Genomic DNA, 67958 nt, shown 5'->3' with positions numbered 1-67958 from the left:
TGATTTTGCATGTCCAGCGGTCATTCCGGCGGGTGGAGCCGGTGGTCCCGGCGTGTCCGGCAGGTGGTTCCGGTCTGTCCGGCAGGTGGTTCTGTGGTGTCCGGCACGAGGTTCAGTCTGAGAGGCTGTGCCGGCATGCCCCTCACGTGATTCCGGCTTGTCCCCGAAGTGGTGCTGGTGTAGCGGGCAGGTGATTTTGGCGTGTCCGGCAGGTGGTTCAGGCGAGTTGAGCAGGTGGTTGCGACGTGCTCGGCAGGTGCTTCCGGCGTCTCCGGCACGTGTTTCTGGCACATCTGACTGGTGGTTCCGGCATACCCAAAAGTTGATTCCGGTCTGTCCGGAAGGTGGTTCCGGCGTGCACGGCACGTGGTGCTGGTACGTCTCAGAGGTGGTTGCGTATGCCCAACAGGTGATTCCGGACTTTCCGCCACATCCTTCCGGCACGTCTGAGAGGTGGTTCCGGCATGTGCGGCAGGTGATTCCGTAGTGTCAGCCAGGTGGTTCTGGCATACCCGGCAGCTGATTTTGGCGTGTCCGGCAGGTGTTTCTGGCGAGTCGATCAGGTGGCTCCGGCATGCTCGGCAGGTGCTTCCGGCGTCTCCGGCACTTGGTTCTGGTGTGTCTCAGAGCTGGTTCCGGCATGTCCGGCAGATGATTCCGGAGTGTCCGCCAAGTGGTTCTGGCATACCCGGCTGGTGATTTGGGCATGTCAGGTAGGTGGTTCTGGCGAGTCGAGCAGGTGGTTCAGGCGGTTCTGGCAGGTGGTATCCGTCTATTCGGGGTGTGGTTCCAGCATCTCATGAACACGTTTCTGGCACGTCTGAGATGTGGTTCCGTCCAGCCCGACAGGTGTTTCCGCAGTGTCCGCCAAGTGGTACTGGCGTAGTTGGCAGGTGATTTTGGCATGACCGGCAGGTGGTTCCAGCAAGCCAGGCAGGTGATTCCGAAGTGTTCCCCAACTGGTTGTGGCGTAGCCGGCAGGTGATTTTTGCGTGTCCGGCAGGTGGTTCTGGCGAGTCGAGCAGGTGGTTCCGGCGTGCTCGGCAGGTGCTTCCGGGGTCATTGGCACGTGGTTCTGGCATATCTGAGAGGTGGTTCCGGCATGCCCGGCAGGTGATTCCGGAGTGTTCGCCAAGTGTTTCCGGCGTGGCCGGCAGGTGATTTTGCATGTCCAGCGGTCGTTCCGGTGGGTCGAGCCGGTGGTTCCGGCGTGTCCGGCAGGTGGTTCCGGTCTGTCCGGCAGGCGGTTCTGCTGTGTCCGGCACGAGGTTCAGTCTGAGAGGCTGTGCCGGCATGCCCCTCACGTGATTCCGGCTTGTCCCCGAAGTGGTGCTGGTGTAGCGGGCAGGTGATTTTGGCGTGTCCGGCAGGTGGTTCAGGCGAGTTGAGCAGGTGGTTGCGTCGTGCTCGGCAGGTGCTTCCGGCGTCTCCGGCACGTGTTTCTGGCACATCTGACTGGTGGTTCCGGCATGCCCAAAGGTTGATTCCGGTCTGTTCGGTAGGTGGTTCTGGCGTGCACGGCACGTGGTTCTGGTACGTGTCAGAGGTGGTTGCGTATGCCCAACAGGTGATTCCGGACTGTCCACCACGTGCTTCTGGCACGTCTGAGAGGTGGTTCCAACATGCCCGGCAGGTCATTTCGGAGAGTCGTCCAAGAGGTTCTGGCGTAGCCCGCAGGTGATTTTGGCGTGTCCGGCAGGTGGTTCCGCCGTGCTCGGCAGGTGGTTCAGGCATGGCCGTCACGTGGTTCCAGTCTGTCCAGGACGTGTTTCCAGCTTCTCCGGCAGGTGGTTCTGGTACGTCTGAGAGGTGGTTCCGCCATGGCTGGCAGGTGATCCCGGACTGTCCCCCAGGTGGTTCTGGCATAGCCAGCAGTTGATATTGGCCTGTCCGGCAGGTGGTTCCAGCGAGTCGAACAGGTGGCTCCGGCGTTCTTGGCAGGTGGTTCCGGTCTGTCCGGTAGGTGTTTCCGGCGTGTCTGGCACGTGCTTCTGGCACCTCTGAGAGGTGGTTCCGTCATGCGTGACAGGTGATTACGGAGTGTCCGCCAGGTGGTTCTGGCATACCCGGTAGGTGATTTTGGCGTGTCCGGCAGGTGTTTCTGGCGAGTCGAGCAGGTGGCTCCGGCATGCTCGGCAGGTGCTTCCGGCGTCTCCGGCACTTGGTTCTCGTGTGTCTGAGAGCTGGTTCCGGCATGTCCGGCAGATGATTCCGGAGTGTCCGCCAAGTGGTTCTGGCATACCCAGCAGGTGATTTTGGCGTGTCAGGGAGGTGGTACCGGTGAGTCGAGCAGGTGGTTCCGGCGTGCTCAGCAGGTGGTTCAGGCGGTTCTGGCAGGTGGTATCCGTCTGTTCGGGGTGTGGTTCCAGCATCTCATGAACACGTTTCTGGCACGTCTGAGATGTGGTTCCAGCCGGCCCGACAGGTGTTTCCGCAGTGTCCGCCAAGCGGTTCTGGCGTAGTTGGCAGGTGATTTTGGCATGACTGGCAGGTGGTTCCAGCAAGCCTGGCAGGTGATTCCAAAGTGTTCACCAACTGGTTGTGGCGTAGCCGGCAGGTGATTTTTGCGTGATCGGCAGGTGGTTCTGGCGAGTTGAGCAGGTGGTTCCGGCGTGCTCGGCTGGTGCTTCCGGGGTCATTGGCACGGGGTTCTGGCATGTCTGAGAGGTGGTTCCTGCATGCCCGGCAAGTGATTCCGGAGTGTTCGCCAAGTGGTTCTGGCATAGTCGGCAGGTGATTTTGGCATGTCCGGCAGGTGGTTCAGGCGAGTTAAGCAGGTGGTTCCAACGTGCTTGGCAGGTGCTTCCGGCGTCTCCGGCACGTGTTTCTGGCACATCTGACAGGTGGTTCCGGCATGCCCGAAAGGTGATTCCGGTCTGTCCGGTAGGTGGTTCCAGCCTGCACGGCATGTGGTTCTGGTACGTCTCAGAGGTGGTTGCGCATGCCCAACAGGTGATTCCGGACTGTCCGCCACATGGTTCTGGCACGTCTGAGAGGTGGTTCCGGCATGCCCGGCAGGTCATCCCAGAGAATCCTCCAAGTGGTTCTGGCATAACACGCAGGTGATTTTGGCGTGTCTGGCAGGTTGTTCCGTTGTGCTTGGCAGGTGGTTCAGGCTTGGCCGGCAGGTGGTTCCAGACTGTCCAGGACGTGTTTCCAGCTTCTCCGGCAGGTGGTTCTGGTACGTGTGAGAGGTGGTTCCGCCATGGCTGGCAGGTGATTCCGGACCGTCCCCCAGGTGGTTCTGGCATAGCCAGAAGTTGATATTGGCCTGTCCGGCAGGTGGTTCCAGCGAGTCGAACAGGTGGCTCCGGCGTGCTCGGCAGGTGGTTCCGGTCTGTCCGGTAGGTGATTCCGGCGTGTCTGGCACGTGCTTCCGGCACGTCTGAGAGGTGGTTCGGGCATGCTCGACAGGTGGTTTCGGAGTGTCCGCCAGGTGGTTCTGGCGTACCCGGCAGGTGATTTTGGCGTGTCCGGCAGGTGTTTCTGGCGAGTCGAGCAGGTGGCTCCGGCATGCTCGGCAGGTGCTTCCGGCGTCTCCGGCATGTGGTTCTGGTGTGTCTGAGAGCTGGTTCCGGCATGTCCGGCAGATGATTCCGGAGTGTCCGCCAAGTGGTTCTGGCACACCCGGCTGGTGATTTGGGCATGTCAGGTAGGTGGTTCCAGCGAGTCGAGCAGGTGGCTCCGGCATGCCCAGCAGGTGATTCCGGAGTGTTCGCCAAGTGTTTCCGGCGTGGCCGGCAGGTGATTTTGCATGTCCAGCGGTCGTTCCGGCGGGTCGAGCCGTTGGTTCCGGCGTGTCCGGCAGGTGGTTCCGGTCTGTCCGGCAGGTGGTTCTCTGGTGTCCGGCACGAGGTTCAGTCTGAGATGCTGTGCCGGCATGCCCCTCACGTGTTTCCGGCTTGTCCCCGAAGTGGTGCTGGTGTAGCGGGCAGGTGATTTTGGCGTGTCCGGCAGGTGGTTCAGGCGAGTTGAGCAGGTGGTTGCGACGTGCTCGGCAGGTGCTTCCGGCGTCTCCGGTACGTGTTTCTGGCACATCTGACTGGTGGTTCCGGCATGCACAAAAGTTGATTCCGGTCTGTCCGGTTGGTGGTTCCGGCGTGCACGGCACGTGGTTCTGGTACGTCTCAGAGGTGTTTGCGTATGCCCAACAGGTGATTCCGGACTGTCCGCCACGTGCTTCTGGCACGACTGAGAGGTGGTTCCAGCAAGCCCGGCAGGTCATTTCGGAGAGTCGTCCAAGTGGTTCTGGCGTAGCCCGCAGGTGATTTTGGCGTGTCCGGCAGGTGGTTCCGCCGTGCTCGGCAGGTGGTTCAGGCATGGCCGTCACGTGGTTCCAGTCTGTCCAGGACGTGTTTCCAGCTTCTCCGGCAGGTGGTTCTGGTACGTCTGAGAGGTGGTTCCGCCATGGCTGGCAGGTGATCCCGGACTGTCCCCCAGGTGGTTCTGGCATAGCCAGCAGTTGATATTGGCCTGTCCGGCAGGTGGTTCAGGCGAGTCGAGCAGGTGGTTGCGACGTGCTCGGCAGGTGCTTCCGGCGTCTCCGGCACGTGTTTCTGGCACATCTGACTGGTGGTTCCGGCATGCCCAAAAGTTGATTCCGGTCTGTCCGGTAGGTGGTCCCGGCGTGCACGGCACGTGGTGCTGGTACGTCTCAGAGGTGGTTGCCTATGCCCAACAGGTGATTCCGGACTTTCCGCCACATCCTTCCGGCACGTCTGAGAGGTGGTTCCGGCATGTGCGGCAGGTGATTCCGTAGTGTCAGCCAGGTGGTTCTGGCATACCCAGCAGGTGATTTTGGCGTGTCCGGCAGGTGTTTCTGGCGAGTCGATCAGGTGGCTCCGGCATGCTCGGCAGGTGCTTCCGGCGTCTCCGGCACTTGGTTCTGGTGTGTCTGAGAGCTGGTTCCGGCATGTCCGGCAGATGATTCCGGAGTGTCCGCCAAGTGGTTCTGGCATACCCGGCTGGTGATTTGGGCATGTCAGGTAGGTGGTTCTGGCGAGTCGAGCAGGTGGTTCACGCGGTTCTGGCAGGTGGTATCCGTCTATTCGGGGTGTGGTTCCAGCATCTCATGAACACGTTTCTGGCACGTCTGAGATGTGGTTCCGTCCAGCCCGACAGGTGTTTCCGCAGTGTCCGCCAAGTGGTACTGGCGTCGTTGGCAGGTGATTTTGGCATGACCGGCAGGTGGTTCCAGCAAGCCTGGCAGGTGATTCCAAAGTGTTCACCAACTGGTTGTGGCGTAGCCGGCAGGTGATTTTTGCGTGATCGGCAGGTGGTTCTGGCGAGTCGAGCAGGTGGTTCCGGCGTGCTCGGCTGGTGCTTCCGGGGTCATTGGCACGGGGTTCTGGCATGTCTGAGAGGTGGTTCCTGCATGCCCGGCATGTGATTCCGGAGTTTTCGCCAAGTGGTTCTGGCATAGTCGGCAGGTGATTTTGGCATGTCTGGCAGGTGGTTCAGGCGAGTTGAGCAGGTGGTTCCAACGTGCTTGGCAGGTGCTTCCGGCGTCTCCGGCACGTGTTTCTGACACATCTGACAGGTGGTTCCGGCATGCCTGAAAGGTGATTCCGGTCTGTCCGGTAGGTGGTTCCAGCCTGCACGGCATGTGGTTCTGGTACGTCTCAGAGGTGGTTGCGCATGCCCAACAGGTGATTCCGGACTGTCCGCCACATGGTTCTGGCACGTCTGAGAGGTGGTTCCGGCATGCCCGGCAGGTCATCCCAGAGAGTCCTCCACGTGGTTCTGGCATAACACGCAGGTGATTTTGGCGTGTCTGACAGGTTGTTCCGTTGTGCTTGGCAGGTGGTTCAGGCTTGGCCGGCAGGTGGTTCCAGACTGTCCAGGACGTGTTTCCAGCTTCTCCGGCAGGTTGTTCTGGTAGGTCTGAGAGGTGGTTCCGCCATGGCTGGCAGGTGATTCCGGACCGTCCCCCAGGTGGTTCTGGCATACCCAGCAGTTGATATTGGCCTGTCCGGCAGGTGGTTCCAGCGAGTCGAACAGGTGGCTCCGGCGTGCTCGGCAGGTGGTTCCGGTCTGTCCGGTAGGTGATTCCGGCGTGTCCGGCACGTGCTTCCGGCACGTCTGAGAGGTGGTTCTGGCATGCTCGACAGGTGGTTTCGGAGTGTCCGCCAGGTGGTTCTGGCGTACCCGGCAGGTGATTTTGGCGTGTCCGGCAGGTGTTTCTGGCGAGTCGAGCAGGTGGCTCCGGCATGCTCGGCAGGTGCTTCCGGCGTCTCCGGCATGTGGTTCTGGTGTGTCTGAGAGCTGGTTCCGGCATGTCCGGCAGATGATTCCGGAGTGTCCGCCAAGTGGTTCTGGCACACCCGGCTGGTGATTTGGGCATGTCAGGTAGGTGGTTCCAGCGAGTCGAGCAGGTGGCTCCGGCATGCCCAGCAGGTGATTCCGGAGTGTTCGCCAAGTGTTTCCGGCGTGGCCGGCAGGTGATTTTGCATGTCCAGCGGTCGTTCCGGCGGGTCGAGCCGTTGGTTCCGGCGTGTCCGGCAGGTGGTTCCGGTCTGTCCGGCAGGTGGTTCTCTGGTGTCCGGCACGAGGTTCAGTCTGAGATGCTGTGCCGGCATGCCCCTCACGTGTTTCCGGCTTGTCCCCGAAGTGGTGCTGGTGTAGCGGGCAGGTGATTTTGGCGTGTCCGGCAGGTGGTTCAGGCGAGTTGAGCAGGTGGTTGCGACGTGCTCGGCAGGTGCTTCCGGCGTCTCCGGTACGTGTTTCTGGCACATCTGACTGGTGGTTCCGGCATGCACAAAAGTTGATTCCGGTCTGTCCGGTTGGTGGTTCCGGCGTGCACGGCACGTGGTTCTGGTACGTCTCAGAGGTGTTTGCGTATGCCCAACAGGTGATTCCGGACTGTCCGCCACGTGCTTCTGGCACGACTGAGAGGTGGTTCCAGCAAGCCCGGCAGGTCATTTCGGAGAGTCGTCCAAGTGGTTCTGGCGTAGCCCGCAGGTGATTTTGGCGTGTCCGGCAGGTGGTTCCGCCGTGCTCGGCAGGTGGTTCAGGCATGGCCGTCACGTGGTTCCAGTCTGTCCAGGACGTGTTTCCAGCTTCTCCGGCAGGTGGTTCTGGTACGTCTGAGAGGTGGTTCCGCCATGGCTGGCAGGTGATCCCGGACTGTCCCCCAGGTGGTTCTGGCATAGCCAGCAGTTGATATTGGCCTGTCCGGCAGGTGGTTCAGGCGAGTCGAGCAGGTGGTTGCGACGTGCTCGGCAGGTGCTTCCGGCGTCTCCGGCACGTGTTTCTGGCACATCTGACTGGTGGTTCCGGCATGCCCAAAAGTTGATTCCGGTCTGTCCGGTAGGTGGTTCCGGCGTGCACGGCACGTGGTGCTGGTACGTCTCAGAGGTGGTTGCGTATGCCCAACAGGTGATTCCGGACTTTCCGCCACATCCTTCCGGCACGTCTGAGAGGTGGTTCCGGCATGTGCGGCAGGTGATTCCGTAGTGTCAGCCAGGTGGTTCTGGCATACCCGGCAGCTGATTTTGGCGTGTCCGGCAGGTGTTTCTGGCGAGTCGATCAGGTGGCTCCGGCATGCTCGGCAGGTGCTTCCGGCGTCTCCGGCACTTGGTTCTGGTGTGTCTGAGAGCTGGTTCCGGCATGTCCGGCAGATGATTCCGGAGTGTCCGCCAAGTGGTTCTGGCATACCCGGCTGGTGATTTGGGCATGTCAGGTAGGTGGTTCTGGCGAGTCGAGCAGGTGGTTCCGGCGTGCTCAGCAGGTGGTTCAGGCGGTTCTGGCAGGTGGTATCCGTCTATTCGGGGTGTGGTTCCAGCATCTCATGAACACGTTTCTGGCACGTCTGAGATGTGGTTCCGTCCAGCCCGACAGGTGTTTCCGCAGTGTCCGCCAAGTGGTACTGGCGTAGTTGGCAGGTGATTTTGGCATGACCGGCAGGTGGTTCCAGCAAGCCTGGCAGGTGATTCCAAAGTGTTCACCAACTGGTTGTGGCGTAGCCGGCAGGTGATTTTTGCGTGATCGGCAGGTGGTTCCGGCGTGCTCGGCTGGTGCTTCCGGGGTCATTGGCACGGGGTTCTGGCATGTCTGAGAGGTGGTTCCTGCATGCCCGGCAAGTGATTCCGGAGTGTTCGCCAAGTGGTTCTGGCATAGTCGGCAGGTGATTTTGGCATGTCCGGCAGGTGGTTCAGGCGAGTTGAGCAGGTGGTTCCAACGTGCTTGGCAGGTGCTTCCGGCGTCTCCGGCACGTGTTTCTGGCACATCTGACAGGTGGTTCCGGCATGCCCGAAAGGTGATTCCGGTCTGTCCGGTAGGTGGTTCCAGCCTGCACGGCATGTGGTTCTGGTACGTCTCAGAGGTGGTTGCGCATGCCCAACAGGTGATTCCGGACTGTCCGCCACATGGTTCTGGCACGTCTGAGAGGTGGTTCCGGCATGCCCGGCAGGTCATCCCAGAGAGTCCTCCAAGTGGTTCTGGCATAACACGCAGGTGATTTTGGCGTGTCTGGCAGGTTGTTCCGTTGTGCTTGGCAGGTGGTTCAGGCTTGGCCGGCAGGTGGTACCAGACTGTCCAGGACGTGTTTCCAGCTTCTCCGGCACGTGGTTCTGGTACGTCTGAGAGGTGGTTCCGCCATGGCTGGCAGGTGATTCCGGACCGTCCCCCAGGTGGTTCTGGCATAGCCAGCAGTTGATATTGGCCTGTCCGGCAGGTGGTTCCAGCGAGTCGAACAGGTGGCTCCGGCGTGCTCGGCAGGTGGTTCCGGTCTGTCCGGTAGGTGATTCCGACGTGTCCGGCACGTGCTTCCGGCACGTCTGAGAGGTGGTTCCGGCATGCGCGGCAGGTGATTCCGTAGTGTCCGCCAGGTGGTTCTGGCATACCCGGCAGGTGATTTTGGCTTGTCCAGCAGGTGGTTCCGGCGAGCTCGGCAGGTGGTACCGGCGTGTCTGGAACATGGTTCTGGCACGTCTGAGAGATGGTTCCAGCATGCCCGGCAGGTGATTCCGGAGTCTCCGGCATGTGTTTCTGGCACCTCTTAGAGGTGGTTCCGGCATGCACGACAGGTCGTTTCGGAGTGTCCGCCAGGTGCTTCTGGCGTCCCCGGCAGGTGATTTTGGCGTGTCCGGCAGGTGTTTCTGGCGAGTCGAGCAGGTGGCTCCGGCATGCTCGGCAGGTGCTTCCGGCGTCTCCGGCACGTGGTTCTGGTGTGTCTGAGAGCTGGTTCCGGCATGTGCGGCAGATGATTCCGGAGTGTCCGCCAAGTGGTTCTGGCATACCCGGCTGGTGATTTGGGCACGTCAGGTAGGTGGTTCCGGCGAGTCAAGCAGGAGGTTCCGGCGTGCTCGGCAGGTTGTTCAGACGTGTCTGGCAGGTGTTTTCCGTCTGTTCGGGCTGTGGTTCCAGCATCTCATGCACATGGTTCTGGCACGTCTGAGATGTGGTTCCGGCCGGCCCGACAGGTGTTTCCACAGTGTCCGCCAATTGGTACTGGCGTAGTTGGCAGGTGATTGTGGCATGACCGGCAGGTGGTTCCAGCAAGCCCGGCAGGTGATTCCGAAGTGTTCCCCAACTGGTTGTGGCATAGCCGGCAGGTGATTTCTGCGTGTCCGGCAGGTGGTTCTGGCGAGTCGAGCAGGTGGTTCCGGCGTGCTCGGCAGGTGCTTCCGGGGTCATTGGCACGTGGTTCTGGCATATCTGAGAGGTGGTTCCAGCATGCCCGGCGGGTGATTCCGGAGTGTTCGCCAAGTGTTTCCGGCGTAGCCGGCAGGTGATTTTGCATGTCCAGCGGTCGTTCCGGCGGGTCGAGCCGGTGGTTCCGGCGTGTCCGGCAGGTGGTTATGGTCTGTCTGGCAGGTGGTTCTGTGGTGTCCGGCACGAGGTTCAGTCTGAGAGGCTGTGCCGGCATGCCCCTCACGTGATTCCGGCTTGTCCCCGAAGTGGTGCTGGTGTAGCGGGCAGGTGATTTTGGCGTGTCCGGCAGGTGGTTCAGGCGAGTTGAGCAGGTGGTTGCGACGTGCTCGGCATGTGCTTCCGGCGTCTCCGGCACGTGTTTCTGGCACATCTGACTGGTGGTTCCGGCATGCCCAAAAGTTGATTCCGGTCTGTCCGGTAGGTGGTTCCGGCGTGCACGGCACGTGGTTCTGGTACGTCTCAGAGGTGGTTGCGTATGCCCAACAGGTGATTCCGGACTGTCCGCCACGTGCTTCTGGCACGTCTGAGAGGTGGTTCCAACATGCCCGGCAGGTCATTTCGGAGAGTCGTCCAGGTGGTTCTGGCGTAGCCCGCAGGTGATTTTGGCGTGTCTGGCAGGTTGTTCCGTTGTGCTTGGCAGGTGGTTCAGGCTTGGCCGGCAGGTGGTTCCAGACTGTCCAGGACGTGTTTCCAGCTTCTCCGGCAGGTGGTTCTGGTACGTCTGAGAGGTGGTTCCGCCATGGCTGGCAGGTGATTCCGGACCGTCCCCCAGGTGGTTCTGGCATAGCCAGCAGTTGATATTGGCCTGTCCGGCAGGTGGTTCCATCGAGTCGAACAGCTGGCTCCGGCGTGCTCGGCAGGTGGTTCCGGTCTGTCCGGTAGGTGATTCCGGCGTGTCCGGCACGTGCTTCCGGCACGTCTGAGAGGTGGTTCCGGCATGCGCGACAGGTGGTTTTGGAGTGTCCGCCAGGTGGTTCTGGCATACCCGGCAGGTGATTTTGGCGTGTCCGGCAGGTGTTTCTGGCGAGTCGAGCAGGTGGCTCCGGCATGCTCGGCAGGTGCTTCCGGCGTCTCCGGCACGTGGTTCTGGTGTGTCTGAGAGCTGGTTCCGGCATGTGCGGCAGATGATTCCGGAGTGTCCGCCAAGTGGTTCTGGCATACCCGGCTGGTGATTTGGGCACGTCAGGTAGGTGGTTCCGGCGAGTCGAGCAGGTGGCTCCGGCGTGCTCGGCAGGTTGTTCAGACGGGTCTGGCAGGTGTTTTCCGTCTGTTCGGGGTGTGGTTCCAGCATCTCATGCACATGGTTCTGGCACGTCTGAGATGTGGTTCCGGCCGGCCCGACAGGTGTTTCCACAGTGTCCGCCAAGTGGTACTGGCGTAGTTGGCAGGTGATTTTGGCATGACCGGCAGGTGGTTCCAGCAAGCCCGGCAGGTGATTCCGAAGTGTTCCCCAACTGGTTGTGGCGTAGCCGGCAGGTGATTTCTGCGTGTCCGGCAGGTGGTTCTGGCGAGTCAAGCATGTGGTTCCGGCGTGCTCGGCAGGTGCTTCCGGGGTCATTGGCACGTGGTTCTGGCATATCTGAGAGGTGGTTCCGGCATGCCCGGCAGGTGATTCCGGAGTGTTCGCCAAGTGTTTCCGGCATAGCCAGCAGGTGATTTTGCATGTCCAGCGGTCGTTCCGGCGGGTCGAGCCGGTGGTTCCGGCGTGTCCGGAAGGTGGTTCCGGTCTGTCCGGCAGGTGGTTCTGTGGTGTCCGGCACGAGGTTCAGTCTGAGAGGCTGTGCCGGCATGCCCCTCACGTGATTCCGGCTTGTCCCCGAATTGGTGCTGGTGTAGCGGGCAGGTGATTTTGGCGTGTCCGGCAGGTGGTTCAGGCGAGTTGAGCAGGTGGTTGTGACGTGCTCGGCAGGTGCTTCCGGCATCTCCGGCACGTGTTTCTGGCACATCTGACTGGTGGTTCCGGCATGCCCAAAAGTTGATTCCGGTCTTTCCGGTAGGTGGTTCCGGCGTGCACGGCACGTGGTTCTGGTACGTGTCAGAGGTGGTTGCGTATGCCCAACAGGTGATTCCGGACTGTCCGCCACGTGCTTCTGGCACGTCTGAGAGGTGGTTCCAACATGCCCGGCAGGTCATTTCGGAGAGACGAGCAGGTGGTTCTGGCGTAGCCCGCAGGTGATTTTGGCGAGTACGGCAGCTGGTTCCGCCGTGCTCGGCAGGTGGTTCAGGCATGGCCGTCACGTGGTTCCAGTCTGTCCAGGACGTGTTTCCAGCTTCTCCGGCAGGTGGTTCTGGTACGTCTGAGAGGTGGTTCCGCCATGGCTGGCAGGTGATCCCGGACTGTCCCCCCGGTGGTTCTGGCATAGCCAGGAGTTGATATTGGCCTGTCCGGCAGGTGGTTCCAGCGAGTCAAACAGGTGGCTCCGGTGTTCTTGGCAGGTGGTTCCGGTCTGTCTGGTAGGTGTTTCCGGCGTGTCTAGCACGTGCTTCCGGCACGTCTGAGAGGTGGCTCCGGCATGCTCGGCAGGTGCTTCCGGGGTCTCCGGCACTTGGTTCTGGTGTGTCTGAGAGCTGGTTCCGGCATGTCCGGCAGATGATTCCGGAGTGTCCGCCAAGTGGTTCTGGCATACCCAGCAGGTGATTTTTGCGTGTCAGGGAGGTGGTACCGGTGAGTCGAGCAGGTGGTTCCGGCGTGCTCAGCAGGTGGTTCAGGCGGTTCTTGCAGGTGGTATCCGTCTGTTCGGGGTGTGGTTCCAGCATCTCATGGACACGTTTCTGGCACGTCTGAGATGTGGTTCCAGCCGGCCCGACAGGTGTTTCCGCAGTGTCCGCCAAGCGGTTCTGGCGTAGTTGGCAGGTGATTTTGGCATGACCGGCAGGTGGTTCCAGCAAGCCTGGCAGGTGATTCCAAAGTGTTCACCAGCTGGTTGTGGCGTAGCCGGCAGGTGATTTTTGCGTGATCGGCAGGTGGTTCTGGCGAGTCGAGCAGGTGGTTCCGGCGTGCTCGGCTGGTGCTTCCGGGGTCATTGGCACGGGGTTCTGGCATGTCTGAGAGGTGGTTCCTGCATGCCCAGCAAGTGATTCCGGAGTGTTCCCCAAGTGGTTCTGGCATAGTCGGCAGGTGATTTTGGCCTGTCCGGCAGGTGGTTCCGGTGAGTTGAGCAGGTGGTTCCAACGTGCTTGGCAGGTGCTTCTGGCGTCTCCGGCACGTGTTTCTGGCACATCTGACAGGTGGTTCCGGCATGCCCGAAAGGTGATTCCGGTCTGTCCGGTAGGTGGTTCCAGCCTGCACGGCATGTGGTTCTGGTACGTCTCAGAGGTGGTTGCGCATGCCCAACAGGTGATTCCGGACTGTGCGTCACATGGATCTGGCACGTCTGAGAGGTGGTTCCGGCATGCCCGACAGGTCATGGCAGAGAGTCCTCCAAGTGGTTCTGGCATAACACGCAGGTGATTTTGGGGTGTCTGGCAGGTTGTTCCGTTGTGCTTGGCAGGTGGTTCAGGCTTGGCCGGCAGGTGGTTCCAGACTGTCCAGGACGTGTTTCCAGCTTCTCCGGCAGGTGGTTCTGGTACGTCTGAGAGGTGGTTCCGCCATGGCTGGCAGGTGATTCCGGACCGTCCCCCAGGTGGTTCTGGCATAGCCAGCAGTTAATATTGGCCTGTCCGGCAGGTGGTTCCAGCGAGTCGAACAGGTGGCTCCGGCGTGCTCGGCAGGTGGTTCCGGTCTGTCCGGTAGGTGATTCCGGCGTGTCCGGCACGTGCTTCCGGCACGTCTGAGAGGTGGTTCCGGCATGCGCGACAGGTGGTTTCGGAGTGTCCGCCAGGTGGTTCTGGCGTACCCGGCAGGTGATTTTGGCGTGTCCGGCAGGTGTTTCTGGCGAGTCGAGCAGGTGGCTCCGGCATGCTCGGCAGGTGCTTCCGGCGTCTCCGGCACGTGGTTCTGGTGTGTCTGAGAGCTGGTTCCGGCATGTCCGGCAGATGATTCCGGAGTGTCCGCCAAGTGGTTCTGGCATACCCGGCTGGTGATTTGGGCACGTCAGGTAGGTGGTTCCGGCGAGTCGAGCAGGTGGCTCCGGCGTGCTCGGCAGGTTGTTCAGACGTGTCTGGCAGTTGTTTTCCGTCTGTTCGGGCTGTGGTTCCAGCATCTCATCCACATTGTTCTGGCACGTCTGAGATGTGGTTCCGGCCGGCCCGACAGGTGTTTCCACAGTGTCCGCCAATTGGTACTGGCGTAGTTTGCAGGTGATTGTGGCATGACCGGCAGGTGGTTCCAGCAAGCCCGGCAGGTGATTCCGAAGTGTTCCCCAACTGGTTGTGGCATAGCCGGCAGGTGATTTCTGCGTGTCCGGCAGGTGGTTCTGGCGAGTCGAGCAGGTGGTTCCGGCGTGCTCGGCAGGTGCTTCCGGGGTCATTGGCACGTGGTTCTGGCATATCTGAGAGGTGGTTCCGGCATGCCCGGTGGGTGATTCCGGAGTGTTCGCCAAGTGTTTCCGGCGTAGCCGGCAGGTGATTTTGCATGTCCAGCGGTCGTTCCGGCGGGTCGAGCCGGTGGTTCCGGCGTGTCCGGCAGGTGGTTATGGTCTGTCTGGCAGGTGGTTCTGTGGTGTCCGGCACGAGGTTCAGTCTGAGAGGCTGTGCCGGCATGCCCCTCATGTGATTCCGGCTTGTCCCCGAAGTGGTGCTGGTGTAGCGGGCATGTGATTTTGGCGTGTCCGGCAGGTGGTTCAGGCGAGTTGAGCAGGTGTTTGCGACGTGCTCGGCAGGTGCTTCCGGCGTCTCCGACACGCGTTTCTGGCACATCTGACTGGTGGTTCCAGCATGCCCAAAAGTTGATTCCGGTCTGTCCGGTAGGTGGTGCCGGCGTGCACGGCACGTGGTTCTGGTACGTGTCAGAGGTGGTTGCGTATGCCCAACAGGTGATTCCGGACTGTCCGCCACGAGCTTCTGGCACGTCTGAGAGGTGGTTCCAACATGCCCGGCAGGTCATTTCGGAGAGTCGTCCAAGTGGTTCTGGCGTAGCCCGCAGGTGATTTTGGCGTGTCCGGCAGGTGGTTCTGCCGTGCTCGGCAGGTGGTTCAGGCATGGCCGTCAAGTGGTTCCAGTCTGTCCAGGACGTGTTTCCAGCTTCTCCGGCAGGTGGTTATGGTACGTCTGAGAGGTGGTTCCGCCATGGCTGGCAGGTGATCCCGGACTGTCCCCCAGGTGGTTCTGGCATAGCCAGCAGTTGATATTGGCCTGTCCGGCAGGTGGTTCCAGCGAGTCGAACAGGTGGCTCCGGCGTTCTTGGCAGGTGGTTCCGGTCTGTCCGGTAGGTGTTTCCGGCGTGTCTGGCACGTGCTTCCGGCACGTCTGAGAGGTGGTTCCGGCATGCGCGGCAGGTGATTCCGTAGTGTCCGCCAGGTGGTTCTGGCATACCCGGCAGGTGATTTTGGCGTGTCCGGCAGGTGTTTCTGGCGAGTCGAGCAGGTGGCTCCGGCATGCTCGGCAGGTGCTTCCGGCGTCTCCGGCACGTGGTTCTGGTGTGTCTGAGAGCTGGTTCCGGCATGTCCGGCAGATGATTCCGGAGTGTCCGCCAAGTGGTTCTGGCGTACCCTGCTGGTATTTGGGCACGTCAGGTAGGTGGTTCCGGTGAGTCGAGCAGGTGGCTCCGGCGTGCACGGCAGGTTGTTCAGACGGGTCTGGCAGGTGTTTTCCGTCAGTTCGGGGTGTGGTTCCAGCATCTCATGCACATGGTTCTGGCACGTCTGAGATGTGGTTCCGGCCGGCCCGACAGGTGTTTCCACAGTGTCCGCCAAGTGGTACTGGCGTAGTTGGCAGGTGATTTTGACATGACCGGCAGGTGGTTCCAGCAAGCCGGCAGGTTATTCCGAAGTGTTCCCCAACTGGTTGTGGCGTAGCCGGCAGGTGATTTCTGCCTGTCCGGCAGGTGGTTCTGGCGAGTCGAGCAGGTGGTTCCGGCGTGCTCGGCAGGTGCTTCCGGGGTCATTGGCACGTGGTTCTGGCATATCTGAGAGGTGGTTCCGGCATGCCCGGTGGGTGATTCCGGAGTGTTCGCCAAGTGTTTCCGGCGTAGCCGGCAGGTGATTTTGCATGTCCAGCGGTCGTTCCGGCGGGTCGAGCCGGTGGTTCCGGCGTGTCCGGCAGGTGGTTATGGTCTGTCTGGCAGGTGGTTCTGTGGTGTCCGGCACGAGGTTCAGTCTGAGAGGCTGTGCCGGCATGCCCCTCACGTGATTCCGGCTTGTCCCCGAAGTGGTGCTGGTGTAGCGGGCAGGTGATTTTGGCGTGTCCGGCAGGTGGTTCAGGCGAGTTGAGCAGGTGGTTGCGACGTGCTCGGCATGTGCTTCCGGCGTCTCCGGCACGCGTTTCTGGCACATCTGACTGGTGGTTCCGGCATGCCCAAAAGTTGATTCCGGTCTTTCCGGTAGGTGGTTCCGGCGTGCACGGCACGTGGTTCTGGTACGTCTCAGAGGTGGTTGCGTATGCCCAACAGGTGATTCCGGACTGTCCGCCACGTGCTTCTGGCACGTCTGAGAGGTGGTTCCGGCCGGCCGGAGAGGTGTTTCCGGAGTTTCCGCCAAGTGGTTCTGGCGTAGCTGAAAGGTGATGTTGGCGTGACCGGCAGGTGGTTCCAGCTAGGCCGGCAGGTGATTCCGGAGTGTCTGCCGAGTGGTTCTGGCGTAGCTGGCAGGTGATTTTGGCGTGTCCAGCAGGTGGTTCTGGGTAGTGGATCAGGTGGTTCCAGCTTACTCTGCAGGTGGTACCGGCGTGTCCGGAACATGGTTCTGCCAAGTCTGAGAGGTGGTTCTGGCATGCCCGACAGGTGATTCCGGAGTGTTCGCCAAGTGGTTCTGGCGTAGCCGGCAGGTCATTTTGCATGTCCGGCGGTGGTTCCGGCGAGTCGAGCCGGTGGTTCCGGCGTGTCCGGCAGGTGGTTCTGGCGTGACCGGCACGAGGTTCTGGCACGTCTGAGAGTTGGTTCCGGCATGCCCGACAGGTGACTCCGGAGTGTCCGCCACGTGGTTCTGGCGTACCCGGCAGGTGATTTTGGCGTTTCCAGCAGGTGGTTCCGGCGAGCACGGCAGGTGGTACCTTCGTGTCCGGAACATGGTTCTGGGTAATCTGAGAGATGGTTCCGGCATGCCCGGCAGGTGATTCCGTAGTGTCCGGCATGTGGTTCTGGCACCTCTGAGAGTTGGTCCCCGCCAGCTCGACAGGTGTTTCCGGAGTGTCCGCCAAGTGGTTCTGGCGTAGCTGAAAGGTGATGTTGGCGTGTCCGGCAGGTGGTTCTGGCGTGACCGGCACGAGGTTCTGGCACGTCTGAGATTTGGTTCCGGTATGCCCGACAGGTGATTCCGGAGTGTTCGCCAAGTGGTTCTGGCGTAGCCGGCAGGTCATTTTGCATGTCAGGCGGTGGTTCTGGCGACTCGAGCCGGTGGTTCCGGCGTGTCCAGCAGGTCGTTCCGGTCTGTCCGGCAGGTGGTTCTGGCGTGTCCGGCAAGAGGTTCTGGTACGTCTGAGAGGTGGTTCCGGCCGGCCCGACATGTGGTTCCATGGCGTCCGCCAAGTGGTTCTGGCATAGCTGGCAGGTGATGTTGGCGTGACCGGCAGGTGGTTCCAGTCAGCCCGGCTGGTGATTCCGAAGAGTTCACCAAATGGTTGTGGCGTAGCCGGCAGGTGATTTTGGCGTGTCCTGCATGTGGTTTTGGCGAGTCGAGCAGGTGGTTCTGGCGTGCTTGGCAGGTGCTTCCGGTGTCATTGGCATGTGGTTCCGGCATGTCTGAGAGGTGGTTCCAGCATGCCCGGCAGGTGATTCCGAAGAGTTCACCAAATGGTTGTGGCGTAGCCGGCAGGTGATTTTGCATGTCCGGCAATGGTTCCAGCGAGTTGAGAAGGGGGTTCCGGCATGTCCGGCAGGTGGTTCCGGCATGCCCGGTAGGTGATTCCGGAGTGTCCGGCATGTGGTTCTGGCACCTCTGAGAGGTGGTTCCGGAATGCCTGGGATGTGATTCCGGAGTGTTCGCCAAGTGGTTCTGGCGTAGCCGGCAGGTCATTTTGCATGTCCGGCGGTGGTTCTGGCGAGTCAAGCCGGTGGTTCCGGCGTGTCCGGCAGGTGTTCCCGGTCTGTCCGACACGTGGTTCTGGCGTGTCCGGCACGAGGTTCTGGCACGTCTGAGAGTTGGTTCCGGCATGCCCGACACGTGATTCCGGAGAGTCCGCCACGTGGTTCTGGCGTACCCGGCAGGTGATTTTGGCGTGTCTGGCAGGTGTTTCTTGCAAGTCGAGCATGTGGCTCAGGCATGATCAGCAGGTGCTTCCGGCGTGTCCGGCACGTGGTTCTGGTGTGTCAGAGGGCTGGTTCTGGCATTTCTGGCAGATGATTCCGGAGTGTCCACCAAGTGGTTCTGGTAGACCTGGCAGGTGATTTTGGCGTGTCTGGAAGGTGGTTCCGGCTAGTTGAGCAGGTGGATCATGCTTGCTCGCCAGGGGGTTCAGGCGGGTCTGGCAGGTGCTTTCGGTCTGCTGGGGGAGTGGTTCCGGCATCTTAGGCACATGGTTCTGGCACATCTGAGAGGTGTTTCCGGCCGGCCGGAGAGGTGTTTCCGGAGTGTCTGCCAAGTGGTTGTGGCGTAGCTGAAAGGTGATGTTGGCGTGACTGGCAGGTGGTTCCAGCCAGCCCGTCAGGTGATTCCGGAGTGTCTGCCGTGTGGTTCTGGCGTAGTTGGCAGGTGATTTTGGCGTGTCCAGCAGGTGGTTCTGGCCAGCTCGGCAGGTGGTACCAGCGTGTCCGGAACATGGTTCTGGCACCTCTGAGAGGTGCTTCCGGCATGCCCGGCAGGTGGTTCCGGAGTGTCTGCCGAGTGGTTCTGGCGTAGTCGGCAGGATTCCGGCGTGTCCAGCAGGTGGTTCTGGGGAGTGGTTCCGGAATTCCTGGCATGTGATTCCGGAGTGTCTGCCGAGTGGTTCTGGCGTAGCTGGCAGTTGATTTTGGCGTGTCCACTAGGTGGTTCTGGGGAGTGGATCAGCTGGTTCCGGCATACTCGGCAGGTGGTACCGGCGTGTCAGGAGCATGGTTCTGGCAAGACTGAGAGGCGGTTCCGGCATGCCCGACAGGTGATTCCGGAGTGTTCGCCAAGTGGTTGTGGCGTAGCAGGCAGGTCATTTTGCATGTCCGGCGGTGGTTCCGGCGAGTCGAGCCGGTTGTTCCGGCGTGTCCAGCAGGTGTTTCCGGTCTTTCCAGCAGGTGGTTCTGGCATGTCCGGCACGAGGTTCTGGCACGTCTGAGAGTTGGTTCCGGCATGCCCGACTGGTGATTCCGGAGTGTCCGCCACGTGGTTCTGGCGTCCCATGCAGGTGATTTTGGCGTGTCTGGCAGGTGTTTCCGGCAAGTCGAGCATTTGGCTCAGGCATGCTCAGCAGGTGCTTCCGGCGCGTCTGGCACGTGGTTCTGGTGTGTCTGAGAGCTGGTTCTGGCATGTCCGGCAGATGATTCCGGAGTGTCCACCAAGTGGTTGTGGCATACCCGGCAGGTGATTTTAGCGTGTCAGGTATGTGGTTCCAGCGAGTCGAGTAGGTGGTTCCGGCGTGCTCGGCAGGTGGTTCAGGCGGGTCTGGCAGGTGGTTTCGGTCTGTTCGGGGTGTGGTTCCGGCATCTCATTCTCATGGTTCTGGCATGTCTGATAATTGGTTCCGGCCGGCCCGACAGGTGTTTCCATGGTGTCCGCCAAGTGGTTCTGGCATAGCTGGCAGGTGATTTTGGCGTGTCCAGCAGGTGGTTTTGGCGAGTCGAGCAGGTGGTTCTGAAGTGCTCGGCAGGTGCTTCCGGTGTCATTGGCATGTGGTTCCGGCATGTCTGAGAGGTGGTTCCGCCATGCCCGGCACGTGATTCCGGAGTGTTCGCCAAGTGGTTCTGGCGTAGCCGGCAGGTGATTTTGAATGTCCAGCAATGGTTCCGGCGAGTCGAGCCGGTGGTTCCGGCATGTCCGGCAGGTGATTCCGGCATGTCCACCAGGTGGTTCTGGGGAGTGGATCAGGTGGTTCCGGCATGCCCGGCAGGTGATTCCGGAGTGTCCGGCATGTGGTTCTGGCACCTCTGAGAGGTTGTTCTGGCATGCCCGGCAGGTGATACCGGAGTGTCCGGCATTTGGTTCTGGCACCTCTGAGAGGTGGTTCCATGATGCCTGGCATGTGATTCCAGAGTGTCTGCCGAGTGGTTCTGGCGTGTCCAACAGGTGTTTCCGGTCTGTCCGGCAGGTGGTTCTGGCGTGTCCGGCATGAGGTTCTTGCAGGTCTGAGAGTTGGTTCCTGCTTGCCCGACAGGTGATTCCGGAGTGTCCGCCACGTGGTTCTGGCGTAGAAGGCAGGTCATTTTGCATGTCCGGCGGTGGTTCCGGCGAGTCGAGCCTGTGGTTCCGGCGTGTCCGGCAGGTGTTTCCGGTCTGTCCGGCAGGTGGTTCTGGCGTGTCCGGCACAAGGTTCTGGCACGTCTGAGATTTGGTTCCGGCATGCCCGACAGGTGATTCCGGAGTGTCCGCCACCTGGTTCAGGCGTACCCGGCAGGTGCTTTTGGCGTGTGTGGCAGGTGTTTCTTGCAAGTCGAACTTGTGGCTGAGGCATGCTCGGCAGGTGCTTCCGGCGTGTCCGACACGTGGTTCTGGTGTGTCTGAGAGCTGCTTCTGGCATGTCCGGCAGATGATTCCAGAGTGTCCACCAAGTGGTTGTGGCATTCCCGGCAGGTGATTTTAGCGTGTCAGGTAGGTGGTTCCAGCAAGTCGAGTAGGTGGTTCCGGCGTGCTCGGCAGGTGGTTCAGGCGGGTCTGGCAGGTGTTTTTGGTCTGTTCGGGGTGTGGTTCCGGCCTCTCAGGCACATGGTTCTGGCACGTCTGATAGGTGGTTCCGGCCGGCCCGACAGGTGTTTCCATGGTGTCCGCCAAGTGGTTCTGGCATAGCTGGCACGTGATGTTGGCGTGACCGGCAGGTGGTTCCATCCAGCCCGGTAGGTGATTCCGAAGAGTTCACCAAATGGTGGTGGCGTAGCCGGCAGGTGATTTTGGCGTGTCCGGCAGGTGGTTTTCGCGAGTCGAGCAGGTGGTTCTGGCGTGCTCGGCAGGTGCTTCCGGTGTCATTGGCATGTGGTTCCGGCATGTCTGAGAGGTGGTTCCGCCATGCCCGGCACGTGATTCCGGAGTGTTCGCCAAGTGGTTCTGGCATAGACGGCTGGTGATTTTGCATGTCCGGCAATGGTTCTGGCGAGTCGAGACGGTGGTTCCGGCATGTCAGGCAGGTGGTTCCGGCATGCCCGTCAGGTGGTTCCGGAGTGTCTGCCGAGTGGTTCTGGAGCCAGCCCGGCAGGTGATTCCGAAGAGTTCACCAAATGTTTGTGACGTAGCCGGCAGGTTATTTTGGCGTGTCAGGAAGGTGGTTCCGGCTAGTTGAGCAGGTGGATCAGGCGTGCTCGCCAGGGGGTTCAGGCGGGTCTGGCAGGTGGTTTCGGTCTGTTCGGGGAGTGGTTCCGGCATCTCAGGCACATGGTTCTGGCACGTCTGAGAGGTGGTTACGGCCGGTCGGAGAGGTGTTTCCAGAGTCTCCGCCAAGTGGTTCTGGCGTAGCTGAGAGGTGATGTTGGCGTGACCGGCAGGTGGTTCCAGCCAGCCCGGCAGGTGATTCCGGAGTGTCTGCCATATGGTTCTGGCGTAGCTGGCAGGTGATTTTGGCGTGTCCAGCAGGTGGTTCCGGCGAGCTCGGCAGGTGGTACCAGCGTGTCCGGAACATGGTTCTGGCACGTCTGAGAGATGGTTCCGACATGCCCGGCAGGTGATTCCGGAGTGTCCGGCATGTGGTTCTGGCACCTCTGAGACGTGGTTCCGGCATGCCCGGCAGGTGGTTCTGGGGTGTCTGCCGAGTGGTTCTGGCGTATTCGGCAGGTGATTCTGGCGTGTCCAGCTGGTGGTTGTGAGGAGTGGATCAGGCGGTTCCGGCATACTCGGCAGGTGGTACCGGCGTGTCCGGAACATGGTTCTGGCAAGTCTGAGAGGCGGTTCCGGCATGCCCGACAGGTGATTCCGGAGTGTTCGCCAAGTGGTTGTGGCGTAGCCAGCAGGTCATTTTGCATGTCCGGCAGTGGTTCCGGCGAGTCGAGCCGTTGGTTCCGGCGTGTCCGGCAGGTGCTTCTGGAGTGACCGGCACGAGGTTCTGGCACGTCTGAGAGTTGGTTCCGGCATGCCCGACAGGTGATTCTGGAGTGTCCGCCACGGGGTTCTGGCGTACCCGGCAGGTGATTTTGGCGTGTCTGGCAGGTGTTTCTTGCAAGTCGAGCATTTGGCTCAGGCATGCTAAGCAGGTGCTTCCGGCGTGTCTGGCACGTGGTTCTGGTGTGTCTGAGAGCTGGTTCTGGCACGTCCGGCAGATGATTCCGGAGTGTCCACCAAGTGGTTGTGGCATACCCGGCAGGTGATTTTAGCGTGTCAGGTAGGTGGTTCCAGCGAGTCGAGTAGGTGGTTCCGGCGTGCTCGGCAGGTTTTTCAGGCGGGTCTGGCAGGTGGTTTCGGTCTGTTCGGGGTGTGGTTCCGGCATCTCAGGCACATGGTTCTGGCACGTCTGATAGGTGGTTCCGGCCGGCCCGACAGGTGTTTCCATGGTGTCCGCCAAGTGGTTCTGGCATAGCTGGCAGGTGATGTTGGCGTGACCGGCAGATGGTTCCAGCCAGCCCGGCAGGTGATTCCGAAGTGTTCACCAAATGGTTGTGGCGTAGCCGGCAGGTGATTTTGGCGTGTCCAGCAGGTGGTTTTGGCGATTCGAGCAGGTGGTTCTGGCGTGCTCGGCAGGTGCTTCCGGTGTCATTGGCATGTGGTTCTGTCATGTCTGAGAGGTGGTTCCGCCATGCCCGGCAGGTGATTCCGGAGTGTTCGTCAAGTGGTTCTGGCGTAGCCAGCAGGTGATTTTGCATGTCCGGCAATGGTTCCGGCACGTCGAGACGGTGGTTCCGGCATGTCCGGCAGGTGGATCCGGCATGCCCGGCAGGTGATTCCGGAGTGTCCGGCATGTGGTTCTGGCACCTCTGAGAGGTGGTTCCGGGATGCATGGCATGTGATTCCGGAGTGTATGCCGAGTGGTTCTGGCGTGTCCAGCAGGTGTTTCCGGTCTTTCCGGCAGGTGGTTCTGGCGTGTCCGGCACGAGTTTCTGGCACGTCTGAGAGTTGGTTCCGGTATGCCCGACAGGTGATTCCGGAGTGTGCGCCACGAGGTTCTGGCGTACCCGGCAGGTGATTTTGGCGTGTCTGGCAGGTGTTCCTTGCAAGCCGAGCATGTGGCTAGGGCATGATCAGCAGGTGCTTCCGGCCTGTCCGGCCCGTGGTTCTGGTGTGTCTGAGAGCTGGTTCTGGCATGTCCGGAAGATGATTCCGGAGTGTCCACCAAGTGGTTGTGGCATACCCGGCAGGTGATTTCAGCGTTTCAGGTAGGTGTTTCCGGCGAGTCGAGTAGGTGGTTCCGGCGTGCTCGGCAGGTGGTTCAGGTGGGTCTGGCAGGTGGTTTCGGTCTGTTCGGGGTGTGGTTCCGGCATCTCAGGCACATGGTTCTGGCACGTCTGATAGGTGGTTCCGGCCGGCCCGACAGGTGTTTGCATGGTGTCTGAAAAGTCGTTCTGGCATAGCTGGCAGGTGATGTTGGCGTGACCGGAAGGTGGTTCCAGCCAGCCCGGCAGGTGATTCTGAATTGTTCACCAAATGGTTGTGGCGTAGCCGGCTGGTGATTTTGGCGTGTCCAGCAGGTGGTTTTGGCGAGTCGAGCAGGTGGTTCTGGCGTGCTCGGCAGGTGCTTCCGGTGTCATTGGCATGTGGTTCCGGCATGTCTGAGAGGTGGTTCCGCCATGCCCGGCAGGTGATTCCGGAGTGTTCCCCAAGTGGTTCAGGCATAGCCGGCAGGTGATTTTGCATGTCCGGCAATGGTTCCGGCGAGTCGAGCCGGTGGTTCCGGCATGTCCGGCAGGTGGATCCGGCATGCCCGGCAGGTGATTCCGGAGTGTCCGCCAAGTGGTTCTGGCATAGCTGAAAGGTGATGTTGGCGTGACCGGCAGGTGGTTCCAGCCAGCCCGGCAGGTGATTCCGGAGTGTCTGCCGTGTGGTTCTGGCGTAGCTGGCAGGTGATTTTGGCGTGTACAGCAGGTGGTTCCGGCGAGCTCGGCAGGTGGTGCCAGCATGTCCGGAACAAGGTTCTTGGACGTCTGAGAGATGGTTCCGGCATGCCCGGCAGGTGATTCGGGAGTGTCCGGCATGTGGTTCTGGCACCTCTGAGAGGTGGTTCCCGGCATGCCCGGCAGGTGATTCCGGAGTGTTCGGCATGTGGTTCTGGCACCTCTGAGAGGTGGTTCCGGCATGCCCGGCAGGTGATTCCGGAGTGTTCGGCATGTGGTTCTGGCACCTCTGAGAGGTGGTTCTGGCATGTCCGGCAGATGATTCCGGAGTGTCCACCAAGTGGTTGTGGCATACCCGGCAGGTGATTTTAGCGTGTCAGGTAGGTGGTTCCCGCGAGTCGAGTAGGTGGTTTCGGCATGCTGGGCGGGTGGTTCAGGCGGGTCTGGCAGGAGGTTTCCGTCTTTTCAAGGTGTGGTTCCGGCATCTGAGGCACATGGTTCTGGCACGTGTGATAGGTGGTTTCGGCCGGCCCATCAGGTGTTTCCATGGTGTCCGCCAAGTGGTTCTGGCATAGCTGGCAGGTGATGTTGGCGTGACCGGCAGGTGGTTCCAGCAAGCCAGGCTGGTGATTCCAAAGAGTTCACCAAATGGTTGTGGCGTAGCCGGCAGGTGATTTTGGCGTGTCCAGCAGGTGGTTTTGGCGAGTCGAGCAGGTGGTTCTGGCGTGCTCGGCAGGTGCTTCCGGTGTCATTGGCATGTGGTTTCGGCATGTCTGACAGGCGGTTCCGCCATGCCCGGCAGGTGATTCCGGAGTGTCTGCCGCGTGGTTCTGGCGTAGCCGACAGGTGATTATGGCGTGTCCAGCAGGTGGTTCCGGCGAGCTCGGCAGGTGGTACCGGCGTGTCCGGAACATGCTTCTGGCACGTCTGAGAGATGGTTCCGGCATGCCCGGCAGGTGATTCCGGAGTGTCCACCAAGTGGTTCTGGTATACCTGGCAGGTGATTTTGGCGTGTCAGGAAGGTGGTTCCGGCTAGTTGAGCAGGTGGATCAGGCGTGCTCGCCAGGGGGTTCAGGCGGGTCTGGCAGGTGGTTTCGGTCTGTTCGGGGAGTGGTTCCGGCATCTCAGGCACATGGTTCTGGCACGTCTGAGAGGTGGTTCCGGCCGGCCCGACAGGTGTTTCCGGAGTGTCCGCCAAGTGGTTCTGGCATACCTGAAAGGTGATGTTGGCGCGACAGGCAGGTGGTTCCAGCCAGCCCGACAGGTGATTCCGGAGAGTCTGCCGAGTGGTTCTGGCGTAGCCGGCATGTGATTTTGGCGTGTCCAGCGGGTGGTTTTGACGAGTCGAGCAGGTGGTTCTGGCGTGCTCGGCAGGTGCTTCTGGTGTCATTGGCATGTGGTTCCGGCATGTCTGAGAGGTGGTTCCGCCATGACCGGCAGGTGATTCCGGAGTGTTTGCCAAGTGGATCTGGCGTAGCCGGCAGGTGATTTTGCATGTCCGGCAATGGTTCCGGCGTGTCGAGCCGGTGGTTCTGGCATGTCCAGCAGGTGGTTCCGGGACGCCCGGCAGGTGATTCCGGAGTGTCCGGCATGTGGTTCTGGCACCTCTGAGAGTTGGTTCCGGCATGCCCGGCAGGTGATACCGGAATGTCCGGCCTTTGGTTCTGGCACCTCTGAGAGGTGGTTCCGGAATGCCTGGCATGTGATTCCGGAGTGTCTGCCGAGTGGTTCAGGCGTATCCGGCAGTTGATTTGGCGTGTCCACTAGGTGGTTCTGGGGAGTGGATCAGCTGGTTCCGGCATACTCGGCAGGTGGTACCGGCGTGTCCAGAGCATGGTTCTGGCATGTCCGAGAGGTGGTTCCGGCATGCCCGGCAGGTGATTCCGGAGTGTCCGACATTTGGTTCTTCCACCTCTGAGAGGTGGTTCTGGAATGCCTGGCATGTGATTCCGGAGTGTCAGCTGAGTGGTTCTGGCGTAGCCGGCAGGTGATTTTGGCTTGTCTGGCAGGTGTTTCTTGCAAGTCGAGCATTTGGCTCAGGCATGCTCAGCAGGTGCTTCCGGCTTGTCTGGCACGTGGTTGTGGTGTGTCTGAGAGCTGGTTCTGGCATGTCCAGCAGATGATTCCGGAGTGTCCACCAAGTGGTTGTGGCATACCCGGCAGGTGATTTTAGCGTGTCAGGTAGGTGGCTCCAGCGAGTCGAGTAGGTGTTTCCGGCGTGCTCGGCAGGTGGTTCAGGCGGGTCTGGCAGGTGGTTTCGTTCTGTTCGGGGTGTGGTTCCGGCATCTCAGGCACATGGTTCTGGCACGTCTGATAGGTGGTTCCGGCCGGCCCGACAGGTGTTTCCATGGTGTCCGCCAAGTGGTTCTGGCATAGCTGGCAGGTGATGTTGGCGTGACCGGCAGGTGGTTCCAGCCAGCCCGGCAGGTGATTCTGAAGAGTTCACCAAATGGTTGTGGCGTAGCCGGAAGGTGATTTTGGCGTGTCCAGCAGGTGGTTTTGGCGAGTCGAGCAGGTGGTTCTGGCGTGCTCGGCAGGTGCTTCCGGTGTCATTGGCATGTGGTTCCGGCATGTCTGAGAGGTGGTTCCGCCATGCCCGGCAGGTGATTCCGGAGTGTTCGCCAAGTGGTTCTGGCATAGCCCGCAGGTGATTTTGCATGTCCGGCAATGGTTCCGGCGAGTCGAGCCGGTGGTTCCGGCATGTCCGGCAGGTGGTCCTGGCATGCCCGGCAGGTGATTCCGGAGTGTCCGGCATGTGGTTCTGGCACCTCTGAGAGGTGGTTCCGGCATGCCCGGCAGGTGATACCGGAGTGTCCGGCATTTGGTTCTGGCACCTCTGAGAGGTGGTTCCGGAATGCCTGGCATGTGATTCCGAGGGTCTGCCGAGTGGTTCTGGCATAGCCGGCAGTTGATTTTGGCGTGTCCACTAGGTGGTTCTGGGGAGTGGATCAGCTGGTTCCGGCATACTCGGCAGGTGGTACCGGCGTGTCCAGAACATGGTTCTGGCAAGTCTGAGAGGTGGTTCCGGCACGCCCGACAGGTGATTCCGGAGCGTCCGCCAAGTGTTTCTGGCGTACCCGGCAGGTGATTTTGGCATGTCCAACAGGTGTTTCTTGCAAGTCGAGCAGGTGGCTGAGGCATGCTCAGCTGGTGCTTCCGGCGTCTCTGGCACGTGGTTCTGCCTTGTCTGAGAGCTGGTTCTGGCATCTCCGGCAGATGATTCCGGAGTGTCCACCAAGTGGTTCTTGTATACCTGGCAGGTGATTTTGGCGTGTCAGGAAGTTGGTTCCGGCTAGTTGAGCAGGTGGATCAGGCGTGCTCGCCAGGGGGTTCAGGCGTGTCTGGCAGGTGGTTTCGGTCTGTTCGGGGAGTGGTTCCGGCCTCTCAGGCTCATGGTTCTGGCACGTCTGAGAGGTGGTTCCGGCCGGCCCGACAGGTGTTTCCATAGTGTCCGCCAAGTGGTTCTGGCATAGCTGGCAGGTGATGTTGGCGTGACCGGCAGGTGGTTCCAGCAAGCCCGGCAGGTGATTCCGATGAGTTCACCAAAAGGTTGTGGCGTAGCCGGCAGGTGAGTTTGGCGTGTCCAGCAGGTGGTTTTGGCGAGTCGAGCAGGTGGTTCTCGCGTGCCCGGCAGGTGCTTCCGGTGTCATTGGCATGTGGTTCCGGCATGTCTGAGAGGTGGTTCCGGCATGCCCGGCAGGTGGTTCCGGAGTGTCTGCCGAGTGGTTCTGGAGCCAGCCCGGCAGGTGATTCCGAAGAGTTCACCAAATGTTTGTGACGTAGCCGGCAGGTTATTTTGGCGTGTCAGGAAGGTGGTTCCGGCTAGTTGAGCAGGTGGATCAGGCGTGCTCGCCAGGGGGTTCAGGCGGGTCTGGCAGGTGGTTTCGGTCTGTTCGGGGAGTGGTTCCGGCATCTCAGGCACATGGTTCTGGCACGTCTGAGAGGTGGTTACGGCCGGTCGGAGAGGTGTTTCCAGAGTCTCCGCCAAGTGGTTCTGGCGTAGCTGAGAGGTGATGTTGGCGTGACCGGCAGGTGGTTCCAGCCAGCCCGGCAGGTGATTCCAGAGTGTCTGCCATATGGTTCTGGCGTAGCTGGCAGGTGATTTTGGCGTGTCCAGCAGGTGGTTCCGGCGAGCTCGGCAGGTGGTACCAGCGTGTCCGGAACATGGTTCTGGCACGTCTGAGAGATGGTTCCGACATGCCCGGCAGGTGATTCCGGAGTGTCCGGCATGTGGTTCTGGCACCTCTGAGACGTGGTTCCGGCATGCCCGGCAGGTGGTTCTGGGGTGTCTGCCGAGTGGTTCTGACGTATTCGTCAGGTGATTCTGGCGTGTCCAGCTGGTGGTTGTGAGGAGTGGATCAGGCGGTTCCGGCATACTCGGCAGGTGGTACCGGCGTGTCCGGAACATGGTTCTGGCAAGTCTGAGAGGCGGTTCCGGCATGCCCGACAGGTGATTCCGGAGTGTTCGCCAAGTGGTTCTGGCGTAGCCGGCAGGTCATTTTGCATGTCCGGCAGTGGTTCCGGCGAGTCGAGCCGGTGGTTCCGGCGTGTCCGGCAGGTGGTTCTGGCGTGACCGGCACGAGGTTCTGGCACGTCTGAGAGTTGGTTCCGGCATGCCCGACAGGTGATTCTGGAGTGTCCGCCACGGGGTTCTGGCGTACCCGGCAGGTGATTTTGGCGTGTCTGGCAGGTGTTTCTTGCAAGTCGAGCATTTGGCTCAGGCATGCTCAGCAGGTGCTTCCGGCGTGTCTGGCACGTGGTTCTGGTGTGTCTGAGAGCTGGTTCTGGCACGTCCGGCAGATGATTCCGGAGTGTCCACCAAGTGGTTGTGGCATACCCGGCAGGTGATTTTAGCGTGTCAGGTAGGTGGTTCCAGCGAGTCGAGTAGGTGGTTCCGGCGTGCTCGGCAGGTTTTTCAGGCGGGTCTGGCAGGTGGTTTCGGTCTGTTCGGGGTGTGGTTCCGGCATCTCAGGCACATGGTTCTGGCACGTCTGATAGGTGGTTCCGGCCGGCCCGACAGGTGTTTCCATGGTGTCCGCCAAGTGGTTCTGGCATAGCTGGCAGGTGATGTTGGCGTGACCGGCAGATGGTTCCAGCCAGCCCGGCAGGTGATTCCGAAGTGTTCACCAAATGGTTGTGGCGTAGCCGGCAGGTGATTTTGGCATGTCCAGCAGGTGGTTTTGGCGATTCGAGCAGGTGGTTCTGGCGTGCTCGGCAGGTGCTTCCGGTGTCATTGGCATGTGGTTCTGTCATGTCTGAGAGGTGGTTCCGCCATGCCCGGCAGGTGATTCCGGAGTGTTCGCCAAGTGGTTCTGGCGTAGCCAGCAGGTGATTTTGCATGTCCGGCAATGGTTCCGGCACGTCGAGCCGGTGGTTCCGGCATGTCCGGCAGGTGGTTCCGGCATGCCCGGCAGGTGATTCCGGAGTGTCCGGCATGTGGTTCTGGCACCTCTGAGAGGTGGTTCCGGCATGCCCGGCAGGTGATACCGGAGTGTCCGGCATTTGGTTCTGGCACCTCTGAGAGGTGGTTCCGGGATGCATGGCATGTGATTCCGGAGTGTATGCCGAGTGGTTCTGGCGTGTCCAGCAGGTGTTTCCGGTCTTTCCGGCAGGTGGTTCTGGCGTGTCCGGCACGAGTTTCTGGCACGTCTGAGAGTTGGTTCCGGTATGCCCGACAGGTGATTCCGGAGTGTGCGCCACGAGGTTCTGGCGTACCCGGCAGGTGATTTTGGCGTGTCTGGCAGGTGTTCCTTGCAAGCCGAGCATGTGGCTCAGGCATGATCAGCAGGTGCTTCCGGCCTGTCCGGCCCGTGGTTCTGGTGTGTCTGAGAGCTGGTTCTGGCATGTCCGGAAGATGATTCCAGAGTGTCCACCAAGTGGTTGTGGCATACCCGGCAGGTGATTTCAGCGTTTCAGGTAGGTGTTTCCGGCGAGTCGAGTAGGTGGTTCCGTCGTGCTCGGCAGGTGGTTCAGGTGGGTCTGGCAGGTGGTTTCGGTCTGTTCGGGGTGTGGTTCCGGCATCTCAGGCACATGGTTCTGGCACGTCTGATAGGTGGTTCCGGCCGGCCCGACAGGTGTTTGCATGGTGTCTGAAAAGTCGTTCTGGCATAGCTGGCAGGTGATGTTGGCGTGACCGGAAGGTGGTTCCAGCCAGCCCGGCAGGTGATTCTGAATTGTTCACCAAATGGTTGTGGCGTAGCCGGCTGGTGATTTTGGCGTGTCCAGCAGGTGGTTTTGGCGAGTCGAGCAGGTGGTTCTGGCGTGCTCGGCAGGTGCTTCCGGTGTCATTGGCATGTGGTTCCGGCATGTCTGAGAGGTGGTTCCGCCATGCCCGGCAGGTGATTCCGGAGTGTTCGCCAAGTGGTTCTGGCATAGCCCGCAGGTGATTTTGCATGTCCGGCAATGGTTCCGGCGAGTCGAGCCGGTGGTTCCGGCATGTCCGGCAGATGGTTCCGGCATGCCCGGCAGGTGATTCCGGAGTGTCTGGCATGTGGTTCTGGCACCTCTGAGAGGTGGTTCCGTCGTGCCCGGCAGGTGATACCGGAGTGTTCGCCAAGTGGTTCTGGCGTAGCCGGCAGGTGATTTTGCCTGTCCGGCAATGGTTCCGGCGAGTCGAGCCAGAGGTTCCGGAATTTCCAGCAGGTGGTTCCGGCATGTCCGGCAGGTGGTTCTGGAATGTCCAGCACGTGGTTCCAGCATGCCCTGCAGGTGATTCCGGAGTGTCCGGCATTTGGTTCTGGCACCTCTGAGAGGTGGTTCCGGCATGCCCAGCAGGTGATACCGTAGTGTCCGGCATTTGGTTCTGGCACCTCTGAGAGGTGGTTCCGGAATGCCTGGCCTGCTATTCTGCAGTGTCTGCCGAGTGGTTCTGGCGTAGCCGGCAGTTGATTTTGGCATGTCCACTAGGTGGTTCTGGGGAGTGGATCAGCTGGTTCCGGCATACTCGGCAGGTGGTACCGGCGTGTCCAGAACATGGTTCTGGCAAGTCTGAGAGGTGGTTCCGGCACGCCCGACAGGTGATTCCGGAGCGTCCGCCAAGTGTTTCTGGCGTACCCGGCAGGTGATTTTGGCATGTCCGACAGGTGTATCTTGCGAGTCGAGCAGGTGGCTGAGGCATGCTCAGCTGGTGCTTCCGGCGTCTCTGGAACGTGGTTCTGGTGTGTCTGAGAGCTGGTTCTGGAATGTCCGGCAGATGATTCCGGAGTGTCCACCAAGTGGTTCTTGTATACCTGGCAGGTGATTTTGGCGTGTCAGGAAGGTGGTTCCCGCTAGTTGAGCAGGTGGATCAGGCGTGCTTGCCAGGGGGTTCAGGCGGGTCTGGCAGGCGGTTTCGGTCTGTTCGGGGAGTGGTTCCGACATCTCAGGCACATGGTTCTGGCACGTCTGAGAGGTGGTTCCGGCCGGCCGGAGAGGTGTTTCCGGAGTGTCCGCCAAGTGGTTCTGACGTAGCTGAAAGGTGATGTTGGCGTGACCGGCAGGTGGTTCCAGCCAGCCCGGCAGGTGATTCCGGAGTGTCTGCCGTGTGGTTCTGGCGTAGCCGGCAGGTGATTTTGGCGTGTATAGCAGGTGGTTCCGGCGAGCTCGGCAGGTGGTACCAGCATGTCCGGAACAAGGTTCTTGGACGTCTGAGAGATCGTTCCGGCATGCCCGGCAGGTGATTCGGGAGTGTCCAGCATGTGGTTCTGGCACCTCTGAGAGGTGGTTCCCGGCATGCCCGGCAGGTGATTCCGGAGTGTTCGACATGTGGTTCTGGCACCTCTGAGAGGTTGTTCCGGCATGCCCGGCAGGTGGTTCCGGAGTGTCTGCTGAGTGGCTCTTGCGTAGTCGGCAGGTGATTCTGGCGTGTCCAGCAGGTGGTTCTGTGGAGTGGATCAGGTGGTTCCGGCATACTCGGCAGGTGGTACCGGCGTGTCCGGAACATGGTTCTGGCAAGTCTGAGAGGCGGTTCCGGCATGCCCGACACGTGATTCCGGAGTGTCCGCCACGTGGTTCTGGCGTACCCGGCAGGTGATTTTGGCGTGTCTGGCAGGTGTTTCTTGCAAGTCGAGCATATGGCTCAGGGATGCTCAGCAGGTGCTTCCAGCGTGTTCGGCACGTGGTTCTGGTGTGTCTGAGAGCTGGTTCTGGCATGTCGGGCAGATGATTCCGGAGTGTCCACCAAGTGGTTGTGGCATACCCGGCAGGTGATTTTAGCGTGTCAGGTAGGTGGTTCCCGCGAGTCGAGTAGGTGGTTCCGGCGTGCTGGGCAGGTGGTTCAGGCGGGTCTGGCAGGTGGTTTCGGTCTTTTCAAGGTGTGGTTCCGGCATCTGAGGCACATGGTTCTGGCACGTGTGATACGTGGTTTCGGCCGGCCCATCAGGTGTTTCCATGGTGTCCGCCAAGTGGTTCTGGCATAGCTGGCAGGTGATGTTGGCGTGACCGGCAGGTGGTTCCAGCAAGCCAGGCTGGTGATTCCGAAGAGTTCACCAAATGGTTGTGGCGTAGCCGGCAGGTGATTTTGGCGTGTCCAGCAGGTGGTTTTGGCGAGTCGAGCAGGTGGTTCTGGCGTGCTCGGCAGGTGCTTCCGGTGTCATTGGCATGTGGTTTCGGCATGTCTGACAGGCGGTTCCGCCATGCCCGGCAGGTGATTCCGGAGTGTCTGCCGCGTGGTTCTGGCGTAGCCGACAGGTGATTATGGCGTGTTCAGCAGATGGTTCCGGCGAACTCGGCAGGTGGTACCGGCGTGTCCGGAACATGATTCTGGCACGTCTGAGAGATGGTTCCGGCATGCCCAGCAGGTGATTCCGGAGTGTCTGGCATGTGGTTCTGGCACCTCTGAGAGGTGGTTCTGGCATGCCCGGCAGGTGGTTCCGGAGTGTCTGCCGAGTGGTTCTGGCATAGCCGGCAGGTGATTCTGGCGTGTCCAGTAGGTGGTTCTTTGGAGTGGATCAGGTGGTTCCGGCATACTCGGCAGGTGGTCCCGGCGTGTCCGGAACATGGTTCTGGCAAGTCTGAGAGGTGGTTCCGGCATGCCCGACTGGTGATTCCCTAGTGTTCGCCAAGTGGTTCTGGCGTAGCCGGCAGGTCATTTTGCATGGCCGGCGGTGGTTCCGGCGAGTCGAGCCGGTGTTTCCGGCATAGCCAGCAGTTGATTTTGGCGTGTCCACTAGGTGGTTCTGGGGAGAGGATCAGCCGGTTCCGGCATACTCGGCAGGTGGTACCGGCGTGTCCAGAAAATGGTTCTGGCAAGTCTGAGAGGTGGTTCCGGCACGCCCGACAGGTGATTCCGGAGCGTCCGCCTAGTGTTTCTGGCGTACCCGGGAGGTGATTTAGGCATGTCCGACAGGTGTTTCTTGCGAGTCGAGCAGGTGGCTGAGGCATGCTCAGCTGGTGCTTCCGGCGTCTCTGGCACGTGGTTCTGGTGTGTCTGAGAGCTGGTTCTGGCATGTCCGGCAGATGATTCCGGAGTGTCCACCAAATGGTTCTGGTAGACCTGGCAGGTGATTTTGGCGTGTCAGGAAGGTGGTTCCGGCTAGTTGAGCAGGTGGATCAGGCGTGCTGGCCAGGGGGTTCAGGCGGGTCTGGCAGGTGGTTTCGGTCTGTTCGGGGAGTGGTTCCGGCATCACAGGCACATGGTTCTGGCACGTCTGAGAGGTGGTTCCGGCCGGCCCGACAGGTGTTTCCGGAGTGTCCGCCAAGTGATTCTGGCGTACCTGAAAGGTGATGTTGGCGCGACAGGCAGGTGGTTCCAGCCAGCCCGACAGGTGATTCCGGAGTGTCTGCCGAGTGGTTCTGGCGTAGCCGGCAGGTGATTTTGGCGTGTCCAGCGGGCGGTTTTGACGAGTCGAGCAGGTGGTTCTGGCGTGCTCGGCAGGTGCTTCTGGTGTCATTGGCATGTGGTTCCGGCATGTCTCAGAGGTGGTTCCGCCATGCCCGGCAGGTGATTCCGGAGTGTTCGCCAAGTGGATCTGGCGTAGCCGGCAGGTGATTTTGCATGTCCGGCAATGGTTCCGGCGTGTCGAGCCGGTGGTTCCGGCATGTCCAGCAGGTGGTTCCTGGACGCCCGGCAGGTGATTCCGGAGTGTCCGGCATGTGGTTCTGGCACCTCTGAGAGTTGGTTCCGGCATGCCCGGCAGGTGATACAGGAATGTCCGGCCTTTGGTTCTGGCACCTCTGAGAGGTGGTTCCGGAATGCCTGGCATGTGATTCCGGAGTGTCTGCCGAGTGGTTCAGGCGTATCCGGCAGTTGATTTGGCGTGTCCACTAGGTGGTTCTGGGGAGTGGATCAGCTGGTTCCGGCATACTCGGCAGGTGGTACCGGCGTTTCCAGAGCATGGTTCTGGCATGTCCGAGAGGTGGTTCCGGCATGCCCGGCATGTGATTCCGGAGTGTCCGACATTTGGTTCTTCCACCTCTGAGAGGTGGTTCCGGAATGCCTGGCATGTGATTCCGGAGTGTCAGCTGAGTGGTTCTGGCGTAGCCGGCAGGTGATTTTGGCTTGTCTGGCAGGTGTTTCTTGCAAGTCGAGCATTTGGCTCAGGCATGCTCAGCAGGTGCTTCCGGCTTGTCTGGCACGTGGTTGTGGTGTGTCTGAGAGCTGGTTCTGGCATGTCCAGCAGATGATTCCGGAGTGTCCACCAAGTGGTTGTGGCATACCCGGCAGGTGATTTTAGCGTGTCAGGTAGGTGGCTCCAGCGAGTCGAGTAGGTGTTTCCGGCGTGCTCGGCAGGTGGTTCAGGCAGGTCTGGCAGGTGGTTTCGTTCTGTTCGGGGTGTGGTTCCGGCATCTCAGGCACATGGTTCTGGCACGTCTGATAGGTGGTTCCGGCCGGCCCGACAGGTGTTTCCATGGTGTCCGCCAAGTGGTTCTGGCATAGCTGGCAGGTGATGTTGGCGTGACCGGCAGGTGGTTCCAGCCAGCCCGGCAGGTGATTCCGAAGAGTTCACCAAATGGTTGTGGCGTAGCCGGAAGGTGATTTTGGCGTGTCCAGCAGGTGGTTTTGGCGAGTCGAGCAGGTGGTTCTGGCGTGCTCGGCAGGTGCTTCCGGTGTCATTGGCATGTGGTTCCGGCATGTCTGAGAGGTGGTTCCGCCATGCCCGGCAGGTGATTCCGGAGTGTTCGCCAAGTGGTTCTGGCATAGCCCGCAGGTGATTTTGCATGTCCGGCAATGGTTCCGGCGAGTCGAACCGGTGGTTCCGGCATGTCCGGCAGGTGGTCCTGGCATGCCCGGCAGGTGATTCCGGAGTGTCCGGCATGTGGTTCTGGCACCTCTGAGAGGTGGTTCCGGCATGCCCGGCAGGTGATACCGGAGTGTCCGGCATTTGGTTCTGGCACCTCTGAGAAGTGGTTCCGGAATGCCTGGCATGTGATTCCGAGGGTCTGCCGAGTGGTTCTGGCGTAGCCGGCAGTTGATTTTGGCATGTCCACTAGGTGGTTCTGGGGAGTGGATCAGCTGGTTCCGGCATACTCGGCAGGTGGTACCGGCGTGTCCAGAACATGGTTCTGGCAAGTCTGAGAGGTGGTTCCGGCACGCCCGACAGGTGATTCCGGAGCGTCCGCCAAGTGTTTCTGGCGTACCCGGCAGGTGATTTTGGCATGTCCAACAGGTGTTTCTTGCAAGTCGAGCAGGTGGCTGAGGCATGCTCAGCTGGTGCTTCCGGCGTCTCTGGCACGTGGTTCTGCCTTGTCTGAGAGCTGGTTCTGGCATCTCCGGCAGATGATTCCGGAGTGTCCACCAAGTGGTTCTTGTATACCTGGCAGGTGATTTTGGCGTGTCAGGAAGTTGGTTCCGGCTAGTTGAGCAGGTGGATCAGGCGTGCTCGCCAGGGGGTTCAGGCGTGTCTGGCAGGTGGTTTCGGTCTGTTCGGGGAGTGGTTCCGGCCTCTCAGGCTCATGGTTCTGGCACGTCTGAGAGGTGGTTCCGGCCGGCCCGACAGGTGTTTCCATAGTGTCCGCCAAGTGGTTCTGGCATAGCTGGCAGGTGATGTTGGCGTGACCGGCAGGTGGTTCCAGCAAGCCCGGCAGGTGATTCCGAAGAGTTCACCAAAAGGTTGTGGCGTAGCCGGCAGGTGAGTTTGGCGTGTCCAGCAGGTGGTTTTGGCGAGTCGAGCAGGTGGTTCTCGCGTGCCCGGCAGGTGCTTCCGGTGTCATTGGCATGTGGTTCCGGCATGTCTGAGAGGTGGTTCCGGCATGCCCGGCAGGTGGTTCCGGAGTGTCTGCCGAGTGGTTCTGGAGCCAGCCCGGCAGGTGATTCCGAAGAGTTCACCAAATGTTTGTGACGTAGCCGGCAGGTTATTTTGGCGTGTCAGGAAGGTGGTTCCGGCTAGTTGAGCAGGTGGATCAGGCGTGCTCGCCAGGGGGTTCAGGCGGGTCTGGCAGGTGGTTTCGGTCTGTTCGGGGAGTGGTTCCGGCATCTCAGGCACATGGTTCTGGCACGTCTGAGAGGTGGTTACGGCCGGTCGGAGAGGTGTTTCCAGAGTCTCCGCCAAGTGGTTCTGGCGTAGCTGAGAGGTGATGTTGGCGTGACCGGCAGGTGGTTCCAGCCAGCCCGGCAGGTGATTCCAGAGTGTCTGCCATATGGTTCTGGCGTAGCTGGCAGGTGATTTTGGCGTGTCCAGCAGGTGGTTCCGGCGAGCTCGGCAGGTGGTACCAGCGTGTCCGGAACATGGTTCTGGCACGTCTGAGAGATGGTTCCGACATGCCCGGCAGGTGATTCCGGAGTGTCCGGCATGTGGTTCTGGCACCTCTGAGACGTGGTTCCGGCATGCCCGGCAGGTGGTTCTGGGGTGTCTGCCGAGTGGTTCTGACGTATTCGTCAGGTGATTCTGGCGTGTCCAGCTGGTGGTTGTGAGGAGTGGATCAGGCGGTTCCGGCATACTCGGCAGGTGGTACCGGCGTGTCCGGAACATGGTTCTGGCAAGTCTGAGAGGCGGTTCCGGCATGCCCGACAGGTGATTCCGGAGTGTTCGCCAAGTGGTTCTGGCGTAGCCGGCAGGTCATTTTGCATGTCCGGCAGTGGTTCCGGCAAGTCGAGCCGGTGGTTCCGGCGTGTCCGGCAGGTGGTTCTGGCGTGACCGGCACGAGGTTCTGGCACGTCTGAGAGTTGGTTCCGGCATGCCCGACAGGTGATTCTGGAGTGTCCGCCACGGGGTTCTGGCGTACCCGGCAGGTGATTTTGGCGTGTCTGGCAGGTGTTTCTTGCAAGTCGAGCATTTGGCTCAGGCATGCTCAGCAGGTGCTTCCGGCGTGTCTGGCACGTGGTTCTGGTGTGTCTGAGAGCTGGTTCTGGCACGTCCGGCAGATGATTCCGGAGTGTCCACCAAGTGGTTGTGGCATACCCGGCAGGTGATTTTAGCGTGTCAGGTAGGTGGTTCCAGCGAGTCGAGTAGGTGGTTCCGGCGTGCTCGGCAGGTTTTTCAGGCGGGTCTGGCAGGTGGTTTCGGTCTGTTCGGGGTGTGGTTCCGGCATCTCAGGCACATGGTTCTGGCACGTCTGATAGGTGGTTCCGGCCGGCCCGACAGGTGTTTCCATGGTGTCCGCCAAGTGGTTCTGGCATAGCTGGCAGGTGATGTTGGCGTGACCGGCAGATGGTTCCAGCCAGCCCGGCAGGTGATTCCGAAGTGTTCACCAAATGGTTGTGGCGTAGCCGGCAGGTGATTTTGGCATGTCCAGCAGGTGGTTTTGGCGAGTCGAGCAGGTGGTTCTGGCGTGCTCGGCAGGTGCTTCCGGTGTCATTGGCATGTGGTTCTGTCATGTCTGAGAGGTGGTTCCGCCATGCCCGGCAGGTGATTCCGGAGTGTTCGCCAAGTGGTTCTGGCGTAGCCAGCAGGTGATTTTGCATGTCCGGCAATGGTTCCGGCACGTCGAGCCGGTGGTTCCGGCATGTCCGGCAGGTGGTTCCGGCATGCCCGGCAGGTGATTCCGGAGTGTCCGGCATGTGGTTCTGGCACCTCTGAGAGGTGGTTCCGGCATGCCCGGCAGGTGATACCGGAGTGTCCGGCATTTGGTTCTGGCACCTCTGAGAGGTGGTTCCGGGATGCATGGCATGTGATTCCGGAGTGTATGCCGAGTGGTTCTGGCGTGTCCAGCAGGTGTTTCCGGTCTTTCCGGCAGGTGGTTCTGGCGTGTCCGGCACGAGTTTCTGGCACGTCTGAGAGTTGGTTCCGGTATGCCCGACAGGTGATTCCGGAGTGTGCGCCACGAGGTTCTGGCGTACCCGGCAGGTGATTTTGGCGTGTCTGGCAGGTGTTCCTTGCAAGCCAAGCATGTGGCTCAGGCATGATCAGCAGGTGCTTCCGGCCTGTCCGGCCCGTGGTTCTGGTGTGTCTGAGAGCTGGTTCTGGCATGTCCGGAAGATGATTCCAGAGTGTCCACCAAGTGGTTGTGGCATACCCGGCAGGTGATTTCAGCGTTTCAGGTAGGTGTTTCCGGCGAGTCGAGTAGGTGGTTCCGGCGTGCTCGGCAGGTGGTTCAGGTGGGTCTGGCAGGTGGTTTCGGTCTGTTCGGGGTGTGGTTCCGGCATCTCAGGCACATGGTTCTGGCACGTCTGATAGGTGGTTCCGGTCGGCCCGACAGGTGTTTGCATGGTGTCTGAAAAGTCGTTCTTGCATAGCTGGCAGGTGATGTTGGCGTGACCGGAAGGTGGTTCCAGCCAGCCCGGCAGGTGATTCTGAATTGTTCACCAAATGGTTGTGGCGTAGCCGGCTGGTGATTTTGGCGTGTCCAGCAGGTGGTTTTGGCGAGTCGAGCAGGTGGTTCTGGCGTGCTCGGCAGGTGCTTCCGGTGTCATTGGCATGTGGTTCCGGCATGTCTGAGAGGTGGTTCCGCCATGCCCGGCAGGTGATTCCGGAGTGTTCGCCAAGTGGTTCTGGCATAGCCCGCAGGTGATTTTGCATGTCCGGCAATGGTTCCGGCGAGTCGAGCCGGTGGTTCCGGCATGTCCGGCAGATGGTTCCGGCATGCCCGGCAGGTGATTCCGGAGTGTCTGGCATGTGGTTCTGGCACCTCTGAGAGGTGGTTCCGTCGTGCCCGGCAGGTGATACCGGAGTGTTCGCCAAGTGGTTCTGGCGTAGCCGGCAGGTGATTTTGCCTGTCCGGCAATGGTTCCGGCGAGTCGAGCCAGAGGTTCCGGAATTTCCAGCAGGTGGTTCCGGCATGTCCGGCAGGTGGTTCTGGAATGTCCAGCACGTGGTTCCAGCATGCCCTGCAGGTGATTCCGGAGTGTCCGGCATTTGGTTCTGGCACCTCTGAGAGGTGGTTCCGGCATGCCCAGCAGGTGATACCGTAGTGTCCGGCATTTGGTTCTGGCACCTCTGAGAGGTGGTTCCGGAATGCCTGGCCTGCTATTCTGCAGTGTCTGCCGAGTGGTTCTGGCGTAGCCGGCAGTTGATTTTGGCATGTCCACTAGGTGGTTCTGGGGAGTGGATCAGCTGGTTCCGGCATACTCGGCAGGTGGTACCGGCGTGTCCAGAACATGGTTCTGGCAAGTCTGAGAGGTGGTTCCGGCACGCCCGACAGGTGATTCCGGAGCGTCCGCCAAGTGTTTCTGGCGTACCCGGCAGGTGATTTTGGCATGTCCGACAGGTGTATCTTGCGAGTCGAGCAGGTGGCTGAGGCATGCTCAGCTGGTGCTTCCGGCGTCTCTGGAACGTGGTTCTGGTGTGTCTGAGAGCTGGTTCTGGAATGTCCGGCAGATGATTCCGGAGTGTCCACCAAGTGGTTCTTGTATACCTGGCAGGTGATTTTGGCGTGTCAGGAAGGTGGTTCCCGCTAGTTGAGCAGGTGGATCAGGCGTGCTTGCCAGGGGGTTCAGGCGGGTCTGGCAGGCGGTTTCGGTCTGTTCGGGGAGTGGTTCCGACATCTCAGGCACATGGTTCTGGCACGTCTGAGAGGTGGTTCCGGCCGGCCGGAGAGGTGTTTCCGGAGTGTCCGCCAAGTGGTTCTGACGTAGCTGAAAGGTGATGTTGGCGTGACCGGCAGGTGGTTCCAGCCAGCCCGGCAGGTGATTCCGGAGTGTCTGCCGTGTGGTTCTGGCGTAGCCGGCAGGTGATTTTGGCGTGTATAGCAGGTGGTTCCGGCGAGCTCGGCAGGTGGTACCAGCATGTCCGGAACAAGGTTCTTGGACGTCTGAGAGATCGTTCCGGCATGCCCGGCAGTTGATTCGGGAGTGTCCAGCATGTGGTTCTGGCACCTCTGAGAGGTGGTTCCCGGCATGCCCGGCAGGTGATTCCGGAGTGTTCGACATGTGGTTCTGGCACCTCTGAGAGGTTGTTCCGGCATGCCCGGCAGGTGGTTCCGGAGTGTCTGCTGAGTGGCTCTTGCGTAGTCGGCAGGTGATTCTGGCGTGTCCAGCAGGTGGTTCTGTGGAGTGGATCAGGTGGTTCCGGCATACTCGGCAGGTGGTACCGGCGTGTCCGGAACATGGTTCTGGCAAGTCTGAGAGGCGGTTCCGGCATGCCCGACACGTGATTCCGGAGTGTCCGCCACGTGGTTCTGGCGTACCCGGCAGGTGATTTTGGCGTGTCTGGCAGGTGTTTCTTGCAAGTCGAGCATATGGCTCAGGGATGCTCAGCAGGTGCTTCCAGCGTGTTCGGCACGTGGTTCTGGTGTGTCTGAGAGCTGGTTCTGGCATGTCGGGCAGATGATTCCGGAGTGTCCACCAAGTGGTTGTGGCATACCCGGCAGGTGATTTTAGCGTGTCAGGTAGGTGGTTCCCGCGAGTCGAGTAGGTGGTTCCGGCGTGCTGGGCAGGTGGTTCAGGCGGGTCTGGCAGGTGGTTTCGGTCTTTTCAAGGTGTGGTTCCGGCATCTGAGGCACATGGTTCTGGCACGTGTGATACGTGGTTTCGGCCGGCCCATCAGGTGTTTCCATGGTGTCCGCCAAGTGGTTCTGGCATAGCTGGCAGGTGATGTTGGCGTGACCGGCAGGTGGTTCCAGCAAGCCAGGCTGGTGATTCCGAAGAGTTCACCAAATGGTTGTGGCGTAGCCGGCAGGTGATTTTGGCGTGTCCAGCAGGTGGTTTTGGCGAGTCGAGCAGGTGGTTCTGGCGTGCTCGGCAGGTGCTTCCGGTGTCATTGGCATGTGGTTTCGGCATGTCTGACAGGCGGTTCCGCCATGCCCGGCAGGTGATTCCGGAGTGTCTGCCGCGTGGTTCTGGCGTAGCCGACAGGTGATTATGGCGTGTTCAGCAGATGGTTCCGGCGAACTCGGCAGGTGGTACCGGCGTGTCCGGAACATGATTCTGGCACGTCTGAGAGATGGTTCCGGCATGCCCAGCAGGTGATTCCGGAGTGTCTGGCATGTGGTTCTGGCACCTCTGAGAGGTGGTTCTGGCATGCCCGGCAGGTGGTTCCGGAGTGTCTGCCGAGTGGTTCTGGCATAGCCGGCAGGTGATTCTGGCGTGTCCAGTAGGTGGTTCTTTGGAGTGGATCAGGTGGTTCCGGCATACTCGGCAGGTGGTCCCGGCGTGTCCGGAACATGGTTCTGGCAAGTCTGAGAGGTGGTTCCGGCATGCCCGACTGGTGATTCCCTAGTGTTCGCCAAGTGGTTCTGGCGTAGCCGGCAGGTCATTTTGCATGGCCGGCGGTGGTTCCGGCGAGTCGAGCCGGTGTTTCCGGCATAGCCAGCAGTTGATTTTGGCGTGTCCACTAGGTGGTTCTGGGGAGAGGATCAGCCGGTTCCGGCATACTCGGCAGGTGGTACCGGCGTGTCCAGAAAATGGTTCTGGCAAGTCTGAGAGGTGGTTCCGGCACGCCCGACAGGTGATTCCGGAGCGTCCGCCTAGTGTTTCTGGCGTACCCGGGAGGTGATTTAGGCATGTCCGACAGGTGTTTCTTGCGAGTCGAGCAGGTGGCTGAGGCATGCTCAGCTGGTGCTTCCGGCGTCTCTGGCACGTGGTTCTGGTGTGTCTGAGAGCTGGTTCTGGCATGTCCGGCAGATGATTCCGGAGTGTCCACCAAATGGTTCTGGTAGACCTGGCAGGTGATTTTGGCGTGTCCAGCAGGTGGTTCCGGCGAGCTCGGCAGGTGGTACCAGCGTGTCCGGAACATGGTTCTGGCACGTCTGAGAGATGGTTCCGACATGCCCGGCAGGTGATTCCGGAGTGTCCGGCATGTGGTTCTGGCACCTCTGAGACGTGGTTCCGGCATGCCCGGCAGGTGGTTCTGGGGTGTCTGCCGAGTGGTTCTGACGTATTCGTCAGGTGATTCTGGCGTGTCCAGCTGGTGGTTGTGAGGAGTGGATCAGGCGGTTCCGGCATACTCGGCAGGTGGTACCGGCGTGTCCGGAACATGGTTCTGGCAAGTCTGAGAGGCGGTTCCGGCATGCCCGACAGGTGATTCCGGAGTGTTCGCCAAGTGGTTCTGGCGTAGCCGGCAGGTCATTTTGCATGTCCGGCAGTGGTTCCGGCGAGTCGAGCCGGTGGTTCCGGCGTGTCCGGCAGGTGGTTCTGGCGTGACCGGCACGAGGTTCTGGCACGTCTGAGAGTTGGTTCCGGCATGCCCGACAGGTGATTCTGGAGTGTCCGCCACGGGGTTCTGGCGTACCCGGCAGGTGATTTTGGCGTGTCTGGCAGGTGTTTCTTGCAAGTCGAGCATTTGGCTCAGGCATGCTCAGCAGGTGCTTCCGGCGTGTCTGGCACGTGGTTCTGGTGTGTCTGAGAGCTGGTTCTGGCACGTCCGGCAGATGATTCCGGAGTGTCCACCAAGTGGTTGTGGCATACCCGGCAGGTGATTTTAGCGTGTCAGGTAGGTGGTTCCAGCGAGTCGAGTAGGTGGTTCCGGCGTGCTCGGCAGGTTTTTCAGGCGGGTCTGGCAGGTGGTTTCGGTCTGTTCGGGGTGTGGTTCCGGCATCTCAGGCACATGGTTCTGGCACGTCTGATAGGTGGTTCCGGCCGGCCCGACAGGTGTTTCCATGGTGTCCGCCAAGTGGTTCTGGCATAGCTGGCAGGTGATGTTGGCGTGACCGGCAGATGGTTCCAGCCAGCCCGGCAGGTGATTCCGAAGTGTTCACCAAATGGTTGTGGCGTAGCCGGCAGGTGATTTTGGCATGTCCAGCAGGTGGTTTTGGCGAGTCGAGCAGGTGGTTCTGGCGTGCTCGGCAGGTGCTTCCGGTGTCATTGGCATGTGGTTCTGTCATGTCTGAGAGGTGGTTCCGCCATGCCCGGCAGGTGATTCCGGAGTGTTCGCCAAGTGGTTCTGGCGTAGCCAGCAGGTGATTTTGCATGTCCGGCAATGGTTCCGGCACGTCGAGCCGGTGGTTCCGGCATGTCCGGCAGGTGGTTCCGGCATGCCCGGCAGGTGATTCCGGAGTGTCCGGCATGTGGTTCTGGCACCTCTGAGAGGTGGTTCCGGCATGCCCGGCAGGTGATACCGGAGTGTCCGGCATTTGGTTCTGGCACCTCTGAGAGGTGGTTCCGGGATGCATGGCATGTGATTCCGGAGTGTATGCCGAGTGGTTCTGGCGTGTCCAGCAGGTGTTTCCGGTCTTTCCGGCAGGTGGTTCTGGCGTGTCCGGCACGAGTTTCTGGCACGTCTGAGAGTTGGTTCCGGTATGCCCGACAGGTGATTCCGGAGTGTGCGCCACGAGGTTCTGGCGTACCCGGCAGGTGATTTTGGCGTGTCTGGCAGGTGTTCCTTGCAAGCCGAGCATGTGGCTCAGGCATGATCAGCAGGTGCTTCCGGCCTGTCCGGCCCGTGGTTCTGGTGTGTCTGAGAGCTGGTTCTGGCATGTCCGGAAGATGATTCCAGAGTGTCCACCAAGTGGTTGTGGCATACCCGGCAGGTGATTTCAGCGTTTCAGGTAGGTGTTTCCGGCGAGTCGAGTAGGTGGTTCCGGCGTGCTCGGCAGGTGGTTCAGGTGGGTCTGGCAGGTGGTTTCGGTCTGTTCGGGGTGTGGTTCCGGCATCTCAGGCACATGGTTCTGGCACGTCTGATAGGTGGTTCCGGTCGGCCCGACAGGTGTTTGCATGGTGTCTGAAAAGTCGTTCTGGCATAGCTGGCAGGTGATGTTGGCGTGACCGGAAGGTGGTTCCAGCCAGCCCGGCAGGTGATTCTGAATTGTTCACCAAATGGTTGTGGCGTAGCCGGCTGGTGATTTTGGCGTGTCCAGCAGGTGGTTTTGGCGAGTCGAGCAGGTGGTTCTGGCGTGCTCGGCAGGTGCTTCCGGTGTCATTGGCATGTGGTTCCGGCATGTCTGAGAGGTGGTTCCGCCATGCCCGGCAGGTGATTCCGGAGTGTTCGCCAAGTGGTTCTGGCATAGCCCGCAGGTGATTTTGCATGTCCGGCAATGGTTCCGGCGAGTCGAGCCGGTGGTTCCGGCATGTCCGGCAGATGGTTCCGGCATGCCCGGCAGGTGATTCCGGAGTGTCTGGCATGTGGTTCTGGCACCTCTGAGAGGTGGTTCCGTCGTGCCCGGCAGGTGATACCGGAGTGTTCGCCAAGTGGTTCTGGCGTAGCCGGCAGGTGATTTTGCCTGTCCGGCAATGGTTCCGGCGAGTCGAGCCAGAGGTTCCGGAATTTCCAGCAGGTGGTTCCGGCATGTCCGGCAGGTGGTTCTGGAATGTCCAGCACGTGGTTCCAGCATGCCCTGCAGGTGATTCCGGAGTGTCCGGCATTTGGTTCTGGCACCTCTGAGAGGTGGTTCCGGCATGCCCAGCAGGTGATACCGTAGTGTCCGGCATTTGGTTCTGGCACCTCTGAGAGGTGGTTCCGGAATGCCTGGCCTGCTATTCTGCAGTGTCTGCCGAGTGGTTCTGGCGTAGCCGGCAGTTGATTTTGGCATGTCCACTAGGTGGTTCTGGGGAGTGGATCAGCTGGTTCCGGCATACTCGGCAGGTGGTACCGGCGTGTCCAGAACATGGTTCTGGCAAGTCTGAGAGGTGGTTCCGGCACGCCCGACAGGTGATTCCGGAGCGTCCGCCAAGTGTTTCTGGCGTACCCGGCAGGTGATTTTGGCATGTCCGACAGGTGTATCTTGCGAGTCGAGCAGGTGGCTGAGGCATGCTCAGCTGGTGCTTCCGGCGTCTCTGGAACGTGGTTCTGGTGTGTCTGAGAGCTGGTTCTGGAATGTCCGGCAGATGATTCCGGAGTGTCCACCAAGTGGTTCTTGTATACCTGGCAGGTGATTTTGGCGTGTCAGGAAGGTGGTTCCCGCTAGTTGAGCAGGTGGATCAGGCGTGCTTGCCAGGGGGTTCAGGCGGGTCTGGCAGGCGGTTTCGGTCTGTTCGGGGAGTGGTTCCGACATCTCAGGCACATGGTTCTGGCACGTCTGAGAGGTGGTTCCGGCCGGCCGGAGAGGTGTTTCCGGAGTGTCCGCCAAGTGGTTCTGACGTAGCTGAAAGGTGATGTTGGCGTGACCGGCAGGTGGTTCCAGCCAGCCCGGCAGGTGATTCCGGAGTGTCTGCCGTGTGGTTCTGGCGTAGCCGGCAGGTGATTTTGGCGTGTATAGCAGGTGGTTCCGGCGAGCTCGGCAGGTGGTACCAGCATGTCCGGAACAAGGTTCTTGGACGTCTGAGAGATCGTTCCGGCATGCCCGGCAGTTGATTCGGGAGTGTCCAGCATGTGGTTCTGGCACCTCTGAGAGGTGGTTCCCGGCATGCCCGGCAGGTGATTCCGGAGTGTTCGACATGTGGTTCTGGCACCTCTGAGAGGTTGTTCCGGCATGCCCGGCAGGTGGTTCCGGAGTGTCTGCTGAGTGGCTCTTGCGTAGTCGGCAGGTGATTCTGGCGTGTCCAGCAGGTGGTTCTGTGGAGTGGATCAGGTGGTTCCGGCATACTCGGCAGGTGGTACCGGCGTGTCCGGAACATGGTTCTGGCAAGTCTGAGAGGCGGTTCCGGCATGCCCGACACGTGATTCCGGAGTGTCCGCCACGTGGTTCTGGCGTACCCGGCAGGTGATTTTGGCGTGTCTGGCAGGTGTTTCTTGCAAGTCGAGCATATGGCTCAGGGATGCTCAGCAGGTGCTTCCAGCGTGTTCGGCACGTGGTTCTGGTGTGTCTGAGAGCTGGTTCTGGCATGTCGGGCAGATGATTCCGGAGTGTCCACCAAGTGGTTGTGGCATACCCGGCAGGTGATTTTAGCGTGTCAGGTAGGTGGTTCCCGCGAGTCGAGTAGGTGGTTCCGGCGTGCTGGGCAGGTGGTTCAGGCGGGTCTGGCAGGTGGTTTCGGTCTTTTCAAGGTGTGGTTCCGGCATCTGAGGCACATGGTTCTGGCACGTGTGATACGTGGTTTCGGCCGGCCCATCAGGTGTTTCCATGGTGTCCGCCAAGTGGTTCTGGCATAGCTGGCAGGTGATGTTGGCGTGACCGGCAGGTGGTTCCAGCAAGCCAGGCTGGTGATTCCGAAGAGTTCACCAAATGGTTGTGGCGTAGCCGGCAGGTGATTTTGGCGTGTCCAGCAGGTGGTTTTGGCGAGTCGAGCAGGTGGTTCTGGCGTGCTCGGCAGGTGCTTCCGGTGTCATTGGCATGTGGTTTCGGCATGTCTGACAGGCGGTTCCGCCATGCCCGGCAGGTGATTCCGGAGTGTCTGCCGCGTGGTTCTGGCGTAGCCGACAGGTGATTATGGCGTGTTCAGCAGATGGTTCCGGCGAACTCGGCAGGTGGTACCGGCGTGTCCGGAACATGATTCTGGCACGTCTGAGAGATGGTTCCGGCATGCCCAGCAGGTGATTCCGGAGTGTCTGGCATGTGGTTCTGGCACCTCTGAGAGGTGGTTCTGGCATGCCCGGCAGGTGGTTCCGGAGTGTCTGCCGAGTGGTTCTGGCATAGCCGGCAGGTGATTCTGGCGTGTCCAGTAGGTGGTTCTTTGGAGTGGATCAGGTGGTTCCGGCATACTCGGCAGGTGGTCCCGGCGTGTCCGGAACATGGTTCTGGCAAGTCTGAGAGGTGGTTCCGGCATGCCCGACTGGTGATTCCCTAGTGTTCGCCAAGTGGTTCTGGCGTAGCCGGCAGGTCATTTTGCATGGCCGGCGGTGGTTCCGGCGAGTCGAGCCGGTGTTTCCGGCATAGCCAGCAGTTGATTTTGGCGTGTCCACTAGGTGGTTCTGGGGAGAGGATCAGCCGGTTCCGGCATACTCGGCAGGTGGTACCGGCGTGTCCAGAAAATGGTTCTGGCAAGTCTGAGAGGTGGTTCCGGCACGCCCGACAGGTGATTCCGGAGCGTCCGCCTAGTGTTTCTGGCGTACCCGGGAGGTGATTTAGGCATGTCCGACAGGTGTTTCTTGCGAGTCGAGCAGGTGGCTGAGGCATGCTCAGCTGGTGCTTCCGGCGTCTCTGGCACGTGGTTCTGGTGTGTCTGAGAGCTGGTTCTGGCATGTCCGGCAGATGATTCCGGAGTGTCCACCAAATGGTTCTGGTAGACCTGGCAGGTGATTTTGGCGTGTCAGGAAGGTGGTTCCGGCTAGTTGAGCAGGTGGATCAGGCGTGCTGGCCAGGGGGTTCAGGCGGGTCTGGCAGGTGGTTTCGGTCTGTTCGGGGAGTGGTTCCGGCATCACAGGCACATGGTTCTGGCACGTCTGAGAGGTGGTTCCGGCCGGCCCGACAGGTGTTTCCGGAGTGTCCGCCAAGTGATTCTGGCGTACCTGAAAGGTGATGTTGGCGCGACAGGCAGGTGGTTCCAGCCAGCCCGACAGGTGATTCCGGAGTGTCTGCCGAGTGGTTCTGGCGTAGCCGGCAGGTGATTTTGGCGTGTCCAGCGGGCGGTTTTGACGAGTCGAGCAGGTGGTTCTGGCGTGCTCGGCAGGTGCTTCTGGTGTCATTGGCATGTGGTTCCGGCATGTCTCAGAGGTGGTTCCGCCATGCCCGGCAGGTGATTCCGGAGTGTTCGCCAAGTGGATCTGGCGTAGCCGGCAGGTGATTTTGCATGTCCGGCAATGGTTCCGGCGTGTCGAGCCGGTGGTTCCGGCATGTCCAGCAGGTGGTTCCTGGACGCCCGGCAGGTGATTCCGGAGTGTCCGGCATGTGGTTCTGGCACCTCTGAGAGTTGGTTCCGGCATGCCCGGCAGGTGATACAGGAATGTCCGGCCTTTGGTTCTGGCACCTCTGAGAGGTGGTTCCGGAATGCCTGGCATGTGATTCCGGAGTGTCTGCCGAGTGGTTCAGGCGTATCCGGCAGTTGATTTGGCGTGTCCACTAGGTGGTTCTGGGGAGTGGATCAGCTGGTTCCGGCATACTCGGCAGGTGGTACCGGCGTTTCCAGAGCATGGTTCTGGCATGTCCGAGAGGTGGTTCCGGCATGCCCGGCATGTGATTCCGGAGTGTCCGACATTTGGTTCTTCCACCTCTGAGAGGTGGTTCCGGAATGCCTGGCATGTGATTCCGGAGTGTCAGCTGAGTGGTTCTGGCGTAGCCGGCAGGTGATTTTGGCTTGTCTGGCAGGTGTTTCTTGCAAGTCGAGCATTTGGCTCAGGCATGCTCAGCAGGTGCTTCCGGCTTGTCTGGCACGTGGTTGTGGTGTGTCTGAGAGCTGGTTCTGGCATGTCCAGCAGATGATTCCGGAGTGTCCACCAAGTGGTTGTGGCATACCCGGCAGGTGATTTTAGCGTGTCAGGTAGGTGGCTCCAGCGAGTCGAGTAGGTGTTTCCGGCGTGCTCGGCAGGTGGTTCAGGCGGGTCTGGCAGGTGGTTTCGTTCTGTTCGGGGTGTGGTTCCGGCATCTCAGGCACATGGTTCTGGCACGTCTGATAGGTGGTTCCGGCCGGCCCGACAGGTGTTTCCATGGTGTCCGCCAAGTGGTTCTGGCATAGCTGGCAGGTGATGTTGGCGTGACCGGCAGGTGGTTCCAGCCAGCCCGGCAGGTGATTCCGAAGAGTTCACCAAATGGTTGTGGCGTAGCCGGAAGGTGATTTTGGCGTGTCCAGCAGGTGGTTTTGGCGAGTCGAGCAGGTGGTTCTGGCGTGCTCGGCAGGTGCTTCCGGTGTCATTGGCATGTGGTTCCGGCATGTCTGAGAGGTGGTTCCGCCATGCCCGGCAGGTGATTCCGGAGTGTTCGCCAAGTGGTTCTGGCATAGCCCGCAGGTGATTTTGCATGTCCGGCAATGGTTCCGGCGAGTCGAGCCGGTGGTTCCGGCATGTCCGGCAGATGGTTCCGGCATGCCCGGCAGGTAATTCCGGAGTGTCCGGCATGTGGTTCTGGCACCTCTGAGAGGTGGTTCCGGCGTGCCCGGCAGGTGATACCGGAGTGTTCGCCAAGTGGTTCTGGCGTAGCCGGCAGGTGATTTTGCCTGTCCGGCAATGGTTCCGGCGAGTCGAGCCAGAGGTTCCGGAATTTCCGGCAGGTGGTTCCGGCATGTCCGGCAGGTGGTTCCGGAATGTCCAGCACGTGGTTCCAGCATGCCCTGCAGGTGATTCCGGAGTGTCCGGCATTTGGTTCTGGCACCTCTGAGAGGTGGTTCCGGCATGCCCGGCAGGTGGTCCTGGCATGCCCGGCAGGTGATTCCGGAGTGTCCGGCATGTGGTTCTGGCACCTCTGAGAGGTGGTTCCGGCATGCCCGGCAGGTGATACCGGAGTGTCCGGCATTTGGTTCTGGCACCTCTGAGAGGTGGTTCCGGAATGCCTGGCATGTGATTCCGAGGGTCTGCCGAGTGGTTCTAGCGTAGCCGGCAGTTGATTTTGGCGTGTCCACTAGGTGGTTCTGGGGAGTGGATCAGCTGGTTCCGGCATACTCGGCAGGTGGTACCGGTGTGTCCAGAACATGGTTCTGGCAAGTCTGAGAGGTGGTTCCGGCACGCCCGACAGGTGATTCCGGAGCGTCCGCCAAGTGTTTCTGGCGTACCCGGCAGGTGATTTTGGCATGTCCAACAGGTGTTTCTTGCAAGTCGAGCAGGTGGCTGAGGCATGCTCAGCTGGTGCTTCCGGCGTCTCTGGCACGTGGTTCTGCCTTGTCTGAGAGCTGGTTCTGGCATCTCCGGCATATGATTCCGGAGTGTCCACCAAGTGGTTCTTGTATACCTGGCAGGTGATTTTGGCGTGTCAGGAAGTTGGTTCCGGCTATTTGAGCAGGTGGCTCAGGCGTGCTCGCCAGGGGGTTCAGGCGTGTCTGGCAGGTGGTTTCGGTCTGTTCGGGGAGTGGTTCCGGCCTCTCAGGCTCATGGTTCTGGCACGTCTGAGAGGTGGTTCCGGCCGGCCCGACAGGTGTTTCCATAGTGTCCGCCAAGTGGTTCTGGCATAGCTGGCAGGTGATGTTGGCGTGACCGGCAGGTGGTTCCAGCAAGCCCGGCAGGTGATTCCGAAGAGTTCACCAAATGGTTGTGGCGTAGCCGGCAGGTGAGTTTGGCGTGTCCAGCAGGTGGTTTTGGCGAGTCGAGCAGGTGGTTCTCGCGTGCCCGGCAGGTGCTTCCGGTGTCATTGGCATGTGGTTCCGGCATGTCTGAGAGGTGGTTCCGGCATGCCCGGCAGGTGGTTCCGGAGTGTCTGCCGAGTGGTTCTGGAGCCAGCCCGGCAGGTGATTCCGAAGAGTTCACCAAATGTTTGTGACGTAGCCGGCAGGTTATTTTGGCGTGTCAGGAAGGTGGTTCCGGCTAGTTGAGCAGGTGGATCAGGCGTGCTCGCCAGGGGGTTCAGGCGGGTCTGGCAGGTGGTTTCGGTCTGTTCGGGGAGTGGTTCCGGCATCTCAGGCACATGGTTCTGGCACGTCTGAGAGGTGGTTACGGCCGGTCGGAGAGGTGTTTCCAGAGTCTCCGCCAAGTGGTTCTGGCGTAGCTGAGAGGTGATGTTGGCGTGACCGGCAGGTGGTTCCAGCCAGCCCGGCAGGTGATTCCGGAGTGTCTGCCATATGGTTCTGGCGTAGCTGGCAGGTGATTTTGGCGTGTCCAGCAGGTGGTTCCGGCGAGCTCGGCAGGTGGTACCGGCGTGTCCGGATCATGGTTCTGGCACGTCTGAGAGATGGTTCCGACATGCCCGGCAGGTGATTCCGGAGTGTCCGGCATGTGGTTCTGGCACCTCTGAGACGTGGTTCCGGCATGCCCGGCAGGTGGTTCTGGGGTGTCTGCCGAGTGGTTCTGGCGTATTCGGCAGGTGATTCTGGCGTGTCCAGCTGGTGGTTGTGAGGAGTGGATCAGGCGGTTCCGGCATACTCGGCAGGTGGTACCGGCGTGTCCGGAACATGGTTCTGGCAAGTCTGAGAGGCGGTTCCGGCATGCCCGACAGGTGATTCCGGAGTGTTCGCCAAGTGGTTCTGGCGTAGCCGGCAGGTCATTTTGCATGTCCGGCAGTGGTTCCGGCGAGTCGAGCCGGTGGTTCCGGCGTGTCCGGCAGGTGGTTCTGGCGTGACCGGCACGAGGTTCTGGCACGTCTGAGAGTTGGTTCCGGCATGCCCGACAGGTGATTCTGGAGTGTCCGCCACGGGGTTCTGGCGTACCCGGCAGGTGATTTTGGCGTGTCTGGCAGGTGTTTCTTGCAAGTCGAGCATTTGGCTCAGGCATGCTCAGCAGGTGCTTCCGGCGTGTCTGGCACGTGGTTCTGGTGTGTCTGAGAGCTGGTTCTGGCATGTCCGGCAGATCATTCCGGAGTGTCCACCAAGTGGTTGTGGCATACCCGGCAGGTGATTTTAGCGTGTCAGGTAGGTGGTTCCAGCGAGTCGAGTAGGTGGTTCCGGCGTGCTCGGCAGGTTTTTCAGGCGGGTCTGGCAGGTGGTTTCGGTCTGTTCGGGGTGTGGTTCCGGCATCTCAGGCACATGGTTCTGGCACGTCTGATAGGTGGTTCCGGCCGGCACGACAGGTGTTTCCATGGTGTCCGCCAAGTGGTTCTGGCATAGCTGGCAGGTGATGTTGGCGTGACCGGCAGATGGTTCCAGCCAGCCCGGCAGGTGATTCCGAAGTGTTCACCAAATGGTTGTGGCGTAGCCGGCAGGTGATTTTGGCGAGTCCAGCAGGTGGTTTTGGCGAGTCGAGCAGGTGGTTCTGGCGTGCTCGGCAGGTGCTTCCGGTGTCATTGGCATGTGGTTCTGTCATGTCTGAGAGGTGGTTCCGCCATGCCCGGCAGGTGATTCCGGAGTGTTCGCCAAGTGGTTCTGGCGTAGCCAGCAGGTGATTTTGCATGTCCGGCAATGGTTCCGGCACGTCGAGCTGGTGGTTCCGGCATGTCCGGCAGGTGGTTCCGGCATGCCCGGCAGGTGATTCCGGAGTGTCCGGCATTTGGTTCTGGCACCTCTGAGAGGTGGTTCCGGGATGCATGGCATGTGATTCCGGAGTGTATGCCGAGTGGTTCTGGCGTGTCCAGCAGGTGTTTCCGGTCTTTCCGGCAGGTGGTTCTGGCGTGTCCGGCACGAGTTTCTGGCACGTCTGAGAGTTGGTTCCGGTATGCCCGACAGGTGATTCCGGAGTGTGCGCCACGAGGTTCTGGCGTACCCGGCAGGTGATTTTGGCGTGTCTGGCAGGTGTTCCTTGCAAGCGGAGCATGTGGCTCAGGCATGATCAGCAGGTGCTTCCGGCCTGTCCGGCCCGTGGTTCTGGTGTGTCTGAGAGCTGGTTCTGGCATGTCCGGAAGATGATTCCGGAGTGTCCACCAAGTGGTTGTGGCATACCCGGCAGGTGATTTCAGCGTTTCAGGTAGGTGTTTCCGGCGAGTCGAGTAGGTGGTTCCGGCGTGCTCGGCAGGTGGTTCAGGCGGGTCTGGCAGGTGGTTTCGGTCTGTTCGGGGTGTGGTTCCGGCATCTCAGGCACATGGTTCTGGCACGTCTGAGAGGTGGCTCCGGCCGGCCCGACAGGTGTTTGCATGGTGTCTGAAAAGTCGTTCTGGCATAGCTGGCAGGTGATGTTGGCGTGACCTGAAGGTGGTTCCAGCCAGCCCGGCGGGTGATTCTGAATTGTTCACCAAATGGTTGTGGCGTAGCCGGCAGGTGATTTTGGCGTGTCCAGCAGGTGGTTTTGGCGAGTCGAGCAGGTGGTTCTGGCGTGCTCGGCAGGTGCTTCCAGTGTCATTGGCATGTGGTTCCGGCATGTCTGAGAGGTGGTTCCGCCATGCCCGGCAGGTGATTCCGGAGTGTTCCCCAAGTGGTTCAGGCATAGCCGGCAGGTGATTTTGCATGTCCGGCAATGGTTCCGGCGAGTCGAGCCGGTGGTTCCGGCATGTCCGGCAGGTGGATCCGGCATGCCCGGCAGGTGATTCCGGAGTGTCCGCCAAGTGGTTCTGGCATAGCTGAAAGGTGATGTTGGCGTGACCGGCAGGTGGTTCCAGCCAGCCCGGCAGGTGATTCCGGAGTGTCTGCCGTGTGGTTCTGGCGTAGCTGGCAGGTGATTTTGGCGTGTACAGCAGGTGGTTCCGGCGAGCTCGGCAGGTGGTGCCAGCATGTCCGGAACAAGGTTCTTGGACGTCTGAGAGATGGTTCCGGCATGCCCGGCAGGTGATTCGGGAGTGTCCGGCATGTGGTTCTGGCACCTCTGAGAGGTGGTTCCCGGCATGCCCGGCAGGTGATTCCGGAGTGTTCGGCATGTGGTTCTGGCACCTCTGAGAGGTGGTTCCGGCATGCCCGGCAGGTGATTCCGGAGTGTTCGGCATGTGGTTCTGGCACCTCTGAGAGGTGGTTCTGGCATGTCCGGCAGATGATTCCGGAGTGTCCACCAAGTGGTTGTGGCATACCCGGCAGGTGATTTTAGCGTGTCAGGTAGGTGGTTCCCGCGAGTCGAGTAGGTGGTTTCGGCATGCTGGGCGGGTGGTTCAGGTGGGTCTGGCAGGAGGTTTCCGTCTTTTCAAGGTGTGGTTCCGGCATCTGAGGCACATGGTTCTGGCACGTGTGATAGGTGGTTTCGGCCGGCCCATCAGGTGTTTCCATGGTGTCCGCCAAGTGGTTCTGGCATAGCTGGCAGGTGATGTTGGCGTGACCGGCAGGTGGTTCCAGCAAGCCAGGCTGGTGATTCCGAAGAGTTCACCAAATGGTTGTGGCGTAGCCGGCAGGTGATTTTGGCGTGTCCAGCAGGTGGTTTTGGCGAGTCGAGCAGGTGGTTCTGGCGTGCTCGGCAGGTGCTTCCGGTGTCATTGGCATGTGGTTTCGGCATGTCTGACAGGCGGTTCCGCCATGCCCGGCAGGTGATTCCGGAGTGTCTGCCGCGTGGTTCTGGCGTAGCCGACAGGTGATTATGGCGTGTTCAGCAGATGGTTCCGGCGAACTCGGCAGGTGGTACCGGCGTGTCCGGAACATGATTCTGGCACGTCTGAGAGATGGTTCCGGCATGCCCGGCAGGTGATTCCGGAGTGTTCGCCAAGTGGTTCTGGCGTAGCCGGCAGGTCATTTTGCATGTCTGCCGGTGGTTCTGGCGAGTCAAGCCGGTGGTTCCGGCGTGTCCGGCAAGTGTTTCCGGTCTGTCCAACACGTGGTTCTGGCGTGTCCGGCACGAGGTTCTGGCACGTCTGAGAGTTGGTTCCGGCGTGCCCGACAGGTGATTCCGGAGAGTCCGCCACGTGGTTCTGGCGTACCCGGCAGGTGATTTTGGCGTGTCTGGCAGGTGTTTCTTGCAAGTCGAGCATGTGGCTCAGGCATGCTCAGCAGGTGCTTCCGGCGTGTCCGGCACCTTGTTCTGGTGTGTCAGAGGGCTGGTTCTGGCATTTCTGGCAGATGATTCCGGAGTGTCCACCAAGTGGTTCTGGTAGACCTGGCAGGTGATTTTGGCGTGTCTGGAAGGTGGTTCCGGCTAGTTGAGCAGGTGGATCAGGCTTGCTCGCCAGGGGGTTCAGGCGGGTCTGGCAGGTGCTTTCGGTCTTTTGGGGGAGTGGTTCCGGCATCTTAGGCACATGGTTCTGGCACGTCTGAGAGGTGTTTCCGGCCGGCCGGAGAGGTGTTTCCGGAGTGTCTGCCAAGTGGTTCTGGGTTAGCTGAAAGGTGATGTTGGCGTGACCGGCAGGTGGTTCCAGCCAGCCCGTCAGGTGATTCCGGAGTGTCTGCCGTGTGGTTCTGGCGTAGTTGGCAGGTGATCTTGGCGTGTCCAGCAGGTGGTTCCGGCCAGCTCGGCAGGTGGTACCAGCGTGTCCGGAACATGGTTCTGGCACGTCTGAGAGATGGTTCCGGCATGCCCAGCAGGTGATTCCGGAGTGTCCGGCATGTGGTTCTGGCACCTCTGAGAGGTGGTTCCGGCATGCCCGGCAGGTGGTTCCGGAGTGTCTGCCGAGTGGTTCTGGCGTAGTTGGCAGGTGATTCTGGCGTGTCCAGCAGGTGGTTCTGGGGAGTGGATCAGGTGGTTCCGGCATACTCGGCAGGTGGTACCGGCGTGTCCGGAACATGGTTCTGGCAAGACTGAGAGGCGGTTCCGGCATGCCCGACAGGTGATTCCGGAGTGTTCGCCAAGTGGTTGTGGCGTAGCCGGCAGGTCATTTTGCATGTCCGGCGGTGGTTCCGGCGAGTCGAGCCGGTGGTTCCGGCGTGTCCGGCAGGTGGTTCTGGCGTGACCGGCACGAGGTTCTGGCACGTCTGAGAGTTGGTTCCGGCATGCCCGACAGGTGATTCCGGAGTGTCTGCCACGTGGTTCTGGCGTACCCGGCAGGTGATTTTGGCGTGTCTGGTCGGTGTTTCTTGCAAGTCGAGTATTTGGCTCAGGCATGCTCAGCAGGTGCTTCCGGTGTGTCTGGCACGTGGTTCTGGTGTGTCTGAGAGCTGGTTCTGGCATGTCCGGCAGATGATTCCGGAGTGTCCACCAAGTGGTTGTGGCATACCCGGCAGGTGATTTTAGCGTGTCAGGTAGGTGGTTCGAGCGAGTCGAGTAGGTGGTTTCTGCGTGCTCGGCACGTGGTTCAGGCGGGTCTGGCAGGTGGTTTCGGTCTGTTCGGGGTGTGGTTCCGGCATCTCAGGCACATGGTTCTTGCACGTCTGAGAGGTGGTTCCGGCCGGCCCGACATGTGTTTCCATGGTGTCCGCCAAGTGGTTCTGGCATAGCTGGCAGGTGATGTTGGCGTGACCGGCAGGTGGTTCCAGCCAGCCCGGCAGGTGATTCCGAACTGTTCACCAAATGGTTGTGGCGGTGCCGGCAGGTGATTTTGGCGTGTCCAGCAGGTGGTTTTGGCGAGTCAAGCAGGTGCTTGACGTTCTGGCGTGCTCGGCAGGTGCTTCCGGTGTCATTGGCATGTGGTTCTGGCATGTCTGAGAGGTGGCTCCGCCATGCCCGGCACGTGATTCCGGAGTGTTCGCCAACTGGTTCTGGCGCAGCCGGCAGGTGATTTTGCATGTCCGGCAATGGTTCCAGCGAGTCGAGAAGGGGGTTCCGGCATGTCCGGCAGGTGGTTCCGGCATGCCCGGTAGGTGATTCCGGAGTGTCCGGCATGTGGTTCTGGCACCTCTGAGAGGTGGTTCCGGAATGCCTGGCATGTGATTCCGGAGTGTTCGCCAAGTGGTTCTGGCGTAGCCGGCAGGTCATTTTGCATGTCCGGCGGTGGTTCCGGCGAGTCGAGCCGGTGGTTCCGGCGTAGCCGGCAGGTGATTTTTGCGTGTCCAGAACGTGGTTTTGGCGAGTCGAGCAGGTGGTTCTGGCGTGCTCGGCAGGTGCTTCCGGTGTCATTGGCATGTGGTTCGGGCATGTCTGAGAGGTGGTTCCGGCATGCCCGGCAGGTGGTTCCGGAGTGTCTGCCGAGTCGTTCTGGAGCCAGCCCGGCAGGTGATTCCGAAGAGTTCACCAAATGGTTGTGGCGTAGCCGGCAGGTGATTTTGGCGTGTCAGGAAGGTGGTTCCGGCTAGTTGAGCAGGTAGATCAGTCGTGCTCGCCAGGGGGTTCAGGCGGGTCCTGCAGGTGGTTTCGGTCTGTTCGGGGAGTGGTTCCGGCATCTCAGGCACATGGTTCTGGCACGTCTGAGAGGTGGTTCCGGCCGGCCTGAGAGGTGTTTCCGGAGTGTCCGCCAAGTGGTTCTGGCATAGCTGAAAGGTGATGTTGGCGTGACCGGCAGGTGGTTCCAGCCAGCCCGGCAGGTGATTCCGTAGTGTCTGCCGTGTGGTTCTGGCGTAGCTGGCAGGTGATTTTGGCGTGTCCAGCAGGTGGTTCTGGCGAGCTCGGCTGGTTGTACCAGCTTGTCCGGAACATGGTTCTGGCACGTCTGAGAGATGGTTCCGGCATGCCCGGCAGGTGATTCCGGAGTGTCTGGCATTTGGTTCTGGCACCTCTGAGAGGAGGTTCCGGCATGCCCGGCAGGTGGCTCCGGAGTGTCTGCCGAGTGGTTCCGGCATAGCCGGCAGGTGATTTTGGCGTGTGCAGCAGGTGGTTTTGGCGAGTCGAGCAGGTGGTTCCGCCATGCCCGGCAGGTGATTCCGGAGTGTTCGCCAAGTGGTTCTGGCGTAGTCGGCAGGTGATTCTGGCGTGTCCAGCAGGTGGTTCTGGGGAGTGGATCAGGTGGTTCCGGCATACTCGGCAGGTGGTATCGGCGTGTCCGGAACATGGTTCTGGCAAGTCTGAGAGGCGGTTCCAGCATGCCCGACTGGTGATTCCGGAGTGTTCGCCAAGTGGTTCTGGCGTAGCCGGCAGGTCATTTTGCATGTCCGGCGGTGGTTCCGGCGAGTCGAGCCGGTGGTTCCGGCGTGTGCGGCAGGTGGTTCTGACGTGACCGGCACGAGGTTCTGGCACGTCTGAGAGTTGGTTCCGGCATGCCCGACAGGTGATTCCGGAGTGTCCGCCACGTGGTTCTGGCGTACCCGGCCGGTGGTTTTGGCGTGTCTGGCAGGTGTTTCTTGCAAGTCGAGCATTTGGCTCAGGCATGCTCAGCAGGTGCTTCCGGCGTGTCTGGCACGTGGTTCTGGTGTGTTTGAGAGCTTGTTCTGGCATATCCGGCAGATGATTCCGGAGTGTCCACCAAGTGGTTGTGGCATACCCGGCAGGTGATTTTAGCCTGTCATGTAGGTGGTTCCAGCGAGTCGAGTAGGTCGTTCCGGCGTGCTCGGCAGGTGGTTCAGGCGGGTCTGGCAGGTGGTTTCGGTCTGTTCGGGGTGTGGTTCCGGCATCTCAGGCACATGGTTCTGGCACGTCTGATAGGTGGTTCCGGCCGGCCCGACAGGTGATTCCATGGTGTCCGCCAAGTGGTTCTGGCATAGCTGGCAGGTGATGTTGGCGTGACCGGCAGGTGGTTCCAGCCAGCCCGGCAGGTGATTCCGAACTGTTCACCAAATGGTTGTGGCGGTGCCGGCAGGTGATTTTGGCGTGTCCAGCAGGTGGTTTTGGCGAGTCAAGCAGGTGCTTGACGTTCTGGCGTGCTCGGCAGGTGCTTCCGGTGTCATTGGCATGTGGTTCTGGCATGTCTGAGAGGTGGCTCCGCCATGCCCGGCACGTGATTCCGGAGTGTTCGCCAACTGGTTCTGGCGCAGCCGGCAGGTGATTTTGCATGTCCGGCAATGGTTCCAGCGAGTCGAGAAGGGGGTTCCGGCATGTCCGGCAGGTGGTTCCGGCATGCCCGGTAGGTGATTCCGGAGTGTCCGGCATGTGGTTCTGGCACCTCTGAGAGGTGGTTCCGGAATGCCTGGCATGTGATTCCGGAGTGTTCGCCAAGTGGTTCTGGCGTAGCCGGCAGGTCATTTTGCATGTCCGGCGGTGGTTCCGGCGAGTCGAGCCGGTGGTTCCGGCGTAGCCGGCAGGTGATTTTTGCGTGTCCAGAACGTGGTTTTGGCGAGTCGAGCAGGTGGTTCTGGCGTGCTCGGCAGGTGCTTCCGGTGTCATTGGCATGTGGTTCGGGCATGTCTGAGAGGTGGTTCCGGCATGCCCGGCAGGTGGTTCCGGAGTGTCTGCCGAGTCGTTCTGGAGCCAGCCCGGCAGGTGATTCCGAAGAGTTCACCAAATGGTTGTGGCGTAGCCGGCAGGTGATTTTGGCGTGTCAGGAAGGTGGTTCCGGCTAGTTGAGCAGGTAGATCAGTCGTGCTCGCCAGGGGGTTCAGGCGGGTCCTGCAGGTGGTTTCGGTCTGTTCGGGGAGTGGTTCCGGCATCTCAGGCACATGGTTCTGGCACGTCTGAGAGGTGGTTCCGGCCGGCCTGAGAGGTGTTTCCGGAGTGTCCGCCAAGTGGTTCTGGCATAGCTGAAAGGTGATGTTGGCGTGACCGGCAGGTGGTTCCAGCCAGCCCGGCAGGTGATTCCGTAGTGTCTGCCGTGTGGTTCTGGCGTAGCTGGCAGGTGATTTTGGCGTGTCCAGCAGGTGGTTCTGGCGAGCTCGGCTGGTTGTACCAGCTTGTCCGGAACATGGTTCTGGCACGTCTGAGAGATGGTTCCGGCATGCCCGGCAGGTGATTCCGGAGTGTCTGGCATTTGGTTCTGGCACCTCTGAGAGGAGGTTCCGGCATGCCCGGCAGGTGGCTCCGGAGTGTCTGCCGAGTGGTTCCGGCATAGCCGGCAGGTGATTTTGGCGTGTGCAGCAGGTGGTTTTGGCGAGTCGAGCAGGTGGTTCCGCCATGCCCGGCAGGTGATTCCGGAGTGTTCGCCAAGTGGTTCTGGCGTAGTCGGCAGGTGATTCTGGCGTGTCCAGCAGGTGGTTCTGGGGAGTGGATCAGGTGGTTCCGGCATACTCGGCAGGTGGTATCGGCGTGTCCGGAACATGGTTCTGGCAAGTCTGAGAGGCGGTTCCAGCATGCCCGACTGGTGATTCCGGAGTGTTCGCCAAGTGGTTCTGGCGTAGCCGGCAGGTCATTTTGCATGTCCGGCGGTGGTTCCGGCGAGTCGAGCCGGTGGTTCCGGCGTGTGCGGCAGGTGGTTCTGACGTGACCGGCACGAGGTTCTGGCACGTCTGAGAGTTGGTTCCGGCATGCCCGACAGGTGATTCCGGAGTGTCCGCCACGTGGTTCTGGCGTACCCGGCCGGTGGTTTTGGCGTGTCTGGCAGGTGTTTCTTGCAAGTCGAGCATTTGGCTCAGGCATGCTCAGCAGGTGCTTCCGGCGTGTCTGGCACGTGGTTCTGGTGTGTTTGAGAGCTTGTTCTGGCATATCCGGCAGATGATTCCGGAGTGTCCACCAAGTGGTTGTGGCATACCCGGCAGGTGATTTTAGCCTGTCATGTAGGTGGTTCCAGCGAGTCGAGTAGGTCGTTCCGGCGTGCTCGGCAGGTGGTTCATGCGGGTCTGGCAGGTGGTTTCGGTCTGTTCGGGGTGTGGTTCCGGCATCTCAGGCACATGGTTCTGGCACGTCTGATAGGTGGTTCCGGCCGGCCCGACAGGTGATTCCATGGTGTCCGCCAAGTGGTTCTGGCATAGCTGGCAGGTGATGTTGGCGTGACCGGCAGGTGGTTCCAGCCAGCCCGGCAGGTGATTCCGAAGTGTTCACCAAATGGTTGTGGCGTAGACGGAAGGTGATTTTGGCGTGTCCAGCAGGTGGTTTTGGCGAGTCGAGCAGGTGGTTCTTGCGTGCTCGGCAGGTGCTTCCGGTGTCATTGGCATGTGGTTCCGGCGTGTCTGAGAGGTGGTTCCGCCATGCCCGGCAGGTGATTCCGGAGTGTTCCCCAAGTGGTTCTGGCATAGACGGCAGGTGATTTTGCATGTCCGGCAATGGTTCCGACGAGTCGAGCCGGTGGTTCCGGCATGTCCAGCAGGTGGTTCCGGAATGCCCGGCAGGTGATTCCGGAGTGTCCGGCATGTGGTTCTGGCACCTCTGAGAGGTGGTTCCGGCATGCCCGGCAGGTGATACCGGAGTGTCCGGCATTTGGTTCTGGCACCTCTGAGAGGTGGTTCCGGAATGCCTGGCATGTGATTCCGGAGTGTCTGCCGAGTGGTTCTGGCGTAGCCGGCAGTTGATTTTGGACTGTCCACTAGGTGGTTCTGGGGAGTGGATCAGCTGGTTCCGGCATACTCGGCAGGTGGTACCGGCGTGTCCAGAACATGGTTCTGGCAAGTCTGAGAGCTGGTTCCGGCACGCCCGACAGGTGATTCCGGAGCGTCCGCCAAGTGTTTCCGGCGTACCCGGCAGGTGATTTTGGCATGTCCGACAGGTGTTTCTTGCGAGTCGAGCAGGTGGCTCAGCCATGCTCAGCAGGTGCTTCCGGCGTGTCCGGCACGTGGTTCTGGTGTGTCTGAGAGCTGGTTCTGGCATGTCCGGCAGATGATTCCGGAGTGTCCACCAAGTGGTTCTGGTATACCTGGCAGGTGATTTTGGCGTGTCAGGAAGTTGGTTCCGGCTAGTTGAGCAGGTGGATCAGGCGTGCTCGCCAGGGGGTTCAGGCGGGTCTGTCAGGTGATTTCGGTGTGTTCGGGCAGTGGTTCCGGCATCTCAGGCACATGGTTCTGGCACGTCTGAGGGGTGGTTTCGGCCGGGCCGACAGGTGTTTCCATGGTGTCCGCCAAGTGGTTCTCTCATAGCTGGCAGGTGATGTTGGCGTGACCGGCAGGTGGTTCCAGCAAGCCCGGCAGGTGATTCCGAAGAGTTCACCAAATGGTTGTGGCGTAGCCGGCAGGTGATTTTGGCGTGTCCAGCAGGTGGTTTGGGCGAGTCGAGCAGGTGGTTCTGGCGTGCTCGGCAGGATCTTCCGGTGTCATTGGCATGTGGTTCCGGCATGTCTGAGAGGTGGTTCCACCATGCCCGGCAGGTGATTCCGAAGAGTTCACCAAATGGTTGTTGCGTAGCCGGCAGGTGATTTTGGCGTGTCAGGACGGCGGTTCCGGCTAGTTGAGCAGGTGGATCAGGCGTGCTCGCCAGGGGGTTCAGGCGGGTCTGGCAGGTGGTTTCGGTCTGTTCGGGGAGTGGTTCCGACATCTCAGGCACAAGGTTCTGGCACGTCTGAGAGGTGGTTCCGGCCGGCCGTAGAGGTGTTTCCGGAGTGTCCGCCAAGTGGTTCTGGCGTAGCTGGCAGGTGATGTTGGCGTGACCGGCAGGTGGTTCCAGCCAGCCCGGCAGGTGATTCCGGAGTGTCTACCGAGTGGTTCTGGCGTAGCCGGCAGGTGATTTTGGCATGTCCAGCAGGTGGTTTTGGCGAGTCGAGCAGGTGGTTCTGAAGTGCTCGGCAGGTGCTTCGGGTGTCATTGGCATGTGGTTCCGGCATGTCTGAGAGGTGGTTCCGCCATGCCCGGCAGGTGATTCTGGAGTGTTCGCCAAGTGGTTCTGGCATAGCCCGCAGGTGATGTTGCATGCCTGGCAATGGTTCCGGCGAGTCGAGACTGTGGTTCCGGCATGTCAGGCAGGTGTTCTGGCATGCCCGGCAGGTGATTCCGGAGTGTCCGGCATGTGGTTCTGGCACCTCTGAGAGGTGGTTCCGGCATGCCCGGCAGGTGATACCGGAGTATCCGGCATTTGGTTCTGGCACCTCTGAGAGGTGGTTCCGGAATTCCTGGCATGTGATTCCAGAGTGTCTGCCGAGTGGTTCTGGCGTAGCCGGCAGTTGATTTTGGTGTGTCCACTAGGTGGTTCTGGGGAGTGGATCAGCTGGTTCCGGCATACTCTGCAGGTGGTACCGGCGTGTCCAGAACATGGTTCTGGCAAGTCTGAGAGGTGCTTCCGGCACGCCCGACAGGTGATTCCGGAGTGTCCGCCAAGTGTTTCCGGCGTACCCGGCAGGTGATTTTGGCATGTCCGACAGTTGTTTCTTGCGAATCGAGCAGGTGGCTCAGGCATGCTCAGCTGGTGCTTCCAGCGTCTCTGGCACGTGGTTCTGGTGTGTCTGAGAGCTGGTGCTGGCATGTCCGGCGGATGATTCCGGAGTGTCCACCAAGTGGTTCTGGGAGAGCTGGCAGGTGATTTTGGCGTGTCTGGAAGGTGGTTCCGGCGAGCTTGGCAGGTGGTACCGGCGTGTCCGGAACATGGTTCTTGCACGTCTGAGAGATGGTTCCGCCATGTCCGGCAGGTGATTACGGAGTGTCCGGCATGAGGTTCTGGCACCTCTGAGAGGTGGTTCCGGCATGCCCGGCAGGTGGTTCCGAAGTGTCTGCCGAGTGGTTCTGGCGTAGCCGGCAGGTGATTCTTGGGTGTCCAGCAGGTGGTGCTGGGGAGTGGATCAGGTGGTTCCGGCATACTCGGCAGGTGGTACCGGCGTGTCCGGAACATGGTTCTGGCAAGTCTGAGAGGTGGTTCCGGCATGCCCGACAGGTGATTCCAGTGTGTTCGCCAAGTGGTTCTGGCGTAGCCGGCAGGTCATTTTGCATGTCCGGCGGTGGTTCCGGCGAGTCGAGCCGGTGGTTCCGGCGTAGCCGGCAGTTGATTTTGGCGTGTCCACTAGGTGGTTCTGGGGCGTGGATCAGCTGGTTCCGGCATACTCGGCATGTGGTACCGGCGTGTCCAGAACATGGTTCTGCAAGTCTGAGAGGTGGTTCCGGCACGCCCGACAGGTGATTCCGGAGCGTCCGCCAAGTGTTTCTGGTGTACCCGGCAGGTGATTTTGGCATGTCCGACAGGTGTTTCTTGCGAGTCGAGCAGGTGGCTCAGGCATGCTCAGCTGGTGCTTCCGGCGTCTATGGCACGTGGTTCTGGTGTGTCTGAGAGCTGGTTCTGGCATGTCCGGCAGATGATTCCGGAGTGTCCACCAAGTGGTTGTGGCATACCCGGCAGGTGATTTTAGCGTGTCAGGTAGGTGGTTCCAGCGAGTCGAGCAGGTGGTTCTGGCGTGCTCGGCAGGTGCTTCCGGTGTCATTGGCATGTGGTTCCGGCATGTCTGAGAGGTGGTTCCGCCATGCACGGCAGGTGATTCCGGAGTGTTCGCCAAGTGGTTCTGGCGTAGCCGGCAGGTGATTTTGCATGTCCGGCAATGGTTCCCGCGAGTCGAGCCGGTGGTTCCGGCATGTCCGGCAGGTGGTTCCGGCATGCCCGGCAGGTGATTCCGGACTGTCCGGCATGTGGTTCTGGCACCTCTGAGAGGTGGTTCCGGCATGCCCGGCAGGTGATACCGGAGTGTCCGGCATTTGGTTCTGGCACCTCTGAGAGGTGGTTCCGGAATGCCTGGCATTTGATTCCGGACTGTCTGCCGAGTGGTTCTGGCGTAGCCGGCAGTTGATATTGGCGTGTCCACTTGGTGGTTCTGGAGAGTGGATCAGCTGGTTCCGGCATACTCTGCAGGTGGTACCGGCGTGTCCAGAACATGGTTCTGGCAAGTCTGAGAGGTGGTTCCGGCACGCCCGACAGGTGATTCCGGAGCGTCCGCCAAGTTTTTCTGGCGTACCCGGCAGGTGATTTACGCCTGTCCGACAGGTGTATCTTGCGAGTCGAGCAGGTGGCTCAGGCATGCTCAGCTGGTGCTTCCGGCGTCTCTGGCACGTGGTTCTGGTGTGTCTGAGAGCTGGTTCTGGCATCTCCGGCAGATGATTCCGGAGTGTCCACCAAGTGGTTCTTGTATACCTGGCAGGTGATTTTGGCGTGTCAGGAAGTTGGTTCCGGCTAGTTGAGCACGTGGATCAGGCGTGCTCGCCAGGGGGTTCAGGCGGGTCTGGCAGGTAGTTTCGGTCTGTTCGGGGAGTGGTTCCGGCATCTCAGGCACATGCTTCTGGCACGTCTGAGAGGTGGTACCGGCCGGCCCGACAGGTGTTTCCATGGTGTCCGCCAAGTGGTTCTGGCATAGCTGGCAGGTCATGTTGGCGTGACCAGCAGGTGGTTCCAGCAAGCCCGGCAGGTGATTCCGAAGAGTTCACCAAATGGATGTGGCGTAGCCGGCAGGTGATTTTGGCGTGTCCAGCAGGTGGTTTGGGCGAGTGGAGCAGGTGGTTCTGGCGTGCTCGGCAGGTGCTTCCGGTGTCATTGGCATGTGGTTCCGGCATGTCTGAGAGGTGGTTCCGGCATGCCCGGCAGGTGGTCCCGGACTGTCTGCCGAGTGGTTCTGGAGCCATCCCGGCAGGTGATTCCGAAGAGTTCACCAAATGGTTGTGGCGTAGCCGGAGGGTGATTTTGGCGTGTCAGGAAGGTGGTTCCGGCTAGTTGAGCAGGTGGATCAGGTGTGCTCGCCAGTGGGTTCAGGCGAGTCTGGCAGGTGGTTTCGGTCTGTTCGGGGAGTGGTTCCGGCATCTCAGGCACATGGTTCTGGCACGTCTGAGAGGTGGTAATGGCCGGCCGGAGAGGTGTTTCCGAGGTGTCCGCCAAGTGGTTCTGGCGTAGCTGAAAGGTGATGTTGGCGTGACCGGCAGGTGGTTTCAGCCAGCCCTGCAGCTGATTCCGGAGTGTCTGCCATGTGGTTCTGGCGTAGCTGGCAGGTGATTTTGGCGTGTCCAGCAGGTGGTTTTGGCAAGTCGAGCAGGTGGTTCTGGCGTGCTCGGCAGGTGCTTCCGGTGTCATTGGCGTGTGGCTCCGGCATGTCTCAGAGGAGGTTCCGGCATGCCCGGCAGGTGGTTCCGGAGTGTCTGCCGAGTGGTTCTGGAGACAGCCCGGCAGGTGATTCCGAAGAGTTCACCAAATGGTTGTGGCGTAGCCGGCAGGTGATTTTGGCGTGTCAGGAAGTTGGTTCCGGCTAGTTGAGCAGGTGGATCAGGCGTGCTCGTCAGGGGGTTCAGGCGGGTCTGGCAGGTGGTTTCGGTCTGTTCGGGGAGTGGTTCCGGCATCTCAGGCACATGATTCTGGCACGTCTGAGAGGTGGTTCCGGCCGGCCGGAGAGGTGTTTCCGGAGTGTCCGCCAAGTGGTTCTGGCGTAGCTGAAAGGTGAGGTTGGCGTGACCAGCAGGTGGTTCCAGCCAGCCCGGCAGGTGATTCCGGAGTGTCTGCCGTGTGGTTCTGGCGTAGCTGGCAGGTGATTTTGGCGTGTCCAGCAGGTGGTTCCGGCGAGCTCGGCAGGTGGTACCAGCGTGTCCGGAACATGGTTCTGTCACGTCTGAGAGATGGTTCCGTCATGCCAGGCAGGTGATTCCGGAGTGTCCGGCATGTGGTTCTGGCAGCTCTGAGAGGTGGTTCCAGCATGCCCGGCAGGTGATTCCGGAGTGTCCGGCATGTGGTTCTGGCACCTCTGAGAGGTGGTTCCGGCGTGCCCGGCAGGTGGTTCCGGAGTGTCTGCCGAGTGGTTCTGGCGTAGTCGGCAGGTGATTCTGGCGTGTCCAGCTGGTGGTTGTGGGGAGTGGATCAGGTGGTTCCGGCATACTCGGCAGCTCGTACCGGCGTGTCCGGAACATGGTTCTGGCAAGTCTGAGAGGCGGTTACGTCATGCCCGACAGGTGATTCCGGAGTGTTCACCAAGTGGTTCTGGCGTAGCCGGCAGGTCATTTTGCATGTCCAGGGGTGGTTCAGGCACGTCTGAGAGTTGGTTCCGGCGTGTCCGGCAGGTGGTTCTGGCGTGACCGGCACTAGGTTCTGGAGTACCCGGCAGGTGATTTTGGCGTGTCTGGCAGGTGTTTCTGGCAAGTCGAGCATTTGGCACAGGCATGCTCAGCAGGTGCTTCCGGCGTGTCTGGCACCTGGTTCTGGTGTGTCTGAGAGCTGGTTCTGGCATGTCCGGCAGATTATTCCGGAGTGTCCACCAATTGGTTGTGGCATACTCGGCAGGTGGTACCGGCGTGTCCGGAACATGGTTCTGGCAAGTCTGAGAGGTGGTTCCGGCAGGCCCGACAGGCGATTCCGGAGTGTTCGCCAAGTGGTTCTGGCGTAGCCGGCAGGTCATTTTGCATGTCCGGCGGTCGTTCCGGCGAGTCGAGCCGGTGGTTGCGGCGTATCCAGCAGGTGTTTCCGGTCTGTCCGGCAGGTGGTTCTGGCGTGACAGGCACGAGGTTCTGCCACGTCTGAGAGTTGGTTCCGGCATGCCCGACAGGAGATTCCGGAGTGTCCGCCACGTGGTTCTGGCGTACCCGGCAGGTGATTTTTGCGTGTCAGGCAGGTGTTTCTTGCAAGTCGAGCATTTGGCTCAGGCATGCTCAGCAGGTGCTTCCGGCGTGTCTGGCACGTGGTTCTGGTGTGTCTGAGAGCTGGTTCTGGCATGTCCGGCAGATGATTCCGGAGTGTCCACCAAGTGGTTGTGGCATACCCGGCAGGTGATTTTAGCGTGTCATGTAGGTGGTTCCGGCCAGTCGAGTAGGCGGTTCCGGCGTGCTCGGCAGGTGGTTCATGCGGGTCTGGCAGGTGGTTTCGGTCTGTTCGGGGTGTGGTTCCGGCATCTCAGGCACATGGTTCTGGCACGTCTGATAGGTGTTTCCGGCCGGCCCGACAGGTGTTTCCATGGTGTCCGCCAAGTGGTTCTGGCATAGCTGGCAGGTGATGTTGGCGTGACCGTCAGGTGGTTCCAGCCAGCCCGGCAGGTGATTCCGAAGCGTTCACCAAATGGTTGTGGCGTAGCTGGCAGGTGATTTTGGCGTGTCCAGCAGGTGGATTTGGCGAGTCGAGCAGGTGGTTCTGGCGTGCTCGGCAGGTGCTTCCGGTGTCATTGGCATGTGGTTCCGGCATTTCTGAGAGGTGCTTCCGCCGTGCCCGGCAGGTGGTTCCGGAGTGTCTGCCGAGTGGTTCTGGAGCCAGCCCGGCAGGTGATTCCGAAGAGTTCACCAAATGGTTGTGGCGTAGCGGGAAGGTGATTTTGGCGTGTCCCGCAGGTGGTTTTGGCGAGTCGAGCAGGTGGTTCTGGTGTGCTCGGCTGGTGCTTCCGGTGTCATTGGCATGTGGTTCCGGCATGTCTGAGAGGTGGTTCCGCCATGCCCGGCAGGTGATTCCGGAGTGTTCGCCAAGTGGTTCTGTGGTAGCCGGCATGTGATTTTGCATGTCCGGCAATGGTTCCGGCGAGTCGAGCCGGTGGTTCCGGCATTCCGGCAGGTGGATCCGGCATGCCCGGCAGGTGATTCCGGAGTGTCCGGCATGTGGTTCTGGCACCTCTGTTAGGTGGTTCCGGCATGCCCGGCAGGTGATACCGGAGTGTTCGCCAAGTGCTTCTGGCGTAGCCGGCAGGTGATTTTGCATGTCCGGCAATGGTTCCGGCGAGTCGAGCCGGTGGTTCCGGAATTTCCGGCAGGTGGTTCCGGCATGTCCGGCAGGTGGTTCCGGCATGTCCAGCACGTGGTTCCAGCATGCCCTGCAGGTGATTCCGGAGTGTCCGGCATGTGGTTCTGGCACCTCTGAGAGGTGGTTCCGGAATGCCTGGCCTGTGATTCCGGAGTGTCTGCCGAGTGGTTCTGGCGTAGCCGGCAGTTGATTTTGGCATGTCCACTAGGTGGTTCTGGGGAGTGGATCAGCTCGTTCTGGCATACTCAGCAGGTGGTACCGGCGTGTCCAGAACATGGTTTTGGCAAGTCTGAGAGGTGGTTCCGGCACGCCCGACAGGTGATTCCGGAGTGTTCGTCAAGTGGTTCTGGCATAGCCGGCAGGTCATTTTGCATGTCCAGCGGTGGTTCCGGCGAGTCGAGCCGGTGGTTCCGGCGTGTCCGGCAGGTGGTTCTGGCGTGACCAGCACGAGGTTCTGG

This window comes from Equus caballus, chromosome 26 (assembly GCF_041296265.1).
Source record: "Equus caballus isolate H_3958 breed thoroughbred chromosome 26, TB-T2T, whole genome shotgun sequence".
Lineage (NCBI taxonomy): Eukaryota > Metazoa > Chordata > Mammalia > Perissodactyla > Equidae > Equus > Equus caballus.
The sequence above is the reverse complement of the archived record's forward strand: the minus strand, read 5'-3'. Positions refer to the sequence as shown.